This window comes from Protopterus annectens, chromosome 11.part0 (assembly GCF_019279795.1).
Source record: "Protopterus annectens isolate FY-2018-M chromosome 11.part0, PAN1.0, whole genome shotgun sequence".
Lineage (NCBI taxonomy): Eukaryota > Metazoa > Chordata > Ceratodontiformes > Protopteridae > Protopterus > Protopterus annectens.
Window position 1 is genome coordinate 405,383,848 of NC_056745.1, and position 72,089 is coordinate 405,455,936.

Consider the following 72,089-nt stretch of genomic DNA (forward strand, 5'->3'; position numbering starts at 1 on the left):
AGCAAAGTTTTATGAAAAAGGGAGATTACTGTTGAAGGGAAAAGTTTGTAAATTTCCGTAATTATACCATCTATCCCTGGAGCTTTGTTAGATTTACCTTTTATCTTGTCATCAATTTCTTTGTAGGATATAGGTTTTTGTAGGTCTAGTTTTAAGTTTTCGGGAATTTTTTTTATATTGATAAGGTTTGTATCAAAGTTTATTTGGTTGGTATCTAAATGTTCTTTTGTGAAGTGTTCCATATAATGGAACCGAAATGCTTCAAGGATGTCTCCTATATCTGATACTTCCCCCTTTCTTTTCATGATATATACTACTAATGTTATTTGCTTTATATTGTATTTTAATTCTTGTAGATACGTTATGTAGCTATCTGGGGAAGGTAGCTAATGAGTTTATTTTTAATTTTTCCAAGGCTAGACAAGTTTTGTGTGTTAGAATTTCATTATACTTTTTATTTAATTCCTCTATTTCTTTTTTGACTTCTGAACAATTCTGATTTTTTTTAGATTTTGCTGTCAAGAGTCTGGTTTTCAAGTTAATGATTCAGAGTCACACTCTCTAACTTTGTTTTTGTACCAGCTAAAGGTCTTACCAAATAAATATGCTTTTAATGAGTCCCAAACCATGGCTCTACTGATTTCTGTTGTATTATTAATTTCAAGAAATAATTGTAGTTCTGACAACATCCAGAGTCTGAATTCTTTAATTTTCGTGATATATGATGGAATTCTAGTTGAAAGGATTAAAGGTTTAAACTCTATTTGGAGCTTCATTATCAGAGAATCATGATCTGAAAAGGGGCATGGAACTATTGAGAAGTTGAGGATTTTTGTTTGTAAATCTTGAACTATGAATAATTTGTCTATTCTGGTTTGTGTTCCAAATCTATGGTCTTTATGGGAAAATAAAGATTTATCATCTTTTACTTTAAAAGTGTCAATTAAATGAAATGAATCAATCCATTTTTTTAAGGATTTTGAAATAGTTGATATGCGAAAAGACTTCTTGGTGGTTTCAGAAGCTTCTAATGTACAATTAAAGTCTCCTCCCAGTATAAGATTTCCTTTATAATTGTTGGAAATAAAATCTAGGTGTTTTTAACCGGTCCTGCTCCAGTTCCTGGGAACCAATATAGATTAGCTAAGGTCCATATTCTGTTATTAAATTTAATTATAACAAATGCTAGCAGACCTTCTTTGTCTTCATATTTATAAATAACTTTTGGAGTGATTATGTTCTTGTTCTATAGGATTCAACTAAGACTGTATAGTCCTTAGGGTTCCAAATAAAGCTATCATTAGTCTTAAAATGCGTTTCCTGGAGAAATACTAGTTGTGCCTTATTTAGATTTAAATATTTTAGTAAGTTTGATCTTTTATTTGCATTATTTAAGCCATTAGTATTTAATGATAAGAATGTTAAATCCATTTCAAGTTATTGTTGGAAGAAACTTTTTGCTTCTTATTATTTTGATTATAGTAGTTATACCATATTCTCGGATATCATTGGATGCTATTTTTATGTGTGTAAACTTGAGAGTGTAATTTAATGTTCTTCCTTCTTTAAATACAAGTAGGGTAAAATTCTGGTCAGGCTTTAAAAAAAGTACTTCTATAAAACATTAATTCTAAAGTATCAAATACAAGTAAATATGAATTTCCCATTAAACATGGAATGAAAGTCATTCCTAATCCAATAGCTAAAGATAGATCTATTAGATTATCACTCACACCTTTTACCAACAATATCAACTGAGCTCCATATGTTAAATTATTATATGGAGAATTTTCTTAAAAAGAGATGAAATTCTATATTATTGTTCTATAGTATTTTATATATCAGGATGGAATGTTAGTAGTGTAAACAATTATGTTGACTTAGAAAATATCCAATATTTATTTACCCTTAAGAGATCCCAAATATGTCAGATATGCCATTTTGGATAAATTAAATGCAACAGAGGAGCATGCACTAAATAAGCCAACAACAAATAAATTATTACTAAAATAATTTGACTAAGAGGACTCAACACGAGACAATAAGTGATTACCAATGAAATATGAATTTACTGTAGGTGTACCGTCTTCCTTTACTTTCCCACTTTTCAGCTCACCAACTTCAACTTACACTTATGAAAAGACATGACTTATCAGTGGTATCCTGACTCAGAGTAGAGACGCCCTACATTCTAGTGTGCAGTGCTTTTACATATTTATAGATTTAAAAAGCTGAGTCTAAGAATGAACTATGATCACCCTGACAATTCCCATCCTGCATAGGGCACCTCCTGCTTCCAGAATGGGTAATCACATCAGGTCTAGAATGAATGTGAAGGTACCTATATGGTAATCAAGACTTACCTTAGGTAAGTATTAATCAAATAGTATTTAGAGCATCTTAGAGAGTTCTCGGGGCAGTCAGAATACTCTTAAGCCTCTCCTCCCTTGACCAAAAACAGAGATTTCCCTTCCCTTTCTTTCCCTTGTTTTAAATCAGTACTAGTAAAAGAAATTCAGCAAACATAGGTAAACAGAAATAACATTCAGTAGTCCGTCTTGTACATGACTCGCAATCCATTAAACAAGTCAGTAACTATCATCACTTTAGTAATTATAAAGACAAATTAGAAATAATTTCCTAGCTCTTTAAATTATCTGATAGAGCAAAAAGTTAACAGTAAGCTATTTTAACTAAAAGTATAAAGCATTTCAATTTTTCCTTGCATGTATACATTTCTACTTATATTGTAGTGTCAATAGCTGTCTTTGAAATCTGTACAATACTTCACTTCTTCAAATCATTCCTTTTTCAATTCAGATTTTGTTTTGTCAAAACGGCTACAATATTTCAAGGATACAATTAATATTTAGACTGATGTTTCAAATAAATAATTTGTCAGTTGCCAATTGAGTTAGTTTAGAATGTAAGATTAGTGCAAATATAGCATGTTGCAAAAATATGTATTGTTTTGTGCGCTCTAGAGACATATATAATGTAGCATATATAGAGCAGATAGCTTATGGATTCAAGTTGTTAAAGTAAATTATGCTTATTAATCAGGCACTTTCACTTAAATTCACAAGTAATTTGGGGACATTTCAGTTGAGTTCCAGGAATGTGTGGTCAAATGTGAGTAATTGAGTCCACTTTTCCTCATAAACATATGTCACAATTCATTAAACTAAGTAGAGTCGAACATCTGTCTAATAATCATTATAAAGACAAAGAATAGTAATTTCCTAGCTCTTCAAACTTTCTGATATTGCAAAATGTTGACAGTAAGCTATTTCAACTGGAAGACTAAAACATTTCAATACTTCCTTGTGAATATATATTTTTACTTTTACTGTAGAGTCAAGAACTGTCTTTGAAATCTATGCATTACTTCACTTCTTTCAAGTCATTCATTTTACAGTTCAGATTATATTTTGTCAAAATGTCAATAGCATTTCAAGAGCACATTTAATATTTAAACTGATATTTTAAATGAATAGCTATCAGTTACCAAGTGAGTTTGTACAGAGTGTGAGGTAACTGCAAAGATAACATGTTGCAAAAAGTAATATGTATCTTTTCATATGCTCTAGAGACTGACAATTTCAAGTAACATAAAATGTAACTTTTACAGTGCAGACAGCTTGTGAAAGCAGCATGTTAAAGTGAGTAATACTTTTTAATCAAGCAGCTTCATTTCAGTGCACATGTAGTTTGGGAACTTTTCAGTTGTGTTTCCAGGAATATGTAATCCTATGAGGATAAATCATAAAATATTTACAAATAATCCTAATATGTATTTATTTTACCTTGTTTAGTTTTTTTATTTTAATAACTAAACATTACTTTTTCTTATTTATCTGTGAGGCTAAATGCACTTCACAGATTCACAGTGTCCTTAGAAACTGCAGCAATTGTTTACTGTAGATATGGCAATGCAAACAGAATGTGAAGAAAGCTTCACTTCTCTTAACCAACAGTACATTTTTCCCCTCCTTTTTTTTTATTTGTTAATACTAAAAGGAAATAATTCAAAGGACATATGTACATGAATGGAACATTTCAGAGTTAATCACGAACATGTTCCCAAACCCAATAAGCATAACAGTGACTATCATTAATCTAATAAATACTGTAATAACAATTAAGTTCACTATTCCAACTAGTCTACCTTAAAACTAGATTATTTTAGACTATTATTTATCTATGTATAGATAGTGAGTTATTAAATACATACATACTATATTAGTATAGTAAATGGGAGAGAATTTAGAAAGTGAGACAAGATGCAGTTAAAATAAATAATGAGAAACATGAGGAGAGAGAAAGAAGAGAAAATTAAGAGAATATACACATATACTATGTATGTGATTTACAGTATAAATATTTGATGTGCTATATAACCCTCCTTCTGTGAAAGAAAATTACCCTGTTTTACATATCTGAGGTAATGTGAAATCTTGTGTCATCTATTTTCAGAAATATAGATAGATTCCAGTAGTTAGTTACCTTTGTTTTAAAATTCCAAGCAGTAAAATTGGTCCTTTAAAGTAATGTTAAAACAAGTCATATCATAGCAGATGTTTTGAGAGATTTGGCTGTAAGAGTATCAGTCTTTTGTTTCTTCTTTTTGACATCTGTCCAGACATTTGTTTCTTTTGTTCTCTTGGGAGAAGGTGACATCCAATCCATATCTTCTGGTAAAGTAATCACATTACTAGTTTTAATAAATGAGGCTTCCTCTAAGTCAATAGAAGTCATCTCGTTGGCATACAGTATTCTGATCTTAGCTGGATATGCAAGTTGTGCCTTGATGTTATTTTGTTTCAGAAACTTTATCATTGGCCACACTTTTTTCCTTTGTTCCATTATTCTAGATGAATAGTCGTTATCAAATCTTATCAGGCTCTGTTTATATTTTAGAGGTGCCTTCCTCCAAGCAGATCTTAAAATCAGTTCCTTTTCCAAATATGAAAGAAATTTGATAATTACCGACCTAGGAGGAGAGTATGAGTTAGTGGCAGGTTTCCCCAAGAGCTCTGTGTGCCTTTTCAATGCCAAAGGAAAGTCCGTCTTTTAAATTCAAAAAGTCAGGGATCCAGCTTGATAAAAAGGAAATATCCTCACCTTCTGTGTTTTCAGGTAATCCGAAAATCCTGATGTTATTTCTCCTCTCCCTATTTTCCAAGTCATCTACTTTATTAATCAACCATTTTGTTTAAGAAGCAGTTCTTTCTGTGTTTCCTCTTCCTTAAGTCTGCTTTCTAAGTCATTTAGAGAAATGTCTATTTCCGTTATCCTTGTCTGATGTTGTAGCATTTCCTTGAGGGTGACAGCCTGTTTTTGACTGCTTGTTTTAAGATTTTCCAGGTTCTCTTTAAAATTATCCATCTTCAAAGACAACTCCTGCAGGGTAGATGCCATCTGTTGTAGTTTCTTCTTTAAGGCAGCATCCTGGTGAGAATTCTTTGAGTTGCTCATTTTAACAAGTGTATATATCTCCAAGCATTTTGACAGGAAATTATTTGTAAAACTTCACCAAAGTTTCTAATTATGTAAATTAGTCCTTTATCTATAAGACTTTATACTTTGAAGAAAAAAAAAGAATATTTTTTCCTGTCTTATTTAACTAGTTACATGGAGCTCTAAAATACTGCTGCATTCAGTTAGCCATTCAGGCTCCGCCCTCCCCTTCATTAATTATTGTACACTTAATACAGATGATGTGCTGTTTAGGAAGAATGGTGTTATGCAGGATGATCTTGATAGGGTGCTAAGTATGACTGTACCATCTGATGCGATACAAAGAAATTGTGTAGTAAATCTATCAAATCATCAGCTAAATGAAATTAAATTTTCTTTGCTTTCAAAAGGTCTTAAGTTTATTCCAATGTCCACGGACAATGTAGTAAATGTAGTAACTGATCTAAAAATGTTTACACGAAATTTAAATTTAAAAAATATCTACAGGGATTTAAATTCCACTGTAGATAATGGATGTAAAAGGAGAATCACATTCATACCTTATAATGACCCAATTGCGACTATATTTAATTATGTATGTGAGAAGCAAATTAGGTAAATTTATGATCATAACTATTATAAAAAAAGTATAACTTGACCAGGGAAGAAACTGCAGCATTAAAGAACTTACAGAATGATAAAGATCGAATAATTAAAGAAGTGGACAAAGGTGGCAGTATAACACTTATGTATACAGCAGATTATCTTAAGGCCATGGATGATCTAGTTTCTTATAGGACTACATTTAAATTAATAACAGACAGAAATATTAATGAAATCATCACTAAAATTTATATGATTATGAATTACAGCTATTGAGTGACATAGATATTGATACTTTCAATTTTTTCACTGTTTCATGTCCTACATTACCTATTTTGTATGGCCTCCCCAAAATACACAAATCGAGAGATAAACCACCTATGAGGCCTATTGTGTCTGGCCATGGATGGGCCACTGAACCTTTATCTGTATATTTGGAAAGAACTTTAAAAAGTCTCCTGATTGGGGTCTCTAGTTACATCAAAGACAAGGGAGACTTTATTACTGTTATATAAATGGTATAATGAGAGCACAGAAAAAATTTTTCTATTGGTAATGTTAGATAGTAAATCTCTTTTTACTGTGATTCCAAATGAATATGGAATAGAAAAAAATAAGACAAGTACTTTTGGGATGTGATCTTTTCCCTGCCAGACGCATAGAAACAATATGTGAGATTTTGGATTTAGTATTACAAAATAATGTATTTATGTTTAACAAACAGCTATACCAACAGACTTCTGGTATAGCTATTGGAGCAGCGATAGCCAACACTTGTGCAAATTTAAGTTTAAGTAGATGGGAAGACGAATATATCTATGGTCAGGCCAATAAGGATGCACATATAAGACATTATTTTACAAGCATTTCGTGGATATCTTTCTTCCATGGCATGGTGCTAGTGATGAATTAAAGAATTTTCATTCATATTTGAAAGGTGTAAATGACTTTTTTTGAAATTTGAGATGAATTACTCAGAACTAAACATAACTTTTTTGGATGTCACTTTATTTATGACTGAAAATGGGCTAGATACAAGTATTTATAAAAAAAAAAAAAAGAGACACAAATATTTACATAAAACTAGCATGCATGCTAAGCATTTCTTCAAGGGCATACCTAGGGGGCAATATCTACATGTTAGTAGATTAAATACCGGAGATAAAATATGTCGTAAACAGATGGATGACATGACAGATGAATTTCTTGAAAGAGGCTATAATCCAAATGAATTAGATGTAGCCGAAATGAAATAATTTCCATAAGACAAGGGAGAGCGAGGCCTTATTTTTCTAATCAGACTAATAGTACTGCCACATATTCATTGTCCAATAATAATGATCTAAGATATCTAAATGACCTTTAGTAGGACAAGTAAAAGTATTAAAAAAGTCATTAAAAATAACTGGCATATACTAAAGGCTATGCCAGGTTATGGTAAATGGATCCCTGATAGACCATAGTTTACTTATAGAAATTGCAATAGTTTAAAGAGACGTTTGTGCTATAAAGATTTTAGTTTAAATAGAACAGAATATATGATACATAAGAAAGGCACTTATCCCTGTTACAATTGTGTACGTTGTGCTAGTATTATAACAATAATTGAATTTGTGCATCCACGCAATGGGAAGAAATTTGAATTCTGTTGTACAGCTACTTGCAATACAACTAACACGGTCTATTTAGCATTGTGCCAACAGTGATCATGCTTTTATGTTGGTAAATCAACAAGAAGGCTAAGAGATAGGATAGTAAATCACAAATCGGAAATAAGAAGGAAGGTAATTACTAACTCTCTAGCCCAACACATACAGGAGACAGATGAATCACACCATTTTCTTTTTTGTGTAATAGATATTGTAAATTCTAGTATTAGACATGGATATTTGATAAATAGAATGGATACGAAAGAATATGAGTGGATTTTCTGCTTGTATGCAGACACCCACCCTGGTTTGAATAAACAGGTTACAATAAAACCTATTCTGAAAAGGAAGCAACAAGTTAAATAATTATGAATAACCTGTATTTCTACTATATTTGTGCCCCCCCCTTTCTTACTTCAGCATTCTTTTACTTCAGCAATTTCATGAATATGTGTATGTTCTTGAGGTAATATTAAATGAATTGTGATTATACCATATCTTTTAGTAATGAATTTTGAAATCTTGGTATAAACATGATAAACAATTCTTTGCTCTATATGTTTGTATTTGAGGTGATGTTATATAAATTGTAGTAACATTTTGATATAAATATTCTGAATTGTATGCATCTAAGTGCCTACAAATAGATGCATATGCACATTAGTATTTAGTCTGGTAAGGTAGAAATGTGCACATTTTAAATGAAATGCAATTATATGTATATAGTAGTAAATAACTTGAAAATATAAGGGAATGTAATATATTTAAGATTTTTGGTGAGATATCCCATTAACTGCTTTTTAATTACTTGATTGTAGTTAGTTTGTGATAGGTAGGCTGTGTCATGTGTTTGCTGGATTTTAAGTATAAAGGATGTGATGTCCTGATATAATTTTATTAACACTGAAGGACCATTTGTCTGAAAGCTTTGTTTTATTAAAACTATTCGTACAACGCTGTGGAAATTGCTTTTTTTTTTTGGTGCTTTTGACTTTTTTGCTTGCTGGTTCCACTTTATCATTGGTTCACTTTGTGTTTTTTTGATAACTTCTGAGATATCTCAGATTGAATTTGCCCTCCATTTAGCTAACCACAACATAAACAGGGAGATCAGTCAACAGTAACCCCTGAAGTAAATGACACAGATAATAGAAAGGTATAGAACAGGACAAGAATCATGGAAAGAGAACTCTGGAGCCCACACAGCAAAAACTAATAAGGAATATCCCCCAGGACATTCCAGGAGACAGTCAATAGGAAGGGAGAACAGTGGGTGAGAAGATGAGGAAGGACAAAAACAGACAACACAGATGCAGAGTTATGGTGCGTACATAACTATAATATCTGATGTCTTTTTCATCCATTTCTCAACGGAGGGGACACAGTCCCCAGTTAAAGTAATCCAGGGTAATCTTCAAGGAAGGGTATTCCAGAGTACAGCAGAGACAAAAGCTGCCCTATTTCCATATAAAATATCCAATTTGCAATGATACAAAGGTATGAGCATTAGATTATGTAGTAGCTGTACAGATGTCATCAACAGATGCTTTGGAACAAAAAGTGGATAATCTAGTCATAGACCTGGTGGAGTGTGCTTTAGGAAGTTTGGGTAGTGACAGGCCTTTGCACCTGGAAATAAAGGTAATCCAATCGGTAAGCCATCTGGCTAGGGTCACTTTTGTCACTGCTGTGCCTTATTTGGCCTTTAAAAAGGATACAGTTATTTTGATTTCCTTACATCTTTAGTTCGGTGAATGTAAAATCTGAGCTGTCTATGAATATCTAATAAATGAAAAATAAAAGAGTACTGGTAGGTTAAATGACTGGCTGAGATTTTCTTCTGGCACCACTTTAAGTAGAAAGGAAACATTAGTCCGAAGGGATACTATTGTCCTTGTGAAAAATCAGGTAAGGTTGCCGAGAAGAAAGTGCCTGGAGTTCAGATATCATTCTAGTTGAAGTTATGGCAACTAGAAAACAGTGTTTTTCAGGACAAGAACTTTAACTCTGTCCTTGCTGGAATTTCAAAGTGGGTGAGTAAAAAATGTACAGTTGTGCACATTTACCATAAATGTAGATGTTAGAGTGTATTCACTGTTGCAGTCATTACATTTGGGTAATCTGATGGCAGGTTGCCCTCAGTCGGCCTGATTAACAAAGTCTTGGGTCCTGCGTCGGTTGCTGTCCCTTCTTCCACGACGTCAGGTCATCAGGGATACAAAACATGCAGCCGACAGTGTTGGCGAGGCCAGTCTGGAGCAATCAAAATCATTTTTGGCTTGTCCTGTTTGATTTTTAGTAGACCTTTGGAAAGCAGAGGCAGAGGGGGAAAGGCATACATTGATAGGTTTTTCCAGCTGAATGATAGGGCATCCACTTTCCAGGCTTTTTTGTGATGAGTTCTTGTGCAGAATTTGTCCAACTGATAGTTCTGGGGTGAGGCAAAAAGATCTATGTCTGGACTCCCCCATTTGAGTGTCAACATATTGAAAATCCATGGTTCCAGTTTCCATTCGTGTGGGTCCATGAGATTTCTGCTTAGTTCGTCTGCCAGAGTATTCAGCTTTCCTGGCAGGAATTGAGTTTGTAGCTGAATTTGATAGGTCAAGGCCGTGTTCCACAATGCCATGGCTAGTCTTCAAAGGGGGTAGGAGTGTGTACCCCCCTGCTTGTTTATGTACCACATAACTGTGGTGTTGTCTGTCCTTATCATTAATTGTCCTGGATGAAGGCTGTCCTTGAAGGCTGTCAGTGCATTCTGTACAGCTAGCATGTCTTTTTGATTGATATGAAGGTGCATTTGATTTTGGCTCCATTTGCCCTGAATGCACTTCCCTGCCAGATGAGCCCCCCAAGCATAGACTGATGCGTCTGTAGTTAGGGTTTGGGTGGCAGGGGGTGGAGAGAATGGCAGTCCCTTGTTTTGGTGACAGGCCTCTGCCCACCATAGGAACTCTAGTTGTAGGCAAGGTATGATAGGAATCATTATTTCCATGCTGTGACAATGTTGACTCCATAAACTCTTTAAGTACCACTGAAATTTCCTCATATGCAGTCTTGCATATGGAATTAGAAGAATGCAGGAGGCCATGAACATCAAGGCTTGCAGAATTTGTCTTGCAGACAGCAGGGTTTTTGTGGCTACCTGTTTGAAGTAAGTCACCAAATGAATTTGCTTTTCTGGCGTAAGGTAAGCATCTGGGCAGTTGCATTCAAGCTTGCACCCAGGAATGTAATTTTTTGAGAGGATACCAGTTGTGATTTCTTTTCGTTTATGGTGTACCCTAGACAAGTTAGAACCTTTTTTAAAATGCCAGATGTTTTTGAAGAATGTCCCTGTTTTCTGCCTGAATTAGACAATCATCCAGGTATGGATATATCTGAATATTTCTTTGCCTGCAAAATGCAATTACTGGAGCCAGGCACTTTGTGAAGACCCTGGGCACAGTAGATAAGCCAAAGGGCAGTGCAGAGAACTGGTAATGCAAATAGCCTGCTTTGAAGCGGAGGTATCTTCTGCAAGATTCCCTGATTGGGATATGCAGGTAAGCCTCTTTTAAGTCTAGAGTTACCAACCAGGCAAATTTGGCTAGCATAGGAAGTAACTGTTGAAGAGTCAGCATCTTGAATTTTGGAATGTCCAGAAATGTGTTTAGAGTAGATAAGACCAGAATTGGATGCCATGATTTGTCCTTTCTGGGTACCAGGAAAAGTCTTGAACAGAAACCTTGTCCCTTTTCCTCTTCTGGGACTGGCTGAACAGCTCCCATGTTCATGAGAGACAGTACTTGCTTCTGGGCCTCTGCCCACAGATTTGGGGGCAGGTCTGGCCAACCGTTTGGGATTGGCAAAGTGTGGAAATTAAATCAGTATCCCTGAGATACTGTGTTTAAAACCCATTTGTCCTGGGTTATAAGTTGCCAGTTTCTTACATGAAGTGCCAGTTTTCCCCCCAAAGGGGCAGCTGAAAGATAAGTGCTTGGTAAATGTATAGGAAAGTCATTGAGACTGCTTACCATAGGGAGGTGTCTTGTTGTTTCCAGATTTGGAGGAGGAGGCACCACATTGTTTTGTTCTAAAAGTCTCTTGTGACTGAAACCTGGAGCCTTTGGAATGTCTGTGTTTGACTTGAGTGGCTCTCGAAGGAACTGGAGAGGACCAGTTCTTAGTAGGCCAGTGCCTACTAAATCTTGGAGGTAGCACTTGTAAGAAATCTTTCACAGTTTGCATAGATTTAGCTTTATCTTCCATCTTTTTTAAAACTTCTTCAGCCTTATTACCAAAGAGACGGTCCTGTTGTAAAGGAGTATCCAACAATTTTACTTTAACATGATCAGGCAGAGTTTGCTCTTTGAGCCAAGCATGCCTTCTTAGCACAGAGCCAGTTACAGCAGCCCTGCAAGAGGCCTCCAAAGAATCAAAACCACATTGCAAAGTATGTTTTCCAACTTGTTCAGCTGAATGCAATAAATCCTGTAAATCTTTATTTTCCACACAGTCAGAAATTAACATCATTTTCTGTTTAAGCAGTCCCATGATATGCTGCTGGTATTTAAGCATATGAAATTGACAGTTTAAAGCCCTGATTGCCAAGGATGCAGAAGTGTAAACCTTCTTACCCCATCTATCCAGCGCCCTGGAAACTCTATCAGAAGGGGTAGGACTTTTAGCAGTAGAGGCCTTATAATGCCCTTGGGACCCCGAGAAATGGTTCCAGGATCTGCAATAGGATTTTTGCAAAGGAATTTGTGGGAGTCAGGAACCCTGTAGTATGTCTGGCTTACAAGGAGCCGGAGGCAGAGAATCAGGAGCCATACTAGATTCTGAAAAAACATCATCAACAATGTGTAGGACAAGAGGCATAGCCAAAGGCCTATGCTGAGGAAGAAGAAAACCCCTAAGTCTCTTTTTAGATTCAGAGAAATCCTGACTTTCACAGTGGAAATGCTCCCATAAGGTATGTAAAGTTTCCCCAAAAGAAAAATCCTCAGGGGGAGAAGCAGAAGGCATGGAATCTTCTGCATCAGAGTCCTCATAAGTAGGTATAAACAAATCGTGTTCATTAGAAGAGTCAGAAGAAATAGAATCCTGTTCAGAAGATTCATAATCAATGTCTTGCCTAGGCCTCTTTGAAGGGGGGGGGGGGGTTGGCTACCCCTGATCAGAGTAATTCAATCTTCAGACATTTTGATAATTTGTTTTTTAGGCATAGGGGCCTGCACATGTGGCCCAGGCATTGTTTTTTTAGACATAGATTTTGGCCTTAGTTTTGAAGATGGCATCGGTCTAATATACAAATCTGTAGGCCTGAACACACCCTCAGAAGCCGGTGCCTGCAAAGCGGCTCTGGACCCATCCAAGGTAGAGACATCCACGGGTTCCATAATTGAAGCATCTCACGGCATACCGGACTCCGGATGGGTCTCACTAGAGGCCTGTGAATCAGACGTAGTGGGTATCAGGGGCTGCGAAAGTGCCTCACTGAGTACTGGCGAACTGGTGACTGGCTTAGGAGAAGCATAGTCGTTAGTTCTGGACCTCGACGGCATGTCTCTGTCTTTTTCTTTGCATTTTTTACGTATTCCAGTAGTCAGATTGCTAACCGACGACATTTCTGGATAATTAAAGCGTGATCCAAAATATTTAGAAGCAAAAACATACCAACATTTAACGTTGATTAAATTTAGCACAAAACTGACAGCAAAGTACGTTGTGGTCAGGGCCTAGGCAAGGAATACAGTACAAATGAAAATCCTTATGAGGCATTTGCTTCCCACAAGTAATGCAATTATTAACTTTTACTGACATCGGTAAGGAGCAAGAAAAAGTTTCCCCACGGGGTACTTAGCTTTTTAGTTGAAGACTTCGGTTCTGAAAGTCGAAAATGAAAATTTCAGGAGTCGGCCGACCGGCACTTGCGAACTGCTTCTGCTTCAGGCACCGCGCGGCAAGAAAGACTGATGTAATAGCGTCGGCTGCATATTTTATACCCCTGATGACCTGACGTCATGGAAGAAGGGACAGCAACTGACGCAGGACCCAAGAATTTGTTAATCAAGCCGACTGTGGGCAACCTGCCAGCATATTACCCAACTGTAATGACTGCAACAGTGAAACACGAAGAACATTCTGAAGGATAAATGTAAGGTCCCACAGTGGGACAGGGTCCTTAACTGTAGGCCAAAGCAGCAAGGCACCCTTAAGAAAAGCACTGTACAACTTTAAGGAAGCAAGACATGAATGATCCACACTCAAGTGACTATATGAGATGGCAGCCAGGTGACTATATGAGATGGCAGCCATTTGCACTTTGACAGTCTAATAACAATCCCCATCACTGAAGACAGAAGTCAAGAAATCAACAATTACTGGAACTGGAGCAGAAAAAAGGATCTAAATGTCACTGATGGGCCCAGATAGAAAATCTTTTTCCATTTGCTTTTATAAACCCTTCTGGTAAAGGATTTTTGGGATGATATAAGAATGTGTCAAACAGGAGAATAAATCCTGGAACTTCTAACCATCACTGGAAGTGGAGAAACCATGCTGTCAATTTGACAGATTGCATGCCTCTGTTAGGCAATCCAGACAAGTGAGACATAAGGTCCTGAACATGAACTAGCACCCAGGGAAGGTGAACTAGATGAGGCCACAGGAAGGGCAACTATACTTGGCAAGGCTAGAATGGAGCAATGAGGATAACCTTGATTTTCCACTGTAATGCTTTCTGAATAAACTTGGAAATGAGAGGAGTGGTAGGGAAGGCATATAATGTACTGGAGGGCCAATTATGGAATACAGTCTCTCTATGACTCCCCCTCTTGAGGATCAGGACAAAGCACCTGCTGCATCTGGTACCGAGGCCAAAAGCAGACAGGAAGCAGCACAGCTGACCCCCACTGGTAAAATATTTCCACCACTGACTGAGAGACCACTTGTGAGACAGTAAGATGGACCTGTTCAGTTTGTCTGCTAGCATGTTGGTTTTCCCTGGAATACATGTTACTAAAAGAAAGAATACAGAAGAAGCCACTCATTGACAAACACTCACTGCCTTCTGGCAACAGTGGTAAGACCTAGTTCCCTCCTGTTTGCTGATGTACCAGACCACAACCAGACCACAGACATGTGTTAGAAAAGCAATCATCCCTAGAGGGAGAACATCTTGAAATGCCTGCAACGCCAATAGGACTGCTCTCATTTCTAGGACACTGACGTGAAGACTGGCCTCCACTGGGGACCATGTGCCTTGGACTGTCCTTGCAAAATAATGTCCCCCCACGCCAGTTGACAGGCATCTGTAGTCTCTGTGGCACTGGGAGAGGGCAGAGTGAAATAATGGTTCTGGAAAACTTTCTTTGCATGAATCCACCAATGCTGTTTGATGTTTGCAAATACTTGTGATAAGAAAAGGCGTCATTAGTGGTTGATGTCTTACTGACGACTGTACCGCTAGAGTGCACTGAAGTACTCTTATATGAAAGCATGCCACATCTCATCACTGAGGTGGCAAACAAGATCTAAGTTATTTCAGGAGTAGCTGGGTGATTATGGGCATGGAAAGGTGCTCGAGCTACGGAACCTAAACTATATGGAGTAGCATAGGATAGATCTGAGGTCGGATCGTGGACTCATCAGTTGAGGAACAGATGAAAAAAAATCATATCAAAGCCACAGCCAGACAATCAACCCATGACTGGATGATCCTAATAGGGAAACTATACTTGCTGCAGCTGGAATGGGGCTATGAGAATGAGTGTGTTCTTTCGCATTTTTGGCTTTCAGAAGACACTTCAATATTGGTAGAAGGGGGGAAAAGGAATACAGTAACCCTGGAGGCCACTGATGGACTACAGCATGCCATGGGGGTGGGGTCTCTGACTCTGTGGAGGCATTGGGGAAAAGAAAGTGAAGCACCTGAAGTTGGTTGAAGAAAGCAGTTCACAGAGAAGCTATTCTCAGTGGCACAGCTCATGGGGCATCAACATCTGCTATGCCTCTCTGCTAAAGAGCATTGGCTTAGCAGGGAATGATTGTTTTTGCAAGCAAGCAATTAAAATTTCATGGTCTCCCAACATAAGGAACGGAACCTGATTTCCCCTTGTTTGTTGATGAACCACACTACTGATTTATTGTTGCAGTGGATGGCAACTGCACCCTAGTAGGTTGTAATGACAGGAGGATTGCCCTCATCTTCAGTAGATTATGTGCAAAGAGGCCTTCTGCTGCCTTTATATTCCTTGAATCATATACTCTAAACAATGTCCCTTACACCAAGGCCAAAATATCCATTGTGACTATGTCTGTAGGGACAGTCTGGGTGACTTCTGCTAACGTGTGATGATAAATCAGCCACAGCAGATGCTTGCAACATACATAAAAGGGATGTAGAAATTGAGTTACAGGATCTGACACCTAAGACCACTATACTTGAATGGTCCGTTGCAAAATTTTCAAATGTAATTTAGCAAAGGGAACTCTGTGTATAGTCGTTGCTACTAGTCCCACTACCTATAGTTCTAGACCATTTGTTGGTCTGGGGTGTGATAACAGAACTGCTGCCTTAATGAATTGGTCCCTCTGTGGAGTGACACACACCATCTTATGAACTTTGTCCAAGTGGTAGCCAATGAATACTTTTGCCTGCAATGGCTCCAACTGTGACTTTGAAATGTACACAGATACTCCCAAAAACAGAAAAACCTGTAGTCCCCAGCATGAATCAACTCCTCCCTTGCTGGGGGAGGTATGAGCCAATCAACATGGTATAGGATCACCTTGCTCCTGTGCAGTGGCCACCTCTGCCTTTACAGTATTATCCATTTGAGAAATTCCTGCTACCCAAAGATTTCTAGCCAAATGCTGATCAAATGGACAGCAAACATACTTAAAAATGTCATTACCTATGACTCTAAGGTGTAGCATAATTGGTCATCTTGTTCACTGTATCTAGCAACCTTTCAGCTAGAGCCCACTGACAGCATGAGATACGGAGTCAGGTAATTTTGGATGGAGAATGTACTTGACGTATAAATATGCTTACTAACTTGATCCATTAACTGAAGTCCCTAACTGAGGAAATGGATCAAAGGGCTTTCTTCAGAGGACTCTCTTTTGGTGGCAAATGCTACCACAATAACTTTGAAGTGTAGCTGTGCTCTATTCCTCTCGGCCCTTGTGGGTGGGATGGGGAAAAAGGCCTTCCATGGGATTTCTTCCTAACGGTTGGTTCGGTCAGCTGGTCAAGAACCCCGCAGTCTCATGAAATCTGAATGGAAGTGGGAAGATGTCTTCCCCTACTTCTAAATCAATGTCTGGGTGGAAGACTCCACTGGTGAGTCTGTGTGTCTTTTTCTACACTCTTCTCTTCCTGGGGACACTCCGAGTGGATTTGTCCAACGTTCAGGAGAGGATTCTTCTCTGGACACCCTGGAACATTGGTCACCTGTTGCTCCAGTGTCCTGCTTGGAAGATGATGAAAGGCTCAGTGCTCCAAACTGAGAAATATTTTGGACAGTTTGACTTTGAAGGTGCCTCGCTGGGGTCTAAAGTGAAAGAAGGATGCACTGAGATTACACCCAATGTAAACCCAATTTTGAGGTAGTTTTTGGTACAGATGATGCAAAGACTACCACAATCTACACTCATGGAATCGAAGTTGACAGTGCCAAACCACTGATATTGATAACCTCAGACCAAGTGGTACCTGGCACTAAGGGGATGGTAGCAAGGCCAACAGTGCAATGGGAAAGAGTTGCGCTGATGGAATAAGTCCCATTGATACTGATGAACAAGGCTGCAGAAAAAGTAATTGGATATATTTCCAATACGCAGTAAAAGCCTGGGTAAGCAGCAAAAGAAGATGGCAAAGGACCTTCTGTAACTTATCTGAAAACAGAAACGGAAAAGAAGACATCTATCTCAGCTTTGGCCACAACTACAGTCTTCACCATTCTATCCCCATCTAAGTTAAGTGAAGGGCTCCACAAAGACCTAGTGTACCTCACATACATAGAGGACCGTGACTCCATGTATCTGGAGTGTTTCCATTCTGAGAAGAAGCTGCCTAGTTTTTCCATTGGGGTGGGGTCTAGAAGCACTAAAACCACTAGCAGGAAGGTCAGTAGTCATAGGCTGCTCGACAGCAGGGGGTTGAACTGCCTTGGATGGAGACCTTTCTTTTTTTTCTTGTCATCAAAAAGAAGGCACCCTTTTTAAAATTAGTCTGTTTGGAAAATACTGCAGAGTTTTACTGCTGAAATTCTTGAATATATTTCTGGGAGCTTCCAAATGATCCATCTTCAGGCACATGAGAACTTGTGGTCACATTAGTAGCGTTTCTTAAAATAGGAGACCTTATCGCTTAATTTCTGCCCATCTTGAAAGTATAATAATCCAATGCACAAGTAATAAAGAAAAAAAACTATTAACAAGCACTACTGTGAAAGAAAAAAATCCAATACACAAGTCCTGAAGAAAAAAAATAATGCAGTCAGTAAACACTACTCCATGCAATTGATACAAGTCAATAGTCTCCCTAGAAGGGAGGAGGATAGAATTAGCTAAATAGCTAAATAACTACAGAAATGCTAAAAATAATTTTCCAAGGAGCTAAATTTAGAAAGGAGTACTGACTGTTCAGGAAAATAAATCTTCTACAAAAAGACAAAGGTCAAACTTGAAATTATCCATTGTCCACAACAAATGAGATCTGGTGCAGGGGGACAGCACTGCATTATACCAGCGAGAAGAGTTCACGTTTGCGAAAAGCATACTGTGCTGAATGACATGCAACTTACAGTGATTAGTCCTCTTTTAAAGTGAATGGACGAGACCATTTAGGTTTTTTTTTATATACTCCATTTAAAAGCATTAAATACAGAATTTAAAGCCATTACTGTAATGTACAAAATTTAAAAAGAATGAATCAGTGAGACAAATACTGTAAAAATTAATTTATACATACATTCAAACTTAAAAACAATTTAGTTAGAAACTTACACTAAACACAGCACATTTAACTTGCATTTGATCCCTGATGCAATGCTGGGTGCAAGTGGGTATATACATCTCTTTCTGTGCAGGAGAACAAGAATAAAAACACAGGTAATGAGAAAATGGATAAATTAACTAATGAGATTTGAACACATATCCTTAGATGTAAAAAAATTATACTGGATTTTAGCTCTACAGACTCAATCCAGCTAAACTTGAAAATTTTCCAAGAAGCAAAAAAAAACAATAATAACAATGACCCTGTGACTCCACAAAATGCATACATAATCTGATCTTTTGGGTGGGGTCTTCTTTTCTGATGAACTTGAACATTAACTTGAAAATGGTAGTTTCACACATTCAAATGCAGTCCATAATTATGTTAAAAATACACAAGCCATCTCAGCCTATTTCATGAAAGCAGATGACATCATACTGGATTAAAAAGCAGCTTTCAATATGTTCTCATCTAAGTTTTTTTTTCAAAAAAACTGCACGACCAAATCATTAAGCTTAAGATTCTTCCTCTGTGTCTGCAATGAGTTCCATCAGTTTCATCTTTCACTTAACACTTCAGGCTGCTCATCCTAGACATCAAATTTCTCTTCACATATACTGTGCCCATGTTCCTCATACTCATCTCGAGTTACCACCATATTCTCAAAGTCGTCATTTTCTGACAACAGTTTTCCACCTTCCCATGCATAAGTTATGGGGCTGAAACACAAAAAGACATTAGATGGCATTGACTTTTGATTTTAACATTGAATCACACTTATATTAAGTAAAATTCTATAATGTTCAGTATCGAAAACACTGTTAGCCTTCATAAACATACAAACAATACATCAAAACAAAATAAAATGTGCTCAAGTTTAGCTATTTGATGGAATGCACTTGGAAGAGGTCTGGCAGGTTGCTTGCTATAGTTCCTCGACATCCCAAATTATTTAATTCTCGAAGACATCTGCAATGACTCCCTATCAGGCAAAAAAGTTCTTGGAATGTTTCTAAAGGACCTGCCAACAATCTCTAGGTTAAAGCCTGACCTGTGAGGCTTTGCTCATTTACTTTTCAGGCCTTGACTTGTAGAATTTGGGGGACAGATTCATTAGGTTGAAAGCACTGAGCTTCATTCAAAGGTCAAAACCACAACTGTGAACCTACATGCTACCATCTTTTTTTTAACTTCTAAGAAAGATGGTACAGTCGGGATTTTTTTTTTTTTTAATCACTGCCATTTCACCACTATAGTGTGATCTTGGAGTTGGCCTATACAAATAACAGAAGGAGTGAAAACATAGTTCCCCACACAGGGGGTGCAGGGGGCTTACCTCCCTGTACAGCACTTGTTTTAATTTAATTTTACCTGTTTGCACTGTTAGTTTCAACCTAAAATTTTTTGGTAGTAGACATTCATAGTGTTCAACTTACTGAATGTCAGCTCTGACATCTTTAGGAAGGCACACAAAGTAAGTTACTCAAAGCATCAATCACACTATATTCATACCCCACCCAACAAGATAACTCGGATGGGAAATAAGGGGGATGGAGAGAGATGGAGTGGATACTGCAGCAGTAATCACTCAAACATAGATTAGTTGTGTAAAATCTTACCATAACCATACATGTCCTTCTCTTCTGTGTTGCAGTATTCTCACTGTGGGATCCTCCACCTCAGGTGACCTGAACATCTGACTCCTATGTAAAAGCTTAAGTCTGGTTGTTGTCAGGTGCGTGGAACGTCACACGTAGGGCCATAAACCATGGCCCTTAAATGTGATGTCTGCATGCACAGACCTCAGAACTGACTTCCCAGTCGGACAACTGTCTAAGGAGAACAAGAATGATGCCATCCAGACAGGGTAAATGTGATGAAGGGGGGACAGGAGGGGGGCAGGAATACTGCAACATGGAAGCAAAGGACACCTATGGTTATGGTAAGATTTTACACAACTAATCTATGTCCTTCTATTCTCATGTTGCAGTATTCTCATTGTGGGAGAGTACCACAGCTCAAACTGAGGAAAAGGTGGAGGAAGAAGTTCCAGTCTCCAGGAAACCATGGAAGATGGCCCTTGCAAATTCTGTTCTGGCTCTGGAGATATTGTCCAACTTAGAATGTTTGGTAAAGGTATGCACAGATGACCATGTGGCTCCCTCTTGTATGGTGGCTAAATCCAGGCCTTTGAGGAAGGTGCCTGAAGAGGCCACTGCTCTAGTAGAATGTGCTTTAACATTGTAGGGTAAGTCTTTGCCATGAAAAGTGTAACAGAAGGTAATGTTTTTTCATATCCAGGAAGATAATGTATGTTTGGATACAGCTTTCTACAGGGCCCTGAGGTGGAAGGATACAAAGAGCTGACCGGATCTTCTGATACTCTTGGTCTTGTCCAGATAAAATCTTAATTGCCTGTGGACATCAAGGGAGTGGAGCACTCTCACTGATATTTTGAGGTGAAGGGAAGAAGAAGGTGGGTGAATGAGTAGACTGGTTGAGGGACAGTTCATTGACCACTTTGGGCATGAAGGTGGGGTTGGTGCGAAGGGTCACCCTGTCTTTGTGGAAAATAGTGTAGGGTGAGGATGCCATGAGTGGCTGAAGTAAGGGCTACTAATAGGACAGTCTTTCAGGTACACATCTGCAGAGAGGCATGGTTTGCTGGTTCAAATGGGGCAATGGTGAGTTTCACCAGAACGTAGTTCAAGTCCCAAGGTGGGGGGGAATAGGTTTTCTCGGTGGTCTGAAATGGAGAACCCCCTTCAGGAAAAGTTTGATTTCCATTCTGGAAAGGAGGGGTGGTTCCATAGATAAGCAAGCTTAAATGGCAGATAAGTTGACATTCATTGAGGAGTACAAAAGCTCTGATTTTAGGAGCTCACACATGTAGGCTAGAACTAGGGGTACATCTGCTTGGAAAGGGGTCGAGTTGCCTTTGGAGACACCAGTTGGAGAACCTTTTCCATTTTGAAACAGGATCTCCTGGTAGTGGCTTTCCTGGCCTCCTGCAGGACGGACAGCATGTCCTCAAACTACTGATCCCTTTCAGACATCTGTATTCTGTCACCCACAGGGTTAGGCTGAGTGTTTCCAGGTGTGGATGAATTAGAGAGCCTTTCTCTTCTGTAAGCAGGTCCACCTTGTGAGGCAACTTGTGGCGACTGGCCTTGGCAAGAGATAGAAGTAGGGGGAACCAATGCTGCTTTGGCCAATAGGGAGTCACCAACAAGATTTCTGGCTTGTCCTTCTGGATTTTCAGTAGGACTTTCTGAATGAATGGGAAAGGGGGGAAGGCATAAAGGAACAGTCCCTTCCAAGAAATTGAAAAGGCATCCACCCTCTAAGCTAGTGGGGAGGGGGTTCTGGAGCAGAATAGCTGCAATTGTCTGTGCTGAGGTGAAGCAAACAGATCAATCTGTGGTGTGCCCCACTAGTGGACAATGTCTAAGAACACATCTCTGTGTAACATCCACTCGTGATGTTGAGAGAAGGATCTGCTGAGGGCATCCGCCTGATGGCTGTCTTGGGATGGAATGTAGACTGCCTGTAGTGTGACACCGTATTGGGTGGCTAACTCCCATGTCTGCATTGCAAGCATGCTGAGTAAATAGGACCTGGTCCCCCCATTTGTTGATGCACCACATCACAGTTGTATTGTCTGTGAAAATGTGGAGGGGACCTTCTTGAATTAGAAGAAGAAAGCTCTGCAGGGCTAGAAGGAGAGGAGACATTTCCCTCACGTTGATGTTTTTTCTGGAGGGACGCCTCTCACTGAGCCTGCACCTTGAGGCCATTCATAGTGGCCCCCACCCTAGATCTGGGCATCTGTGTGCATAAAGTGCACTGGTTTGGTGGGTTGCAAAGGTAGGCCTGGATTCTGGTTTACTTGTTGGATCCACTACCTCAACTCTGTCTTTAGACAGGGTAGGAAGGCACCTGAAATTCCACGGGGTGATTGTGTTGTGACCATACATTTTTCAAGTACTACTGGAACTTCCTCATGTGCAGCATGGCTAACGGTAGCATAGGAAGTGTAGCTGCCGTGAGGCCTAGTAGACAGAGGAACTGCCCGGCAGAAATGTGGTTGGCCAGAAGTAGCTCCTGGAAGAAGTTGGCTAGAGAGTAGACTTTGTCCTGAGGATGGAAGGTCTTCATCAGATCTGTTCTTATCCTGCAGTTCAAGAAGGTCTGGGTTGGGGTGAGGGAGGACTTTGTCAGGTAGAGGGTGAACCTCAAGCTCTGAAGCAGGGACACAATGAATTTTGAGTGGGTCCTGAGAGTACTTTCCTCTTCTGCTAGAATGAGGAGGTTGTCCAGGTAAAGGTACATTTGTATGCCTTTTGTTTGGCAGTAGGCTACATCTGGGGCTAGACACTTTGGTTTATCTACTGCACCAAGGATCTTCACAAAGGGTGAAACAGAAAATACAAAGTGTGAATGTAGTTTAGGTGAATGGGAATGTGGAAGAATGTGCCTGTCATCATCCCTTCAGTGTCCATGAATGCCCTGGAAGAGTGGGAATGAAGTTTGAAGGCAAGGATGAGGAAAGGAAAGCAACCTGAAAAGAAACCTGCAGAGAAAAGTCAGAATGGGCCCCAAGGGGCATCCCGCTTTTTAGGGCAAGAAAAGCCCTAACAGGACTAGAACACCCAGGGAACAAACCCTTTTATGGTCCGAGGAAACCCTATGAGATCTTGGATGATGATCTCGGATGATCTGGGGATTTTTGGAGGAGGGATTTTGCAGGGTGGTGGGGTTTGCCTGGTTTTTCCTGCCAAGTACCCTTTCCCCTTTCCCCTCAATGATAGGACAGCGGGCTGAAGTGACTCTCATCAAAATGGGTAGTAGGAGAGAGACAGGGGGAGAGGGGGTGGGTGCTAGGCAGTCACACACTGTTTCCATCTAGAAAGGGCTGTCTGGGGGTGGGCTGTGAAGAGGCTGTCCTGGGGGAAGGAGCCTTTCTAGTTCCTTTCCTGTGCCTTGAGGAAGAGGAGGTGAAGGAGGCAGGAGCCCTCCTGACAAAGGTGGGCTTAGCTGGGTAGTTTCTATAAAACTATGGAATAGGTGAGACCAATAATGAGTTCCTGACTTTCTTTGCTTTTTTTCTGGAGACTTTCAAACAGTTCAGCGGACTGTTTGCCAAACAGGACTTTATTGTCTAGTGGTGCATCCAAGATTTTGTTTTTAAAATCATCAGTGAGAGGTTGTCTTCTGAGCCAGGAATATCTGTGTAATACAGAGGCTGAGGCAGCAGACCTGGCTGAAGACTCAGCAGCATCATAGCTGCACTTGATAGAATGTTTGGCAACCTGTGCTGCTAAGGAGAGCTTAGATGCTAACTGTGTTTTTATTAGGTGAGTCAGGCAGGGAAGAAAGCAATGAAGTTGCCTGGGAAACCAATTATAGGGCATATTTGACCATGTGATCCGATACTTGACTGCCCTGAAGGTTAGGGTGTAAAAAGTGTAAATCTTTTTCCCCAGTCCATCCATGACCTTACTGTCCTTCTCGGATGGCAGAAGGGAGTAAGAGGGGATTTGACTGGATTGTTTATCTGGGGCCCACTGTGACGACTGCAGGGTCTGCCATAGGTGGCTTAATGAGGTACTTGCAGTCATCAGGGACTTTGTAAAACCTGTTAGGTCTTTTGGGGGCTAGGGGCTGTGATTCAGGGGTCTTGGATGCTGAGGCAAATGCATCCAGGTAAGCTGGAATCACAGGGGGGATAGCAGAGGGAGAGGAGGACTCCATCTGTAGCAGTTCAAAGTATCTCTTTTGTACCTCAGTCATCCGTGTGGCATCCCATTTGAAAAACTCCCTCATTTTGGAGATAGTCTCCCCCAAAAGAAATATCTTCAAGTGGAGAGTCTCCTTCCAAGGAGTCCTCATCTGGGGAGTAGTAGTCCAGGGGAGAAGCTAGCTGGGAGGTATATGTCAAAGACTCATCTGATGAACAGGAGGTAGAGGAATATTCCTCCTGAGTTTGAGTAGGGGGAATGGAAGAAGTTGAAGCTGGCCTTGGACTGAGAGTAAGCAAGCCAGGAGCAAGTGAAGCTGTGGGCCTAAGAGCCATAAAGGCCTGTACCAAAGACTGGGAAAATGTTTGCCAGTATAGTTGTCTTCAGTTGAAGAGGTTATATGATTGTTTTTTTTGCTTCTACATAAGAGGGGCAGTCTTAGTGGCTTATATGCAGATAAGCAGAGCTAGGATCTGGCATCTGGCATGTGGGAGAAGAGTACTGTTCTAGTACTGTGGGCGGCTGTCTGGTGAAGCTCGGTTCCCTCTTGACATCAGCTGAAGCCGACGTCAGGGTAAACTCCGTGGACGTGCCGACTGGAGATTATAGGGTGGCTTCCATAAAGGTACCCACTGATGTTGCCATTTCTTCCAGACATCCCTCAGCCCCTAGACCGGTAGCTGGCGGGACGTCCGACATCGGAGGAGAAGAGACAGTAGGCCTTGCAACCTTGGCATTCTTTTTAGGCAGCTTTACCTCGATGGATGACTTGGGTTCCATGCCTAGGGCTAATCGCTTTAGTCATTGGTTTTCCACAAAAAGTTTCAGGGCTGCCAGCCGACTGCGTAGGGTTTTAGGGACGAATGACTGGTAAATGCTTAAGGTCATATAGTCATGGGATTGGCCTATACAAAACAAACAAAGCTCATGGGAATCCTTGTGCGGAATCCGGCGGCCGCACTTACATTTCCCTTTTTGATGACATCAACTATTTAAAAGGGAGGAACAGCAACCTAAGCCTAACAGAAAAATGAAAAATTCCCCAATGGGGTACTTATCTGAAGATGTCTTCTGAAGCAAGGAGTGAAGCGAGCAAGCTGACGTTCGACTGCGGCAGAGAAGTTCTGAGGTCTGTGCATGCAGACGTGACATTTAAGGCCCATGGTTTATGGCCCTGCATGTGATGTACCATGCCCTTGACAGCAACCAGGCTTAAGCTTTTGTATAGGAGCCGGAGGTTCAGGTTGCCTGAGGCGGAGGATCCACAGTGAGAATACTGCAGCATGAGAATAGAAGGACATCTACTGTTATGGTAAGTTTACTTATACATCTGTACTATATTCTTCATAAGGATCACTGCTGGAGTAGCCTTCAGTATATGTACATATAGAATATATTGACTTAGAGGAGGAAGCATAAGGGTCCAAGAGCCCCTGGAGAATGGTCTTAGCACAGCCTGTCCTAGATCTGGAGAAGGAATCTGTGGATTTAAAAGTATGTACAGAGGACCAAGCCACTGCCTCTAGAATACTTCTAGAATCCAACTCTTCCCAAAAAGCCACAGATGAAGCAAAGACTCTGGTAGAATAAGCCTTGACCCTTCTTGGTATAGTCTTACTGTGGTGGGCATAACAAAAGGTAGTAGTATGAGATGATCATTTAGAAAGTCGGCTTTGCACAGGTTGTCCTTTATTTTTACCTTCAAAAGAACTGAAAAACTGATTAGACTTCCTAAAAGACAGTAACTGAGCTGCCTGTGTGCATCCATGGTATAGGAAGATGGATATCTTTGCTCACGGGAAACTCAGATACCACTTTAGGCATAAAAGAAGGATTAGTTCTTAAGGAAAACCTAGCTTGTGGAAAATGTGATAAGGTTGACACATCATAAGAGCTTACAACTCAGATACTCTTCTTGCAGAGGACAAAGCAATCAGTAACACTATTTCCCATGTTAAAAATCACAAGTCAGCCTGATGAGATGGTTCAAATGGAGCAAGAGTTAGTTGTTCCAAGACAAAGTTAAGATCCCAGTGATGAACCAAGTGTTTTCTAGGATACTCCATAAACAACACCCCTTTCAAAAACACTGTTACATAAGACTGAACTGAAAGATGGGGAACCATGGGCAGACATGCTGAAATGGCCAACAAATGAGACCTGATGGAGGATTAAGACAGGCCATGGGACAGTAACTTGCACAAATAATGTAGAACCACAGAGACACTAACTGCGAAAGGGTAATGGTTCTTGTCTTGGCACCAACTAGAAAATCCTTTCCATTTACTAATATATGATTTTCTTGTGGCATGTTTTCTTACCTTTTTTAAAACCTGCTCCACATCCTTAGAATCTTAATACCTTTTAGGCACCCATTTTCTATCTCCAGGCAAATGGTTGCTGTTGCTAAGGGTCTGGATGACTCAAACAACCCTTGTCCTGTGAGAGTAGGTCCAGTCTGTGAGGAAGCGTGTGGTAATTGCCCTTGGCCATTCCTAACAGAAGGGAGGACTACTGTTGCCTAGGTCCGAAGGAAGTGACCACAATGATCTTATGCGTGTCTGAATCTTCAAAACAACCCAGGATATTAGTGGAAAAGCATACAGGAACACTCGTCTTCAAGAAAAAGCAAGTAAGATGTCTGTAGAGTAAGATTGTGCTGAGAAGCTATATCTTAAGCTACAATGGCTAGTCTGCGCAGACAGTAATGGTGAGATGATAAAATCAGCATGCAAAGGATAATAATATTGCTGAAACTGAATTCAAGTGTTGGTGAGTACCTTAACAAGATGGACCCTGTTTTTAAAAAAATCTCACCAAGACAACATAGACTGTATTTATACAGCATACACCATGGACAAAAGTAGGCTAAAAAAATTAAAAAGACAGCTGGGTGCAGAAATCCCAGGATAAAGTGCCCATTCTTGGATGGAGCATTAGTGCCAGGAGTGGAAAAAATGACAATATAAAATCCTCAAGACACAAACTTTCCTACAATGGGGTTAGGCCGGGCTCAGGGGAGGATGGCCGCCAAGTTGTAGAAGGAAATAGTAGTCCACAAAAATTGACAGGCCAAAAAGAGCCATAAAGATGATAGAGTGGGCTACTGAGGATAAGAAAAAACTTATGTATTGTTACTATTATGAAGGAAGCCCAGAATGTCCAGACAGAAGATGTACTAAAAGATAATGACAGAAATTGGAGGAAAGAAAACTACTTGCACAAGAAAAACTTGTCAAAAGCTTCAAATGCAAATTTGTGTTCATTAATACAAGAGATTCATGAAAAACATTTTATAGACCAAGAAACATTGGGATGTCTGGACAAAGAAGCAGCTGAGGAAGTGCGAAAATATAACAAACAAAAATCTAGAGATTTTTGAAAGGTAAAGAACTACAGACATGGGAAAGAAAGAGATCTGATATGGTGCAATATTTATGCAAAAGAGAAAGCCAAAATAATAAATACAAAATAGCAACCCCAAAGATATTTGAAGATAAATATAGGCAAAGGCACCCAGATAAGGAACATTTCATAATACAAATATAAGATTACAAAGGGGGAACGTAGAACAGAAGATTAGTTAAGGAGAAGTTAAAAAAAAAGAAGCTGAAGTTATAGAATACCTGCATTGTGAAGGATTTAGTGTAGAAAGTCTAACACAGGTTATGTCACAGCATGATGGAATAATGAGTCCCCCAGGTAAGGAGAAACATGAGGAGCAGGAGGCATGGAGACATCTGAAGAAGAAATATGGGCATGAGAAAGAAATGGTGATTTAATATGGTGCAATATTTATGCAAAGAGGAAAGCAAATCTAATCAATAGAAAAAAAGAAGCAGCAAAGATATTTGAAGAGACATACAGGCAAGGGCAGCCAGATATGGGCAATTTTACTATAAAATATAAGAAAATAAAGGGGGAAAGAAAAGAGGACTAGTAATGGAGAAATTAAACAGATAGAAACTGAAGTTATGGATTACCTGCGAAGATAAGGATTTAATGTAGAAAATCCAACTCTGATAATATCCCAGCAAGAAAGAATAATGAAACCCCAAACTAAGGATAAACCAGTGGAGCAGGAAGCATCTGATCAGTTACCATACATAGGTACTTTTGTTGGAGTTGCACAGCAAGGGAAAGAAAAGGAAACTGTGGCAACTCTAATGCAGTCAATATTGTGGAGTGGTAGGCCAGTGAGTTCCCATATGAAAAAGCAATGGATGACACAGTGAAGCTGAAGAAAATATGGCATGGGAGGACTTTCTGGAACTTTATGAAGAATGCCCGCAGGAAACAAACAAAGAATATGCCCTTAGTTTTGAAGAAAATTATCTAAAGGAAGAATTCCTTGATTTAATAGAGATGGATAGACATATTAAGACCAATGAAAGAAATAGACTACAGAAAGTCAATAAGACCCAAACGTTAGATGTTTGATAAAACAAATGAACACAGTAATCAAGAGATGGTTCATAGAAATTCATGCGATATGAGAGAAGTAAATAGGATATATTACTGTACAGCTAAATTAATAAAGTATTATCACAAAAATACAGGGCAGTAAGGGAAAGGAAGGGGAGAAATCAAATGCCATCACAGAAAAAAAGAGAAAAAAATAAGACAAGAAGTGTCACTGTTAGAAGAGTACAAAAGAGGGAACAGATCAACGAAAATACAAAGAAAGATCAGAAGTAATAAAAGGAACTCGCAGTATCAGAACAGACCAGGATATATCATACACTACTGCAAATAACAATAAACTAAAGATATCAGCACAAGCAGAAAAACTTAGAAGATATGCAGATAAATATAAAGGAAAAGTACAAGATAAACAATTTATTGATAACCCCCAAAAAAGTTTTACAGAGAATTGGGAAACCAGGCAAAAGGAATAGAAACACTACCAAAAAAGAAAAAATATATATATTTTGGAGAAATATCTATGAAGATCCTGTAGAACATAATAAAGGTGTTGAATGGACAGAAGTAGTAAAAAAAATAAAAAGTTCAAATGTACAGGATATGTAAAGGGATGAAATAACAGCCAGACAAACTGAAACAAAATTAAGAAAAGCTCCTAAATGGAAAACTCCAGGCCCAGATGCAATACCCAATTTCAGACAAAGTATCTTTACTTAAAGATTTATCCACGAGTAAGAACTATTTATATGCAGATCCCAAACAGACACCAACCTGGTTAACAACAGGAAAAACAATACTCCTCCTCAAGAGTGAGCCTGTAAGACACCCTGAAAACTACAGACCAACAGCTTGCCTTCCAACAATGTATAAGATATACACTGGAATTAATGCCGACAAGAGTTTATAGTCATTCAGAAGAAAACCCAGTAATGGCAATAGAACAAAAGGGTAATAAAAAGAAAGTAATATGGAACAAAGGATCATTTGTTGTTAAAGTCAGAATGGAGATTTGTAAAAAGGGGAAGAATCTAAGTATGGCATGAATAGACTACAAAAAAGCATATGACAGCATTCCACAGTCATGGATAAAGTGTTTACAGATGATCAATTACATTACAGTGACCATGAAACAGTGGCAAACCACTCTGCAACTAAGCCATAATAAAGAACAAATCATTATCGCAGGGATAAAAATTCAACTGATTTTCCAGGGTGAGTGTCACCGATGCTCTTTTGTCTTGCCATTAACCTGTCTACTTAATAGATTAGTTCATGGCTACAATTTGGCTCCTAGCAAACAACGAAGTGTAAAGACTTACCTTTTCTTTGTGGATGATTTAAAACTGTATAGTTCATCGGGTGAGGATCTGAAAGCACAACTGCAAGTGGTCAAAACTTTCTCAGATGACATAAGAATGTCATTCGGTCTTGATAAATGTACAAAAGCAACCTTTAAAGCAGGAACGCTCCAGCACCAAGAATGTAATATGAAAGAACTTGAGCAAAAGAGAGCTTATAAATATTGGGAACTGATGAAGAAGCAACAATAAACATAAACAAATGCAAATAAAACTTAGTACAGAATATTTTAGAAGACTAAAATTAAAACTGAAAACAGCTCTGACATCTAGGAACAAAGTCCAAGCAATAAACCAATTTGCTCATTGTGTTCTAACTTAACAGTTTTGGGATGAATGACTGACCTCAAAAAGTACTGGATTAGCTTGACAGGAAAACAAGAAAAATGCTTCATGCTTAGCAAATGATTTATAAAAAAAATCAGTGTATAAAGATTATATATTCCCCATTCTAAAGGAGGTATGGGTCTCCTTGAAACTGATTATATGAATATATCTGCAATCGTAGGACTGCATACACATTTGCTGACATCCCAAGATCCAAACACAGAGGAAGTTTTAAAACATGAAGAACAAGTCTAAGATGACTTCCCTGCTTAGTTTAGCAGAAGCATATCGGAGTCAAGCAGGAATGTAAATAAAACCAGAAGTGAATAAAAATGAGGTAGCAACTGAGTGTGCCAAAATGCAAAAGAAAGAATAGCAGGTGAAGGATCAGACGAGAAGGCAAAAATGCGGGAAATGCATAAATATGGTTGCAAGTACAGAAAACTCCTGGAACAAGCTCACATCGATCAGGATTTAACTTAGGAATGGTTAAGGAGAGGTGAATTTAAACCAAAAGACAAAATGTTAATAGTGGCGGCCTAGGATAGTGAACTACATACATGCTGGTTTACAAATTCCACTGAGTGTGCCATAGAAACAGACAAATGCAGGTTTTGTAAAACAGAATTGGAAACAAATCGCACATCTTGTTGCTAGGTGTGATACATTAACGGCAGAAGGCTTGTATACTGAAAGGCATAATAATGTGGCAAGACTGCTGATTGGGAATTGTGCAAACATTACAATATTGAAGTAGCTGAGAAGCATTAGAAACATGAGCCACAAAGCATTATTGAAATGATATAATTTACATCACATAGGGTCACCCATTACAAACAGTTAAAAAAAACAGACGTGAAAATAAACAGATACAGTTGTCCAGAAAAATTAGACAAAAGTAGCTTTGATTTGATCACTGAAATTGCTACACCCAGTAATTAAGTGTCTTGTGTACAAACACAGACATCTAGTCGTAAAATAGCAGGATTTGTAGGTAGAAATGAGGGCAATGTGGAAGAAAGATACCCAGACAGTCCCAACAGTAGTAGGAGCAATGGGTCTCATAAAAAACAACTTACAGTTGTATTTAGATATGGTACCGATACATGTAACTCTGTAAGAACTGCAGAAGGAGTCAATTCTGGCCACAATGCGGGTGCTGTAAAGACCACTTTTGGCCAACATCAAAGACTGAAACAATACTAGTTTCGTGAATTTTAATCATACTTCGACTTAGGAACAGCATCCATTCCTGTCATTATATTAGAAACCCAAAAGTCTTGGAGAAATTAAAAAGGGTAATACCTAGCTTCTCCTTGCTTGTTATGTACCACATCAGTGGGATGTTTTCTGTAAACGCTTTTAGAAGTCCTGGGGACCATAGATGATTGTCAGAGTTCAGAGCATCTATTACGTGCCAACATCTATTTTATGTTTATGTGGTTCGGTCAGTCTTTTCTGTTCCAAAGATGGAAATTTTTATCTCTATAGACACAGCTCTCCAAGCAATGTTTAAGGCATTAGTTGTGAATGACTGTGCTGGGTCAGGGAGGGAGAGAGAATGAGAAACCTGGATTCCAACAAATTTGGTGTCTCCACCACTGAATCTCTTTTCACAAACCCCAAAACTGGAATCTGAAAAGTTGGGAGATGTTGATGCTGGGACCACATAGATTTCAGGTATCAATGGATTTTTCTTATGTGGAATCTTGCAAAAGGGATCCTATGTAAATCGTAAAAGTCATGAGATTAAAAATCCTCAGAAATTCTGTTTGAGTCTGTAGACTGAATGGAAAAGCTAAGGAACTGATCTGGATACAGAAAGAATAGTTGTGTAAAATCTTACCAAACCATATAACTATAAACGCCCTTCTCTTCACTGCTGCAGTATTCTTAATCTGTGGGATTTCCCACCTGAAGGAGACCTGACATCGGCCAGTACACAAAAGTGTTACACTACTACTGTAGGGTACGTGGGATGTCGCATATAGGCTGCTGTCGAAAGTAGGCCATAAAAGCCATGTACGCACATACCATCCTCAGAATGGAATGCCCGATTAAGCATATAAAAGATCAGTACAACCAAGCAAAACAATAGACCAGGAGGGAAGGAGGGAGGGACAGAATACTGCAGCAGTGAAGAGAAGGACATCTATGGTTATGGTAAAATTTTACACAACTATTCTATATCCATCTATTCACTTGCTGCAGTATTCTTAAACTGAGGGAGACAGCCAAAGCTCAAGAAGGAAGGGAAGAGCTCTCAATGAAGCCATGTAAAATGACTTTAGCACACCAGTCTCTGGATCTGGAAATGCCACCCAGTTTGTAGTATTTGGCAAGGGTATGGATTAGAAGACTAGGTGGCTGCTTCAAGGATGGCATTGTTTTCTAAGCCCTTGAAGAATGCATTAGAGGAAGACACAGCCTTGTTAGAGTCGACCTTCCCAGGTGAAGACCGTCTCTTTCCATAGAGGGTATAACAAAGGCAAATAGTCTTTGAAGTCCAAGAGGAAACAGTCTGGTTGGAAACGGGTAAACCCAGAGCTTTGGGATGAAAGTTCACAAATAGCTGATCAGATTTCCTGATAGCTTTAGTCTTGTCCAGGTAAAACCTAAATTGTCTGTGTACATCTAATGAGTGCAGTATTCTCACTGTGGTTTTGTGGAGAAGCAAAGAAGGTAGGTAACTAAATGGATTGGTTAAGGGACAACTCATTAACCACTTTTGGCATAAAGGAAGGATTTGTTCTGAAAGATACCCTATCCTTACGAAATATCAAGAAGGGGGACACCGCCATAAGGGCTTGAAGTGCCAACACCCTTCTGGCTGAGGTCATGGCCACTAGTAAAACATTTTTCCGAGAGTAATGTTTGAGGGAGGCTGAAGGTGTGGGCTCAAAAGGGGTCAGGGTCAGCTTTTCTATAACAAAATTAAGGTCCCAAGGAGGAGGAGGACTAGGTTTCCTGGGAGGCCTACTGTGAAGGACACCCTTAATTGTTTCACCTCAAATTTGCACGCTAGAGGGTGAGAAAGAGGCAGATGAGCAGAAATAGCTGACGTGTGTGCTTTGACAGAGGAGTAAGCCAAACCAACAGAGAGCAATTCACACAAGTAAGACAGAACCAATGGGATTACCACGGTTAGTGGGTCTTTGCTTCTTAGAGAGACACCAGTTTCTGGCCTCCTACAAAATCCTAAGCACATCCTCTGAGAATAGGTGTCTGAAGGGGACTAGAATCCTATCACCCACAGTGTCAGCTGTAGCACTGACAGGTGTGGGTGTATTAGGGATCCTTTGTTATGTGTCTGCAGGTTCACTCTGTGGGGTAACTTGTGGTGATGGCTCTTGGCTAAATGCAGAAGTAGGGGCAACCAGTGCTGTCTTGGACAAAGGGAGTCACCAGCAAGATTTCTGGTTGATCTTGTCGAATTTGAACAGGACCTTTAGTATTACAAGAAAGGGAAAGAACGCATACAAAACATCCCCTTTCAAGAAAAGAAGAGGGCGTCTACCTTCCAATACACAGGACTTGGGACTTTGGCATAAAATTCTGGAAGTTGTTTGTTCAGGGTGGAGGCAAATAAGTCTATTTGAGGAATATCCCATTGGTGGACTATGTCCAGGAACACATCCTTATGAAGCATCCATCTGTGGGACTGAGACAGGGACCTGCTTAAGGAGTCTGCCACGAGATTCCAGTTGGAGGTACACTGCATGAACAGTCAAGTGTAAAGGAGATATGATTTGCCCTTCCTGCTTGTTCACATACCAGAGGGCTGTCAAGTTGTCTGTGTACAGTTGTAGAAGGCCTCGGTAAATGAGAGGTTGAAATGCTTGTAGAGCTAGTAGCAATGCTTGCACTTCCCTGATGTTGATATGTTCTGACTTTTTGGAAGGGAGACCAAATTCTCTGAACTGTGATGTGCCCAAAGCTGCTCCCCATCCCATGTCTGATGTTATCTGTGTAAAGTTCCAGGACTGGGGTGAGAGGATGCAGTGGTAGTCTAGGATTTAGGCTTATCTGTTGGAGCCACCAGAGCAGTTCCCTCTTTAGGCAAGGGATTAGGGTGACTTTGTATTCTAGTGGATAAGAATGCTGGGTCCACACTGATCTGAGGAATCAATGGAATTTCCTCATGTGGAGTTTTGAGGAGTTGCATGTCTTCATATTCAGATGCATCAGAGTAATCAGACTCTTGTTCAGACAAAACTACAGGGGACAGATCTCTTTTCCTTTTGGAGGGGGTAGCTTGGCTTCCTCTGATCAGCATAATAAGGTCTTCTGCCATTTTAAGCATTAGAGACTGAGGCAAGGAAGCAGGTGCCTGAGATTGGGTCATCAGTTTCTTGGGTGTGGTTTGTACCCTGGGCCTAAGAAACTTGGTCGTTTTCAAGAGAACTGTAATCGTGAAAGAAGACGTCAGTTTGTGTTGAGAACCGGTAGTACGAAGGACTTCCTCGGAAGCCGGTGCGCCTGCTCAGTGGTTCCGGACCCATCCAAGGTAGAGACAACCGCAGGATCCTTAGTCTAAGAAGAGTTTTGCAGCATACCAGACTCCGAAAGGGTCTCAGTAGTGGCCTACGAATCCACAGAAGTGGGCATCAGAGGCTGTGAAAGCACCTCACTGAGGACCGGAGAACCGACGACCAGCTTAACGGGAGTGTCATCGGTAGGTTTGGACCTGTGCAGTCTGTCACTGTTTTTATCTTTACGTTTGTTCGGAAGATCTGCTGTCGGATGGCTTACCGAAGCCATATCAGAGTTTGAGGAATGTAAGCAAAAATATCTAGCTACAATAAGGGCCCGATGATGGATAGTTCTGGCTTTGAACAAAGCACAGAAGCAACAGCAGGGGACGTCGTGGTCTGGGCCTAAACAAGTGATGCAGTAAGAATGAAAGTCTTGGTGTGGTATTTGCTTTCCACAGGCGAGACAATTAACTTTTTCTGACATCGGTTAGTGCAAGAAAAAAGGATCCAAAATGGGGTACTTAGCTTTAGAAGACTTCAGCTTCAATTTGGCAGACGAAACTCAGGTAGCGGCCGACCGGCACTCATGCGAACTGCTTTTGCTTCGGGATCCACGGCAAGAAAGACTGATGTAATGGCGTCGGCTGCCTTAATTTAGACTACTGACGACCTGACGTCAGTCCTGAAGTGACAGCAACAGATGCAGAAATACTAAGCCTCTGGTATTTGGAACGGCCAAGGGCTACCCTAGCAGGGATAACCCAAATGTGATGACTGCAACAGTGAAACACAAAGAACACCTGGTTTCCTTGGTGGTCTGACGTGAAGGACATCTTTCAAGAAAAGCATGACTTCCAATCTTGAAGCCAACGGAGGGGGTTTATAGGCAGGCACAAATGGCCGTGAGATGAGCTTTTACTGAAGAGTATGATAATCCAGTCTTCAGTAATTCATACAGCTATGACAAAACCACCGGAATATCCACAGACAATGGTTGCAGGTTTGAGAAAGACACCAGATGAAAAACCTCTTCCATTTGGAAATGTAGGATTTCCTAGTACTGGGTTTTCTGGCCTCCTGCAGAACTTGCAGAATGTACACAGAAAACAGGTGTCTGAAAGGGATCAAAACCCTATCACCCACAGTGTCAGATGAAGGTTTGACATTTGTGGACGTATTAGGGATCCCCTGTCCTGTGTGAGTACATCCATCCCATGAGGTAACTTGTGACACTTGCCCTTGGCTAAATGCAGAAGAAGGGAGAATTGATGCGGTCTTGGCCAAAAGGGGGTCACCAGCAAGATTTTTGGTTAGTCCTGTTGTATCTTTAAAAGAACTTTCTGAAGGGGGGAATGCATAGAGAAACATCCCCTTCCAAGAAAAGGGCAGGGCATCCACCTTCCATGCCAGAGGATTGGGCACTCTGGCACAAAACTTTGAACGTCGTCTGTTCATAGGTGAGGCAAAGAGATCTACTTGAGGAGTACCCCACCGGTGGATAATGTTAAAAAAACACATCCCTGTGCAACATCCATTCATCTGATTGAGTCACAGACCTGCTCAAAGTGTGTGCCACAACATTATGACTGGAAGGACTGTAGACTGCCTGAAATGTTAGCTGATATTGAGTTGCCAACTCCCAAGTCTTGAGAGCCAGCCTGCACAGGAGATGTGATTTGCCCCCCCCCCCCAGGCTTGCTGACATACCAAAGAACTGTGGTGTTGTCTGTGAACCACTTTAGGGGACCTAGAAGGAAAAGAGGTTGAAATATTTGAATGGCAAAAATGAGAGCTCTCATCTTTATGTGTTCCACCATTTGGAAAGGAGAGCACGTCTTGAACCTTCCAAGAGTTGAATATTGCCCCACCCATCCCATGTCTGAGGCGTCCGTGAATAACTCCTGAGATGGAAGGGGAAGTTGGAGGGAAAGCCCTGGATTCAAGATAACCTGTTGGATCCACTACAATTATTTTTTTCAAGCAGGGAAGAAGAGGAATCACAAAATCTAGTGGATAAGCATGTTGCATCCAGACTGACTTGAGATACCACTGGAGTTTCCTCGTGTGAAGTTTGGCTAGAGGTAACATAGGAACAGTGGATGCCATGAAGCCTAGCAAACGGAGGACCTCCCTGGCTGTCAGGAAGTGAAGTGGAATGATAGCTTGAAAGAAAGTTGTTAGATAAATTACTTTCTGAGGAGTTAAGAAGGCAATATCTTCTCTGTATTCTGCATCCTAGGAAGACATGGTTTTGTGAAGGAAAGAGAAAGGATTTTTGGAAAATTATAGTGAATCGTAGTCTTTCCAGAAGAGAAACTGTGAAATGAAGGTTCTCTAAAAGAATGCCTGGAGAATGACCCTGCAAAAGACATGCATCCTTGACGTCCAGGGACTCCATGAAGGCCTGTGGAAGAATGAGAGGAAGAGTGTTTAAGAAAAGGATGCAAAAGGTGGGGATCTTTAAAAGAGTGTTTTACATGTGACAGATCCAGAATGGGTCTCCAAGGACCATCTTTTCTGGGAACTAGGAACACTCTTGAATGCAACCCTTCCCCTATTTGAGAAGGGGGAACTTCTTGAATGGCTCCCTGAGAAATCAAGGTGTGAAATCACCTGAGGAAAAAATACCAACTGGTCTTTTGGGGGTTGAGGAATACCCCTGAAGGAAGGAAGGGTGTTCCATAGGGTCTATATCACGTAGTCAAAGTATGACAACTTCGAACGTGACATGGTCGAAACTATAAGTTCGAAGTTGTCATACTTCGATTGCTAAAAAAAAAAAAAAAAACAAAAGGAACACACCTGAAGGTTGTAAGCAGGGGTGGCACCCCCCCGCTCTATAAATAAATATAAATATACCAACTCTGAGGTCGCACTACAATGCAGTAAAGGAAATTTCCACTGAAGCGCGACCTCGGAGTTGGTATATTTATAGATGGGGGGGGGGTTGCAGGGGGGCTTGCCTCCCCTTCATACAACCTTTTATTTTGTTTTTTTCCCTTTTTTTTAAATTTTTCTACACATAGTTGAAGTTCTGTAACTTCGGACATATGTGTTCGTACATATGGTAGTCAAAATTATGGAACTTCGATTATGTGATAGAGACCCTGTTCCATACCATGAAATATCCTCTGAGGATAATAGAAAGAACCCTGGAGTCTTGGGTTATCTGTTTCCAATCCAAACAGGGAGAGAGTCAAGGAAAAACTTACGGAAAGTGGGGTCTGGCTGCAGAGAGGTTGGTAGTCACAAACTACCTGGCTTGATTGGAAAGGGTGGTTCCCAGCAGGAGGAGTAGTAGAAGTTTTGGCAGGGTAAGGTTTTCTGGCACCTCTATTACTCTTAGAAGAAGGTCTAGATAGCTTTCTTACAAAGGGAGTTTTAGAAGGATAGTTCCTTTGAAATTTTGGAACTGGTGACAAAAAATTATGTTTAAGGTCCTAGAGCTCCTTGCTCTTTCCTTGCACGGACTTAAAAAGTTGTGCATCTGCAGCTCCAAACAAGGCCTTAGAATCTAATGGAGCACTATAATTTTAGCTTTGACATCATCCGGTAGTGGCTGCAGTCTCAGCCAACAGTACCTCTCAAGGACACAGCCAGATGCAGCAGCTCTGGCAGATGCTTTGACTGCATCATAACTGCATTTAATGGAGTGACGTGTCACTTGTGCAGAGGAACCCAAAATACAAGAAAGGTGAGACTTTAGTGTCTGAGTCTAGAAGCTCCGAAATGAGTTTAGTGGCTTGAGAAAGGGGGGCTAAGGTATATTTGGTCATATACGTTTGGTAGTTTATGGCCCTAAAGGCAACTGTGGCTGAAGTATACACTTTTTTCCCAACATTTCCTTAACTTGGCTCTCTTTACCCAATGGGGGAAGGGAAGCTGAAAGCAAAAGCTTAAGAGGGCTTATCTGCAGCCACTGAGACAGTAGCTGGATCTGCTGAAGGTCATGTAAACAAAAACTTGCAGTCTTCTGGCGCTTTGTAAAACCTGTCTGGCCTTTTAGGGGCAGGAAGTTGTGAATCTGGACACTTAGAAGTAGAGCAGAAAGCATCCAAGAAAGCTGGCAGCACTGGAAGTACTGAAGATGGGGAAGGGGAAGCCATCTGTAACAGATCATATATTTTCTGTATCTGAGAAACCTGAGAGCAATCCCACTTTAAAAATTCTCTCATCTTCAAAAACGTCTCACCAAAGGTAATATCCTCCTTGGGTGATTCTGTACCTTTTGATTCCTTCTCTGGGGAAGCATACCCCAAAGAAGAAGACATCTGGGCAGAATATGCCAGAGACTTATCTCCAGAGGAATCACCTTCATCTGAGAAATCCTCAATCCAAATTCTTTTCTTTGGAGAAACTGGAGAAAGGGAAGAAAGGAGAGAGACCCCTGCAAATTGCCTATGGGCTATAAAAGCATTAAAACAGCCCTTCTGAAAAGGCTTGCCAATCAGCAGTAAGTTCCTGAGAAGGAGACAAATGCTTAGTTTTCTGTTTTTTCATAAGTGGAACATCCATATGACCCTGGGTTCCCCAAATATCTATTGTGGACATCTGCATTTCCCCTGAGGATGTGCTAGCAGGATCCTTTACGGCCTCCACAATGGTACCCATGGAAGAATCATCAGCTACCTCCGAACAAGTCTCCAAGCCAACATTGGCCTTGGAAGAGACAACCAAAATTGGAGGAGCAGCAGAGACCTCAGGCCTAGATTTCTTGGCTTTTTTAAGAATAGGCTCCCCTGAAGGGCCAGGCATAACTTCCATGGCATCACGTGCTAAATGCTTAAGGCAATGGCTTTCTAAATATAAAATGACAGAAGTGAGACAAATGCAAAGGGTCTTTGGAACAAAGGCCTTGCGAATATAGCACTGGAGGCACGGTTGTGGTTACGGCCTAGGCAAAAAAGGCACAAATCATGGAAATCCATATGTGGAATTTGCCTTCCATATTGACACCTGTCCTTCCTAAATGACGTAACCTCAGCAAAACAGCAGCACAAAAAAATGTTAGAAAAAAAAAACGCAGCACTTATCTGACATGGAATCTGCAACTTCACTGTCGAGCAAATGACTGGAGATGGCATTCAAACTGGTGGCAGAAAAGTTCTGAGGATGGTATGTGCAGGTGTCTGCTTTATAACAAACATCATTTTAGGGTTGTATGTGCGACGACGCATGTACCTAACAGTAGCTTTAAACTTTTGTATACTGGCCGGACAGCCTGCAGCAGACTCCCTCATGTTATGAATACAGCACATATGAAGAGAAGGACATCTATTTATACCATACCTGCCGTTTTACAATTACCTTTGGCTAATTTAATCTTACTATGTAAACCATTATCTACAGTAATATAATACTCTCTTCAACCATTCACAGGGGTGTTGTTTTCAAGTACCACATTTCCCAGTAGCAGAATGTGTGGACACACACCCCTCCCGATTCTTATTGTTGCATTCCAAGAACTGTTCAAAATTAGCTGCCATTTTGAACCCAAAAATTAGTTTAGTTCCTAAAATTTCTAATAATGATGGTCATTTAACATATTCCAATTCTTATTAATAATACCTTTAATTGCATTTGCACATTCATTATACTCAATTATAAGGGCTCTGTTATCTCTCATCAAAGGTGTAGATAAAAAATTACTCTCACTTATCAAGATGTGGAAGTAGTGGTAGACCTAGTGGTCTTCTAAACCTAAATCAAAGTAGGGGTTTATATTTATGGCCATATTCTACTAAATTAAATCACTGATATTTCTTATAAACTTAAGAGGGTAACCTCTCTAAAAACATATTTTCTAATTTCGTAAATTCATCATAAACATCCACATTGTTTGAAGTCATCCGGGCTACATGGATATATTGCACTTTAATTAAATTATTTTTCTAACTCATAGGAAGAAGACTGTTATAATGTAAATATGAGTTACTAAGCACAGGTTTTTGGTAAATTTTAGAAACAAACCCCTTACCATTGAATGCAATCAGAGTGCCCAGATAATTCATACTTCTGTTGTTATAATTCCAAGAAAATTTAAGGAAGGCTGTAGTACCATTTAGGAAATTCACAAATTCCTTCATAGCTTCATCTGGACCTTGCCACAGTAAAAATATATCATCCTGGTATTTCAGGTATAGTTTACAAAAAATATAATATATCAAACTAAAAACATGAGCCTTATCCCATGCAAGTAATACCAAGTTAGAGTAAAGTGGGGCACAAACTGCTCCCACTGCCACCTCCTTGATCGGTTTACGAACCTAAAAGCAAGTCTAAGGAAAACTCTGCACATTTAGGACATCTAGGTTAACTAACATTGCAAACGCAGTTACATTTGACTTTCTGTGGAAGATATTCTTTCTGCACAATTTAAAAAGTATCCATTGTTTTTTGGGATCTTATTTCTGTGGGGAGTTCATTCCATGCAGATGAAGTACATTTTACGAATGCTCTTTTCCCTATTACACATCTGAAATACGGTTCGACAAGGACTACGTCATCTTCCTGGCTAATTGTGTTTCTGTAGGCTGGATGTTCACAATAATAATCTCCATGTGTATTGGCAACTCAATTTTCACAGGCTATGCATGCATTTTTTTCACAGAAGGCACCCTGTTTTTGACCCAGACTGGAAAGCCAGGTTTTATAAGGAACAATGCTAGCCAGTGAGACACAGTCAAACCCACTGCAGCTTTTCTTTGCGTCATTCCCACACTCACCTCTATCGTTATCATTTTTATTCATTTTCATTCATCTGTTACAAATGTCCCTCCTCCCTATACCTGTCAATGTAGCTCTAACATCCCACCTTGTGGCAAAAGTAGTAGTATTATCAACCATCCTATTACACGCTTGATATTTCCAACCTTCCCACAAGTTCCTTAGCAACTCTGCAAATTCACATTTATAGCACTTTACCAATCTTAACTATTCTACAGTTCACTAATCCTCTTATATTTTATCTGTTAAACATATCTAAAAACCAAACTTAACTCAGTGTAGTGTTTCTAAAACACATTGTAACTAGGCAATGTAAAACAGACCATCTTACTATCTACCATAAGTTAAAAATTAATACATACATTGTACAAAAAAGATATACAGAAACTATTTACAATTAAATCTAAATGTTATCAGCTTCTAATGTTGCTCTTAGCTGATCTGTGAATTAAAAAATATCTAAATTGCACTGTTCAACTATAAAATAAAGATACACCACACTTGATAATTATATCTAAGTCAGTTAATAACAAAAGATAATACTAATTATGTTTTGGAAAACCACTTAAAATCTAATTATTCAAATATCCAAACTCATGCTTCTTACAAAAAATGTTATTTAAAATAAAGTCATTACAAAAATTATGCAAAGGTTTAAACATCAGCAATAAGTAACAATCTCAGGAGTACTTAAATGTAAAGGGATTTGTCTAAACATACTTATCAGACTGTACTACAGACATTTCAAAATCTGTAGGGGTGAGACACCGGACATCAGAGTAAACTCGATCACGGAAACCTGGAAACAGTGTATTTCCTCCCGTAAGCACAATATTCTTAAAGAAATGAGGCTGCATCTCTGGAAGAAGAAAAAAAAAACAGTATTACATAACATGAAAGCTGGAAGAAAAACAGTAAAATCTCACTGAGGTTCATAGTGACCTGCCTCTGGAAACTGTTCTGTTGCAAAATGTCAGCAGTTCATTTAGTAGTGTTCTGGAAAAACACCCATTTTCTTTGTAATATTCAAGCTGAAAATAATATGGGAACCGATAAAATTTACTAATGGATACAATCTCTTCAGCCAAGTATGAATATATAACAAAAACTTAATTTATTATACACAAATGCAAAAAATGCAATGCACAGTATAGTATACATTAAAAACTATATGGAGAAACAGGCGCATATAGGTTCATAGGTGTGCACTAGAGCTAATGGCCCTTGAGTCTTTACAAGCCTAACCCATAGTAGTGCCCTGGCATCGTGCCGCCCGACGTTAGTTCCCAGTGCCTCAATCAAGTAGAGCCACTGGAGTGACCGCCGGGGGTGAACTTTCTGTTACCCATCCACTCATCAAGATTTCTCTTGAAGGACAGCGAGGTGCTCTGCTTTACATGTATGGGAAGTCTATTCCAGAGCATGGGCAGTCTCTGGGTGAAGAACCTGTCCCTCCAGCATGTTCTGTTGATTGTGGTAATGAGGTTGAGGTCTCTGGAGCATGTGGTGTGGAGGGATCGCGATTTCTTTAGATGTAGCATTTCTAACAGAGTTGGGTCAGACATGGCTTTGTAAGTCAAGCAGAGATCACCTCTAAACAGGCGATATGAGGCAGAGAATAGCTGGAGTCTTTTGAGTCTGTCCATGCAGGACATGTGTTTAATGCCTAGGATTCCTCATCGTGAGGTACTTCTGTGGCCTCTCCAACTGTTACAGGTGTCTAGTGAGGTACATGCCAAATGGGGCATTATACTCGATGATTGGTCTAATGACGGAAGAGTAGAGAGAGACGATGACCTCTTTCTTCCTGGATGCAAAACCCTTGGTAATGAGATGTGCCACATAGAAGGACTTTCTGATCACAGTGGCAATGTGGTGGTCGAAAGAGAGGCTGCTACCAACCTGCGTCCCCAGATGTCTTATAATGCGCCTTCAGTGTTCAGGATTTGGTAATTGGTGGGAACTGAGTTTTTACCAAAGGGGATGACGACGCATATTTTGGCATTAAGCATTAGGCCATGGTTTTGACACCAGTCACTGGTCTCAGTGAGGCCTTTCTGTAGGATGTCTGCATCACTTGGGGAGTTAATAATGGCTCCAAGTTTGCAACTGTCTGCAAACTTGGTCAGCCAGAGTCCCTTTGTGTTGGACTGGACTTCTGAGAAGTAGATGCCGAACAAGAGAGGACCCAGGACCAATCCCTGTGGAACTCCACTCATGACTGGTCGGCAGTCTGACTTGGAGTCTGCTACTTTCACACTGTGTGTTGCATCTGTGAGCCAATTTGCAACCCACCTAGTGATATAGGGGTTGATGCCTAGTTTGGTGAGTTTATCAATAATTCCTGAGTAAGGAATAGTATGAAAGGCCTTGGCCAGATCGAGGTAGGCTGTACGCACTGCCTTACCTTCCTCCACAGCCCTGGTGACTGACTCAAAGAAGTCAACCAGGTTCATAGGTTCATACTAGGCTATCTGCCCTACGGCATTTATAAGCCTAGCCAAAGTGTGTTTGGCTTTCGCCACCCCTTGGAATGAGTGTACTGTGCCCATTTTAAGGTTTAGTTTACTGTACCTCTGTCTAGCAGTGACACAGAAGTGACCCCCGGGGTAAACCTACGATCTCCCATCCATTCGTCAAGATTTCTCTTGAAGAGCGTCAGTGAGGGGCTCTGCCTAACAGGGACTGGGATTTTATTCCAGAGTGAAGGGAGCTTCTGGGTTATGAATCTGTCCCTCCAGCATGTCCTATTTATTTCTGTGCTGAGGTTCAAATCTCTCACTCGCGTAGCTCTGGTGGATTTGGATTTTCTGAGGTGGAGCATGTCCATTAATTCCAGGTTGGACATGGCCTTGTACGTCAGGCATAGATAGCCTCTGAGTAGGCGGTATGCTACTGAGTACAGCTGGAGTTTCTTTAGCCGGGCAGAATGGCATATGTTTGAGTCCCTTGATCCTCTTGGTGAGGTACTTTTGGGGTCTTTCCAATTGCTGCAGGTGTCGGGTAAGGTACATCCCAAATGGGGCATTGTACTCAATTATGGGCCTGATGAGGGAAGAGTAAAGGGGCACAATGACCTCTCCCGATCTAGATGTGAATCCCTTCATGATAAGGTGGGCAATATAGAAGGTCTTTATAACCACTTTGGCAATGTGAGTGTCAAATGAGAAGTTAATGTCTACTTGGGTCCCTAGGTCCCTAATTACTTCTTCCGTATTTAATGGATTATCACCTATGTGGTAATTTGTGGGCACTTTGTTTTTCCCAAAGGGTATGACTATACACTTTTTGGCGTTTAGTTTAAGGCCATGGCTCTGGCACCAGTTTTCCGATTCTGAGACCCTTTTGAAGGATGCTTGTGTCTGCTGAAGAATCAATTATGGCACCCAGTTTGCAGTCATCTGCGAACTTGGTCAGCCACAATCCTCCCATGTTAGCCTGTACCTCAGAAAAATAAATATAGAACAAGAGAGGTCCCAGGACCGAGCCCTGTGGGACGCCACTTGTGACTGGTTTAGAGTCTGACATGGCTCCAGCAGTTCTGACCTTGTGGGTTCTGTCCTTGAGCCAGTTTGCAACCCATCTTATGACATAGGGGTTTATATTTAAGCTGGAGAGCTTGTCTATGATGCCCGAGTGGGGTACTGTGTCAAAGCCTTTTGCAAGGTCAAGGTAGGCTTTGTGAACTACCTTACCCTCATCAATGGCCTTGGTGACTGTTTCAAAGAAGTCGACCAGGTTCAAGAGGCAGGATCTGCCCTTAAAGCCGAATTGGGTAGGATCCAGTGTCTGTAGGTCCCCAATGTCTTTGTTTATAAGTTCCATAACGATCCTCTCCATAGCTTTGCAGACCAGGCTCGTCAAGCTTATGGGGCTGTAGTTTCCAGGGTCCGTAGAAGCACCTCCTTTGTGGAGTGGGACCACTGTTGCTGTACGCCATTCTTTGGGTACATATCCTGTAGTAAGGCTGAGATTAAACAGCTTCCTTATGTGTGGGTTTAGCTCTTCTTAGAGTTCATGTAGCACGCAACCCGGGACACCGTCTGGTCCCATTGATGCTGTGTTTTTAGCTTTGGAGAGGGCGGCTCTCACCTGGGCATCTGAGATGTCAGGGAGGCAACACTCTGCTGGGATAGATATTTGTCACTTTGGAAGGGATGGGGAGAGAGAAATTTGCACTGAACCTGTCTGCTAGTATGTTGGCAATGTCTGTGGGTTCAATGTATTTTTTGACATTTTGGCAGGCTTGATCTCCCTTTCACAAAGCCAAATTGTGTGGGGTCTACAGTTTGGAGATTTCCTATCTCTTTGTTAATCAGGTCCATGACGATGCGCTCCATAGCTTTACATATCAGACTCGTCAGGCTAATGGGGCGATAATTCACAGGGTCTGTAGTCGCTCCCCTTTTATGGAGAGGGATGACTGTAGCAGTGCGCCATTTGGTAGGGACAGAGCCTGAGGTGAGCCTGTGACTGAACAGGGCACATAGATGTGGTGGCAGTTCACTTTGTAGTTCATGTAGAACACAGCCAGGGATATTTTCACAGTTTCTTCCTTCTGTTGTAGAGTCTGTTAGGTATGGCTAGTTCCATGCATTTATGTACATGTTCGTACAGTGCACTGGTGTATGACTCAGCAGTCATGCAGTTATTTTCCATTGGCATGGGTGCCGTGAAGTTAGCCACCTCTGTTTTTAGGAGTCCAAAGTCAGCTTTGGAGAAGTTTTTCAAGGTGGTTACCTTTTTGGGGGTTGTGGGCGAGATGTGGATTTCCATGGTGATTAGTTTATGGTCAGATCTGACAACTTACCTGTGATGTATCAAAATAAAAAATATGTTAAAAATGTAAGTATTTGTAAGGTAAAATGTTTTATATATACAAACACACACACACACACACACACACACACACATGCAAATAACTGATAACTCATTTGGTTGACAAGCCTGAGTGGGTATAAAAACAGTGACTACACAAATGAGTGCATAAATCATGAAGAGCTGAATTCAAGTTTTATATAATACAAGAAAGTAAGGGTGTGCAGGAAAATCAATGTTTGACTAAAAGGCAATGGTTAAGAAATTCTGCAAGAAGAGCTGAATTCAAGTTTTATATAATACAAGAAAGTAAGGGCGTGCAGGAAAATCAATGTTTGACTAAAAGGCAATGGTTAAGAAATTCTGCAAGACCATGTTACAGCAACTGTTAGTGTGCGAGTATGTGTATTTATGAGTTACAGTAAAGTCAGGAAAGGGAGTAGTGAGTTGTGCTTATTTGGTATTGTGTGTGTGTTCTGTCCCTTTTGTCTTGTACAGTGATACTGTTAAGGAAAGGGTTTTTAGTAACATAATGTGTTGTATCGGGGTTAGGGGAAGGGGGTATGATTACATTTAGGGTTAGCATACACACAAGTAAAGTGGTGTGCAGAGATGTAAAGCCCCCCATCACCCATGCTCATGTGTGCTGACCCCAAACACAAACATCCACATTATGCGACTAAAAACCCTTTCTCCTAACAGTATCAGCAGTTAGATGGTTTTTGATCTGGGTTTTGTAGCTGCAGTATTACTGATGGTGGGAGAGACATTTTTAATTTATTTATTTGCATTTTGTTGCCAGGATGGTCCATTGGGCCACTAGGAGCCCGTTTTCAATGGAGTCCTGGGGAGAAAAGCTCCAGTACATGAATCAAAAACAATTAGAAGTTAATTACAAAGCAATTATAACAACATATAATGTAGTAATACCCCAAAATGGGAAAAAATACAAAAAACATGCATACATTAAGAAGAAAATACTGTGACTAAACATTTCATTTAGGTACAAAGTCTGTTGGTTGCAATAGGTGCTTTTTACAGTGTTATGCAATTATATTTATGTACAAGTGTATGGATATAGTAGATGCTTATTGGAGTAAAGCAATAATAGTAGGATGTTTGGATGCTTATTTCAGTGTTATATAATTTTGTATATATACAGGTGTATGAGTACAATAGGTGCTTATAGCTGTTAAGTAATAACAGTAGGATGTTAGGAGGTCTGCTGGATGTAGGAGAGTAGCTTAATGTTTTGTGATTTGCTCTTTTTGTACATCATTCATTCATATGACATCTTTTGCATTGCTACTGATGATAGATATCTAAATTTATATTTATATCTATAAATATGGATTCATGAGCATGACTCAAAAATGCAAAACACTGTATAGCAAGTGATCAAACACACCTTGTCGATCAATAATTATTGAAAAATACCCCACATCCCCTGCTAATTATATACACCAACTCTGACAGTACACTACAGATGCATCCACACACACAAACATGTATATTATTATAAATACATACACAAATGGATATTCAAAGGAGGCTGTCTTGAGGTAGTGATGAGAATGCAAATATGACTGATATTTCTGGGGAAGGGTATTGCTTAATACATTATGATTAGTTTACATCAAGTAATGCCAATCAAAATGAGTAAAACATAAGAAAAATGAAACCCCCATGAGCAAAATTCATTCACTTGGTAATTGCATGACAGAAACTGCATATTAAAAAGCTTTGTAATTTCCATAAATCCATTCACAGCAACATAATATATGACAAACTGACAAAGTACCACTGTAATATACCAAGAAAAGTCATTCTATAACCCAATGATCCCTTACAATGCAGAGAACTGCAAAAACATATAAACACATCCATAAGTGCTGCCCAACCATGATATGCTGATTCTTTCCTCCCCTGTGTAAGCACCGCGAGACACTAATGCCATTTTCTAGCCTATGCTAAAGAGCAGAAATGGGCTGTAAAATACTACACCCTCCCCCTGTGATAGATGAGCTACCTATCTGCTATTCGAAGGCCAACCTCCAGCTTCTCAAGTTGATAGTCTATCCTAGGTCACCAGCATCACAAGGTGATGCCCTGCCCTTGTACTGATGGACTAGATCCAAACTTTTCTATTTTACAGTATGGAGAAAAAGGAGAAGGATATCTGTTTTGGCTTGGTAGGGAGGGTTTCTTACACATAGTTTCAATTTCCTTCATGTGTTCCACAGCCAAGTAACTAGCAAAAATTCACGAAGCTCTGTAGCCAAATTTAATTTTTATATAAGAATACATTACATTAATGTAACGGACACTAATATTTAGGAATGTAAGTATTATGAAATGTCACGACTTGCACGTTTTGTGTGCCTTTGATGATGAGAGAGACAAATCTTTAATTGGTAACAAATGAAATGTCAGTCCTTACACTCCCTACATGCCTTGATCTGTATTAATATGATGATGATGATGACAAACTGAATCTATCATAACTGAATAACTGACATGAACAATTAAAAGGAAAATTTTCAGCACGTAATAAAATAAATCATAGAACAAATGTGACCATAAGGCTGCTTTTTAACTGTGTACAATTAAACCACTGGCTAAAAAAACAAAAACAAAGAAACATTATTCATCACTATTCTAAAAGAAAAACAGAACTCTTTATTTGTTAGGATTGCAATCGGTACTGAAGCACTTAGCATATGAAAGAAAGATTCCCTCCAGCAGCTTGTGCTACTAAACCTAACCCAAATGAGCATAAAATGTTTCAGACTTAGAAGAGAACAAAGAAGCATCTAGTATTCTAAATACAAATCAAAACCAAAAAGTAAAAAGAATTTCCAAGATGGCTGCACAATGATCAGCAGTTTAACTTAACTCTTTCAGTGTGAAAACGGAAACTGGGAAAACATACTGCCATTGAAACTGTTTCAGGGTAAAATTCAGTTACTAGCTAGTATGTATACTACCTGCATGCCAGCAAAGAAGAAAATCAACCAGAAAAGGTGAAGAGAAGACAGTCTGGGAAGGATTCTGCAACTGTTCAGCAAAAAGTAGTTCACGCTTCAGCTTTGGTTCATGAGATGACTTCCAGTAATTTAGAGGAAAAAAAATATATCAAACATACTCCTAAGTTGACTAAAGTAAGACACTGAAGGAATATATCAACTAAAATGACAAAAGACTGGAAAAAATAAAAAAAGCTTTAACATACTGTTCAGATGAACTGATGAAACTGCAAAAAATCAGGATGAAATGAAGAAAACCAGAGTATGAGACTTCTCAAGGAGAAGAGCCATTTCAAAAAATATTAAGAGTTAGAAAACAGAGTGCTCACAGAAACTGATATTTTCTACTGTACCAGAGACACTTGAAGGTACATACTGTATTAATTTTATGAAGGCACAGATAGGCAATTGGACTGGTGTTTCCACAGCAGAACTTACTATCTCAAAAGGAACAAGGGGTGTATGCTCCAAATTCCAACATGAGAAAACAGCCAATGCCTGTATTAGTAAAGATGTAATCATACGAGCAGAAAGAGTTGGTCCTGACAAAACATTGGCAGAAGGGCAAAGTATTAAAGACTATAGACAGTAGAGTGTTTGTAGAAAATAATTATTCAGTGTACACCAGACAGAAGAAAAGCAAATTTATCTCTGCATTCAAGGAATGTCATAAGGCAGGCGTGACATTCAAGCTGCTGTATCCAGCTGTCTTTCTTGGAGGATCAAAGATATTTCTGTTCCAGAACAGGATAAGGAGGAAAAGGTTTGTCCACAAAAAGTGAACCAACAAGCAGAAGAGGACTCTGGTTCTCATTCTTCTGAAACCCAAGTTCATAGAGAGACACTGCCAGTGAAACCTTTTGCAATATTCCAAAGGAAAATGCTTGAGAGATGGAAAAAAAGCATACAAGTTGACTAGAAGTATCAGGAGTGCTGTGGACTCAAATCCGAGTCTGGTGTTGGAAAATAAAGATGCACAGAAAGAAGACAAAGAACACTGAAATTACTGAAAAAAACGGGAGACTATAAAGCATCAATCCCATTTGTGAAATATGAATTTGAAAGGAAAAGTGGCTGAAAAAAAGACTGGACGTCTGCCTGACTTTGTTAAGCTTGTGGGTAGTTTGGAAGTCATATACCCACGTTATGCCATTAATGTTCAGAAGGAAACTAAAAGGGTAAAAAGTAACCAAGTAAAACAATTGTTCTTATTAGCATTTGTATAAACATTTCATGACAAACTGTATGTTACATACAGAAAAGCAGTTTTGTATAATTTGTAGTCAGGGGTATTTTAAATGTGGGGAGGGGGTCTTTTCAGTGACTGCTGTATGTGTTAAAGAAAGCAAGTACTTTTCCTCTAGTTTTAAGAAATATAGGCTTTACAGCATAAGAAAAAAGAAAAACTGGACAAAAGAATGTTTAATGTTAATATGCTGTGATCCTGGACTACTGGGGTAAGGTGGGGAGTAAAAGTGGCTGGATATATGTAAAATTAAGACAGTTTTTCTTATTTTCAAAAGGCTGAGTGCCTAGATTAATGTCCTTGGCTTATGCTATAAATAACTACTTTTGTAAGCAAGTAGGCCTTAAAAATAAGATAAAATGATACATGCCATGAAAAATGTTTTTTATAGCTGCAAAGATATTATCTTGTTTTTATTTTTTCATTAGCAAATGTTCAGTCAAGAAGTCTGCAGTTGAAAGCAGCTATAAATTCTTTTCCAAGTGAAATTTACAAATATTCATTGCCGAGTACTTTTCCATGAAGACGAGCTGTCTGTAGGTGCAAGCAATTAATCTTGAGAGTTCTGATCATTCTTTGCTGAGGGAAATGCAAAATTTAAAGGTGCAATGGCAAACAGTTCAGTGAAAAATAAAGTTTGAAATTATGGGAAGTGAATAAGAGATGGCAGCCTCACTACTTTAATACATTAAATAGAAGTGTACAATTTAGTTCTAAAGATAGTCACTGCACTTCTTCTTAGGCCTAAAAGTTAATGTTTTCTAAAAGCATACAAGCTGATGTTCTTTGTATTTCACTGTTGCAGTCATCACCTGTGGTGTTATCCCTGCTGTGATAGCCCTTGGCCGGCCCGAATACCAGAGTCAATGTTTTTTTGCGTCAGCTGTCATCGCTTGTAGTCTGACGTCAGGTCGTCAGTGCTATAAAGCAAGGCAGCTGACATCATTACACCAGTCTTTCTTGCCATGGGGGCCGTAGCAGAAGCAGTTCGCATGAGTGCCGCTCGGTCGCTACCAGAAGTTGAATTTCAGCTGAAAATGTCTAAAGCTAAGCACACCATTGGGGATCCTTTTTTCTTGCACTAATCCGAAAAGGTTATCAATCGTCTCGCCTGTGGAAAGCAGATCCCACACCGAGACTTCCATTCTTACTGCGTCACTTGTTTAGGCCCAGACCATGACATCCCCTGTTGCCAGTTCTGTACCCTCTTTAATGAGAGAACTATTCGCCGTAGAGCTCTTTCTGTAGACAGTTATTTTCGTGTTCCGTCTTCACATTCAGATATGGCGTCTGTCAGCCAACAATCTGTGGACATTCTGAAAAAACGTAGAGATAAAGATAGAGATAGACCACACAAGGCTAAGCCTTCAGACGACGCTACCGCTAAGCAGATCGTCAGTTCTCCTGAATTCAGTGAGGCACTTTTGCAGCCCCTGATGCCTGATTCGATATCTACGCAGGCCTCTACCAAGACCCTTTTGGAATCCGGTATGCCACAGAAATCTTCTTCATCTTCCAAGCCTTTGACTGTCTCTGCCTTGGTTGGATCCGGAGCCACGACGCAAGCACCAGCTTCTGAGGAGGCCTTTCGCACTACAAAACCTAGACAAAAAACGACGTCTTCGCATCAGACTAGCATTTCTTGAAGACCGATGGATTCTCTCATGCCTAGAAGCCAGGCCACTCCTATGAAATCTGCTTCTAGCCACCACCTTGCTACTGCTCCACCACCTCAAGCACAAATGCTTAAAATGGCAGGGGATCTCATCTCCCTTAACCGGGGTAGTCAGGCCACAACTTCTAAAAGGAAAAGGCACCCTTCTCCAGAAATTACAACAGAACAGGATTCTGAGGAATCTGACTATTCAGTTTTTGAAGAGGAACAGCATCCCTTAACTGCTTATGAGGATTCAGATGAGGAGGAATCCATCCCTTCTGCCTCCCCTCCAGAGGACCTTTCCTTTGGGGAAACCCTTCACTCCCTCAGGGAACAATTCCAATGGAAATCTCAGAACTTCCCACAGTCTAAGAAAAGACAGAGTTTTTCTGGACCTGCCCCTGGCCATCCCCCCTATTTTAGAAGTGGTGGATACTGCTTTCCATGAATCCAGCTTAGCTCCTGACGCCTTCCCTCCTGCTCCCAGTAAACCTGACCGGTACTACAGAGTACCAGATTCTCACAAATACCTGTACAGAAATCCTGCTGCAGACCCAGGTCATTACACAGGGACCTAAAGGAGCTAAGACTAGTACTGCCAAGAATCCTCTTTCTTCTGACAAGGACTCCAGAGCTCTGGACAGATGGGGTAAAAAAGTATACATCCCTGCAACCTTAGCTATCAGAAAGCTCAGCTGTCAGTTCCATATATTAAAATATCAACAACACACTTTGTAACTATTAAAACAGAACATTGCTACCTTTCCTGACTGTGCCAATTCAAGAGAGTTAGCAGAATTACTGCACTCTGCTTGTCAAGTGGCCAAACACTCATTACAACGTGAATATGACACCCTAGAAGCTTCTAGCAGGGCAGCAGTGACAGGACCTGTTATTAAGAGACATGCAAGGCTGAAGGAACAACCTCTCCCTGATCATATCAAGTCTAAACTTATTGATACACCCCTAGATAAGGAGCACTTGTTTGGGGAAAAAGCAGAAGAGGTGCTTAAAAAGATGGAAGACAAAGCAAAATCTATGCAAACAGGGAAATATTTCTTTCAGGTTCAACCTCACAGATCCAGCAGGAACTTTCCCTCTAACCACTGGGCCTTCCCTGCACCTAGCAGATAGGGTCAAGTTAAGCCCCACAGGGAGAGACCACCCAAACTCCTATACCAGGGACAGCAGAGAAGAAAACAATGAACCACTTCCATCTCTAAGGCAACCTTCTATGGCAAACACTCACAATGACTCCCCCTCCCCCCTCTGCCCTCCCCCTTTACTCATCAAAAACTAGGAGGAAGGCTCTCCCCTCTTCTAGACAATTGGCTTTCTGTAACAAAGGACTTATGGGTCTTAAAGATCATTTTTCAGGGATACAGATTCTCTTTCAGTGAACTCCCAGTTCCAAGAGGGTACCCAAACTTACCTCCAAATCAGTGGGCAGAGGCATTGAAACAGGTCCAAACTCTCATATCCCAGGGGGAAGTAGAACCAGTCCCCTCAGATCAAACAGGCAAAGGCTTTTATTCCAGACTATGCTTGATCCCAGAAAAGAGGGCACTTGGTGCCCCATCCTGGATCTATCCATTCTGACCACCTCCCTGTTGGTCCAAAGATTCAAAATGCTAACTTTGCAGCTGCTGCTGCCTATGCTAACAAAAAATGCCTGGCTAGTGACCCTACACCTAAAAGATGCCTACCTCCACATCCCCATCAGGGAATCGTGCAGGAAATTCCTGTGCTTCAGAGAAGTCTTACAACACTTTCAGTTCTCTGCGCTGCCCTTTGGCTTATCTACTGCTCCCAGAGTATTCACCAAAAGCTTGGCCCCGGTCATAGCATTCTGCAGACAGAGAAATATACAGATTTACCCTTACCTGGACGACAGCCTCATTCAGGCAGAGTGTAAAGAAAAGCTGCTCCAGGACCTTCTCTTTGTCAAATCACTCCTAACTTCCCCTAGGGTTCACCATCAACGAGAAGAAATCAAAGCAAAACCCCACCAGGAAGATCATTTTCTTGGGAGCTGTGCTAGACACAGAATCCCAAATGGCCTTCCTAACCTCAGAAAAGCAGAGCTTCCTGCCCCTCTACTTTACCCAGCTGGCTTCCAGAAGTCATCATCATGCTCGTTCCTCGGGCCAGGCTTCACATGAGAAAACTTCAGTGGTATTTAAAGAACCTTTGGTGCCAACATTCTCAGTCCCTAGAGAACTCTCTCCCTCTGATCCCATGTATAAGGGCAGAGTTTCTCTGGTGGGCAGAGGCATGCGTCAGGAATTAGAAGTTATGTACTTACCATAATGTTCCATCTGAGTAGGTGTATTCATTTGTCTGCAACCTGTGGGTTATGGATCCGATATCGGATCCGAACCGGCATGGTTTTCCAGCTATGGATCTGAGCTCTCAGCTCCTCCCCTCACCCATAATGCCCTGCTCTCCCTACATGACCTCAGATCAAGTTTGCCATAAATCAGCATACCCTAGAAAGGGTAACACGTACTATGCATGAAACTGACAAGGCCAGGGGGATAGGAGGGCGGGATGGTTGCAGACAAATGAATACACCTACTCAGATGGAACGTTATGGTAAGTACATAACTTCTAAATCTGAAGTAGGAGATTCATTTGGCTGCAGCCTGTGGGACAGAGTCCCCAGCTACCTGAATCTTGGGCGGCCGTCATGGAAGGATATTCCGGAGCACCGCGGAGCCAAAGGATGCTCTACCTCTAGATGTAATATCCAACTTGTAGTGGGAAATAAAGGTATGGGATGAAGCCCAAGTGGCTGCTGAACAAATATCATCCAGAGGAATTCTAGCTTTAAAGGCTGCTGAGGTAGAAACTGACCGGGTTGAATGGGCATGTACTCCCTCAGGTGCGGGCCTCCCAGAAGCTTGGTAAGCCAATAAGATGCATTGTGAAATCCAGCGTGATAAGGAGACTTTGGAAATTGGTTTACCCAAATTAAATTTAGCAAAGGAAATAAACAACTGGATTGCCTATGACCAGCTGTCCTGTTCAGATAAAAACTAAGCTGCCTGTGAACATCTAAGGAATGTAGCTTGTATTCACCCTTGTTTTGATATTTAGGGAAGAAAACAGGGAGGTTAATGGATTGATTAATATTTGCTTCAGAAGCTACCTTAGGAAGAAAGGACGGGTTGGTCCTGAGGAACACACGGTCCGGATGAAAGACCAAGTAAGGAGGCTTGATGGACAAGGCTTGAAGTTCCGAAACTCTCTTGGCCGAAGTAATGGCCACTAAAAAGGCTGTCTTGAGAGATAAAAATTTCAGATCTACCGTGGCTGCCGGTTCGAAGGGGGGGGGCGGTCAAGGCCTGAAGAACCAAAGAAAGGTCCCATGGAGGAACCGCTTGCTTTACAGGGGGCCTAAAAAGAAAAGTACCTTTCAGGAAGATTTTACACAATTTGGCAGACATCAGAGGGTTGGAGTCATGACCAATATGATAGTGCGAAATTGCCGCAAGTTGTACTTTGACCGTGGAACTGCTGGCACCATCATTAAAAAGAGTGGTTAGGAAGTCAAGCACCAGAGGAAGGGGAACTGTGAAGGGGTCTAGACCTTGCCGCTCCACCCAAAAGGAGAACCGTTTCCACTTGCTGCGGTAAACTTTCCTGGTAGATGGTTTATGAGCCGCTACCAGGATGGTCTTAACGGGAGATGAAATACCAGGAGTCCTGATCAGGAGTGGAACTGGAGCAGCCAAGCAGTTAGCTTCAGGTTGTCCAGATTCGGGGTTGGTAGATGGGACGGGTGAGATATCAGATCCGGAATGGGATCTAGAATCCAAGGTGGATTCACTGAGTGAGACCTTAGGAAAGGGAACCAGATCTGTCAAGGCCAGAATGGGGCAATGAGAATCATTCTGCACCCCAACCGGGAGGCTTTCTGAAGAACTTGGAGCATCAGAGGCAAAGGAGGGTAAGCGTAAAGAAGACCGGGGGGCCAAGCATGCACCAGAGCGTCTCTTGGGGTATCTCCGGTCAGAGGTATTAGAGCGAAAAAACTGTCGCACTTGGTGTTTGAGGGAGATGCAAAAAGATCGCAACAAGGAGTTCCCCACCGTGCGAAGATGCATTTCGCTACTTGAACATTGAGAGACCACTCGTAAGGGGAGAGAATGGTGCGACTGAGCTTGTCTGCAAGGATGTTGGACCGACCCGGAATATGCGTTGCGATGAGAAAGCGGTTGGTGGAGATTGCCCATTCCCACACTCTCATGGCTTCTCGACAAAGAGGGTAAGACCTGGTTCCCCCCTGTTTGTTGATATACCAGACGACTGACATGTTGTCTGACTGAATCGCAATAGTTCCCAAGGGAAGAAAGGCCTGAAGTGCTCGCAACGCTAAGAGCACTGCTCTCATCTCTAGAACATTGATATGCAATAATGTCTCTGAATCGTTCCACTTGCCTTGGACCGTCCGGCCTGCAACATGCCCCCCCCCACCCGAGGCGGGAGGCGTCCGTGGTCACCGTGGCGAGAGGGGGAGAAGCACAAAAGTTGCGGCCTCTGTGGAGATCTTGGGTGTGGAGCCACCACAAGAGGGACCGCTTGCAAGCCTTGCTGATCGCTATGGGATGATGCATAGGGAGAGCAAGATAAGACCACTGAAATAGGAGTGTCCATTGAAGGACCCGCATATTGAGCCTGGCGAGAGGTAGAAGAGCTATCGCTGCTGCCATGGACCCTAGAGCCCTCAGGACCAATTCCGCCGGAACTGAGCTGGAGTGGAGGATGGCCCGCACCTGGAGCTGTAGATTCTGAACTCTGTCCTCCGTGAGGAAGGCTCTCAACTGTCTCGTGTCTAACCTGGCCCCTATACAATCTATGAGCTGCGTAGGGGCTAGGTTGGATTTTTCCGCATTTATCGTGATGCCCAGGCGGGGAGCTAGATGGAGAAAGGAGTCCCGCGCCAATAACAGTAGATGCCTTGTTGGGGCGGTAAGGAGCCAGTCGTCTAGGTATGGGAAGACCTGTACCCCCTGAAGCCTCAGGTGGGCCGCTACCACTGCTAATACTTTGGTGAACACCCTGGGGGCTGTAGTGAGACCAAAGGGAAGGACCCTGAATTGGTAGTGACTGGCTCCCAGCCGGAAGCGAAGAAACCTCCTGGAGCGTCTGTCCATTAGAATGTGGTAGTACGCGTCCTTGAGGTCTATAGAGCACATCCAATGATTTTCTCCCAGAAGGGGGAGAATGGACTGCAAGGTAACCATTCGGAATTTCTCCTTGGGAACTGCCAGGTTTAAGAGTGACAGGTCTAAAATTGGTCTTAGGTCCCCCGTCTTTTTTGGCACTAAAAAGAACCTGGAGTAGAACCCTGATCCGATCTGGTCTGGGGGGACGGGCTGGATGGCTCTTTTCTTCAGCAGATGGCCAATTTCTGCCAAAGCGGCCTCCCACTGACCGGGTGGAACGTCGGGGAGGGACTTTAATTTTGGGGTGTGATGAAACAGAATGCGGTAACCTCTGGATATGATGCGGAGGACCCACTGGTCTGACGTTATGGACTCCCATGCCGCTAGGTGCTCCGAGAAACGCCCCCCGACTGCCTCCAGAGTGGAGCAGCCGGGCAACCCTTCAGGGCTGCTGCGCGGGCCGTTCAGAGAAAGGTTCTCTGGACCTGAAGCTCCTGGGAGCCCCTCTGCCCCTAGGGCGGCGTCCTCCCTGTCCTCCTCTGCCACGGAAGGACTGGTTGTCCGGAGCGGGTTGGGACTGCTGCGACTTCCGGAACCACATCTTCTTTTGGCCCTTTTGGTTCCTAGAATAGGAACTCTGGGGCACCGAGAAGCGGATTCCGACGGCAGACAGCGTCTTCCCGTCCTTCTCGTTCTGGGTCAAAGTATCGCAAACCGTTTTGCCGAAAAGGGCAGAACCATCGAAGGGAGCGTTCGCGAATGATGCCTTGAAGGACTCCGTGAAATCACAATGGTGGAGCCAGGCCTGCCATCTAGAAACTAGGCCTACCCCTGCGGCTCTAGCGGCTCCCTCCTTAGCATGGGACAGTAACCGCATAGAGGTATTAGTCACAGACCTGAGAGTGGCCATACGGGTGGAGTGCAACAGTTTGTCCTCCTCCGACATGGACTCTGGGGGGGGTGCAGCATATTCCTTGATAAGATCGCGCTGCATCCTAATCACATGTGCCAAGTAGTTCAGCGCCCTCACTGAAAAGGTCGCTGAACTAAACATTCGCTTCCCCAAGCGGTCCATCATCCGAGACCCCTTGCTCGGGGGATGGACTGAGGGACTCTCCTGAGCAAGTTCCCTCTTGGTGGCTGCCGCCGTCAACATGGCATCTACTGGAGGCCCCTTGCTCCAGTGGGCACGGTCAGCTGGGGGACTAAGGATGCGGTCTGGCCTTTTTGGGATTGGCTCCACGGTGTCCGGTTCCTTCCACGCCCTGGTGGTAATTAGGTCCACCAGGGGGTCGGCAGGAGGGGACACCCAAGAGGTAGGTGGGCCCGCTTCAAATGCCTCCAAGAACACGGACTCATCCGAGGAAGACTTGGGGGCAGACCACCCCGCCCTTATGCGAAGCATTTCCATGATGTCTCCAAAGGAGACATCCTCGGGGGGTGATCTTGGGGAGCCTTCCCCTTCCTCCAAATCCGTGTCTTCTGTGAGAGACTCGGGGGAGTCTATGTGCCTCCTTTTGCACGTATGCTTGCGAGGGACATCCTCAGGGGGGCTGTCCGAGGACCCCTCGCAAGCGGTGTCATGTTCCAAAGGAACAACTTGGGGCAAAGGAGCAGGCTGTCCCAGTGGCCGGATGGTGGAAGCCTGGCCCAGTGCAGATGGAGCGGGAAGGAGCCGAAGCAAGTGCCGGGGGTCCGGAAACCCTCAACAGGGCCCTCTCCACTACATCAAAAGCCGAGGGGGAGCCAACCTCGACCAAAGGATCCGATAATCGGCTCCCCCTCGGATCTGAAGAGTGGATCGGAGCCGGCACCGAAGCACTCGGATCCGAGGGGGCAGTGCGCTCCGACACCGACGGCGCCGAAGGAGCACTGATCCCCCCGGATCCGAAGCTCGGATCCAGGCTCCGAGAGGTCGGATCCGAAGAACTCGAGGGCAGGGTCGGATCCGAAGTACCCAGTACTATCGGCGCCGACCCACCCCCGGCTCCAAAGCTGCTCGGCTCCAACCGCTCCAAACCCGGGTAGCGGGTCGGAGAAGGAGCTATAGGTTTAAAGAAGGGGGTCGAGCTCCCCCCCCCCCAGAGGGGGGGGAGGCAGGAGCACTCCCATCTGCATCTGGGCCTGGATGAACCTTCTCATCATCCGGTCCAGATCAGCGTCAGATAAACTGTAAGTAGATCTCGACGAGGCTACTGAGGTAGGCCTTGAGTGCCTCCTCGATAGCCTCGACGGAGATCGGGTCTCCTCCTCCTCAGGTCCCGGTGAGAAGCACACTGGAAGCCGGAGCCGGGGAGGGGGAGAACCAGCAGACAAGGAGGCCGGAGGAGAAGCCTGCTTGGCAGGCGGGGCCGAAACAGAGGTCTCGGCCCACCGCTTATGGTGCTTCTCCCTCCGGTCCTTTTTTCTTGCTTCCCTCTCCTCCAAACCACTAGAGGGAGGTTGAGTCCCAGGTGGAGGGGGAGCAGGAGAGGAGGGAACCGTAGATACGGTACCCCCTGAAGGAGCGGTAGCCGAAGCCGAGTCCGGGGGCAAAAGACCCGCCAGGACCAGCTTCGACCTCCGCTCCTTCAATGCCCTGGGGTTGAACCCTGCACAAATGGAACATCCAGAAGTGAGGTGTTCAACCCCAAGGCATCGAACGCACCGAGTGTGGCCATCAGCAGGAGAAAGCTTATGGCCACACTCGGAGCATTTCGAAAAGAAAGCCTTAGGGGGGTCAGACATCCTAAGGATACTACTACTACTTTTTTTTTTTTTTTGAAAAAATAAAACAATAATAAGGGCTAACTAGCCAAGCAAACACAGGCCCAAACACACACTACGCACCAGTGAGGGGAGGGATAACTAAAAGTTATAAAAGTTATTAAAACTTAAAAACTTTAAGCTGTAAGGAAGGGGAACCTACAACTTTCACACAAAACTAACTAAAAAATATTAAATTTAACACTTTAAAAGTTAAAAACAACCACTTAGCTGAAGAGCTCTGAAGTCCAATCTGGTCACCAGCGCGGCAAACTAGATCTGAGGTCATGTAGGGATAGCAGGGCATTATGGGTGAGGGGAGGAGCTGAGAGCTCGGATCCATAGCTGGAAAACCATGCCGGTTAGGATCCGATATCGGATCCATAACCCACAGGTTGCAGACAAATGAATCTCCTACTTCAGATCAAGAGTCTTCCCTTCATCCTTCGCCCTTCTGGCCAGACCATCGCCACCAATGCCTCAGACATTGCTTGGGGTACTCACCCAGTGCCCAGCAACTTCACTTACGCATCAATCAGAAAAAAATGATGGCAGTACAAAAGGCTTTGACATCTTTCAAACCCCATCTCAGGACAGGGGTTCTCCTTGTAAAAACAGACAACACCACAGTCATTTGGTATATCAACAAAGGGGGGGGACCCAATCTTACCCCCTGTACAGGTTAGCCATGAGCCTCTGGCTTACAGCCACCTCCATGGGTCTACACCTAATTGGCCAATACCTACCAGGGGTCAACAACACCCTGGCAGACTACCTAAGCAGTAACTTACTCAACCCTCATGAAAGGCAGCTCCACAGGGAAATCTTGCTGCAAATAACTCAGGAGTGGAGGACTCCGGAAGTGGATCTCTTTGCCTTGCACCTCAACCACCAGCTGCAAAAGTTCTGTACCAGGGAGTATCACCTCCTAGCGTGGAAGGTGGATGCCTTGACCTTCCCCTGGAACTCCCTCTCTGTGTATGCGTTCCCTCCTCTGCCCCTTATTCCCAAGGTACTGATCAAAATAAGAGAGGAGAGACCAAAAGCCATCCTCATTGCTCCAGATTGGCCCAGACAGCATTGGTACCTCTGATAGTGCAGCCTGACCTTACAGCCCCCCAAGCAGCTTCCCCTGATCTCAGTCATCTTGACCCAGGTGAGGGGGAAGATATTGCACCCAGACTTACAGACTCTCAATCTTTCAGCATGGCTTATACTGTAAAAGCTACCAAGGAGTCCCTGTTAAGCATACAGTTCCTAGACATCATCACAGAGGCCAGAAGGCCCAGCACCAGAAAATCATATGCAGGGAAAATGGAAAAGATTCTGCTCCTGGAACCAGTCCAAAGGGGCCAATGCCTCCCATACTTCCATCCCTCTTATCTTGGATTACCTAGTTGAATTGCTCAATAGTGGCTTCTCTTTCTCCTCTATTAAAATCCATGCCTCAGCCATTTCTGCCCATTACGATTCAGACCCACCCCTCTTCTCTTATCCTTTGATTAAGTAATTCCTCAGAGGGGCTCCTAATATCAGACCTCCCAGAAGGCCTCCCACACCACCCTGGGACCTGAATTCTGTTCTAGAAAAACTACCCTTGCCTCCTTTCAAGCCTGCTGCTTCTACAGAATTGAAATACCTTTCCTGGAAGACTGCCTTCCTACTAGCTATCACCTCAGCCAGAAGAGTATCAGAACTTCAGGCTCTCGTGGCTGTTGAGCCCTTCATCCTTTTCCATGCAGACAGGGTCTCCCTTTGAACTAACCCCTCCTTTATGCCCAAGGTGATATCTGATGTGACCCTCAACCAGGCCATACACCTACCCACCTTCTTTCCCAACCCTCAAAACAAGGAGGAAAGAATTCTACACTCGCTAGACATACACAGACAATTCAGATACTACCTGGACCGTACGAAACCATTCATAAAAACAGACCATCTACTTGTCAGCTTTGCCCCTGGGGCAGAGGGGAATCCCATTTCCAAACAAACCATTTCCAAATGGATATCACACTGTATACATTTCTGCTATAGACTGCATGGGACCCCCCCCCCAAGTCTGTCCATACCCATTCCACTAGGGCAGCCTCCACTTCCACAGCCTTCCTCAGAGGAGTCCCCACCAGGGACATCTTGGAAGCTGCTACCTGGAACTCTGCCCATACCTTTACAAAGCATTACCACCTACCTCTTTTTTATAAGTCTAGGGCAGGGTTTGCCTCTGCAGTTCTGCAGGGCCTGCTGACTCATACCTAAGACTCTAGCCTATCCTTCCACCCCTCACCTCAGCTTTGGGAATCCTCCCACAGATGATGACTGCAACAGTGAAACAAGAAGAACATAGTACTGTTGTGTACATTTACCATAAATGTAGATGTTCGAGTGTATTCACTGTTGCAGTCCTGGTTTCCCTCCAACCCCCATATACCATCTTCCCCTAGGGGGACATAAGCTTCCCACGGTGGCCTCTAGCCACCAGGACCACTTTTCCTTATTTCCTTGTGCTTCTGATGGGTTAGGGCAAGAAAAATTGATGTAATGACGTCAGGTGCCTTGCTTATAGCACTGACGACCTGACGTCATACAACAGGCGACGGCAGCCGACGCAAAAAAAAAACATTGACTTTGGTATTCGGGCCGGCCGAGCTCTACCACAGCAGGGATAACCCCACAGATGATGACTGCAACAGTGAATACACTTGAACATCTACATTTATGGTAAGTGTATTCAACTGTACTTTTTTCACATCTGTGAGGGGAATGCATATAAGAAAAGAACAAGCAGTAGTCGAAGTATGTGGGAACACAGGCACTTTAACAGGGATGATATTACTTTTAGGTTAGGTATTGCCTGTGGGTGGATTTGTCAATTTGGGGCAATTCTTCCTATCTGAAGGACTAAACTTCATTTTTCTGAAGATGTACATAGTTTTGTGCATTTGTTCCAAGTTAACAAGGATGGGGTGTTTTGAAAATGTATTTAGTTTTCTGTTTGAGGGTTTTCATTAAAACAAAAAGTCTTGAAAAGTGTGCCAAATTGAGATGTGAAGAAGTAAATGTATAAAAGATCAGCTTGCCAAACATTTGTTGGACATGTAAGGGAAAAGCTGAAAATACACACACAAAAACTATCATGTATAACAGATGGGAACAATAACTTTTTTTTATCATAATGGCTACACTATCCATACCATCTTGAAATGTAAATGCCCTTACAGGTTTAGGGAAAAGGACACAGTACTGAATTATATTACGAAATACAAAGTGCAAATATCAATACTGCAGAAGACACATTTGGAAAGAAACAAGCATGTGAATGTGATAAAAAGAATTTCAGGATAAATATTTGGCAAAATATCAGGGACAAAGGAAAAGGGGGAGTAATTATACGAATAGTTACAGGGTTCCAAGAGTAAAAGAAGAGGAAAACAAGTGACAACCAATGGTCGATTTGTGATAGTAAGGAGCTAATGGCAAGTGATGAGAATTCAGCTGGCGTGTATTTAAGTTCCACCATGTTATTATGGAGTTTAAGAAAACTTTGAGATAAATAATCAGCTTTTAGCAGGGAATATTACTTATAAGTGGGCTCTGGAACTTAATTTGTAAAAGTCAGGATGCAACAGGGGGACCAAGAAGGGAACATGTAACATAAGAGGTAGATTTCTGAACAAAGGTATGAAAATATTTGGTATGGAAGTTGTGAAATCAGTAGTAGGAACTCCAACAGAATTTACATATTATTCCCCCCAAGTACAATTGAATTACAGTAGACAGAAATCATATTTCACAGGAACATTTGCATTTAACTGAAAGGCTTAACCGGCATAAAAAACTACTTCAGATCAGATCATACATTAATAAAAACTAAGATAAAAATGCAGAGTAACAAATACGAAAATTACACACTGGAGCTTTCCCACCTACCTGTTAAAAAGAGAGGAATTTATGGAACGGGTAGTAGTGGAAACTACTCAAGAGTTAAGGAAGATAAAAATAATTTCATAAGTGACAGGTAGTGACTTGTATAAAATGAAAATGGAGTTTAAAAACAGGACAGAAATAAAAGCAAAAGAGATGGGGTTAAAAAGTAATAGGAATTACTTAGGCTGACAAAGGTTGAAGTTTTGAGGAATGAGGGGAATCTCAGAATAAGAAGAGGTGCAAATACAGAGTCCTAAAGAAAAAAAATAAGGGAGTATCTGGATATTATGCATGAGCTTAGAAAGACTGTTGTTAAGCAACTATTTTTTATGATAATTCCAGAGCACAAAATAATTTTAGCACAATGACTTACGCAGCAGAAAGTACAAAGGATTGTTGCCAAACTAGGAGATCTTATAACAAAACAGGAGATCCTGTAGAGGTTTTATAGATGGTTTTGGAAATTTCATAAAAATCTGTATTAAGCAAAGAAATGTGGAAATCAAGAAAAAGCACAAATGGAAATACTTATAGAAGACTTAATTATGCCAAGATTAGAGGTAGATGAGGCTAAAAAAATAACCGTTAAGAGAGGGGATGAGATAAACTGTGAGATGCTATTCCTGCTGAAGTTTGAAACTTGGGAGGGAAGAAGTGACAAAGATCTGGAAGGTCTTGTTTAACAATATTTTAAAAGGAGGAAACCACCAACATCTTGAGAGAAAACTGTGTTGGCTACATTACCAACAGACTGTAAAAATGCATCAGACCATGCTTCATAAAGACCCCTTTCAATTTTAAATTACGATTATAAATGTTTTACATCTATACTAGCTACCATGATTATAAAGTATTTAGACATGATAAATGTTGTTTTGCGGAGAAGAGGCAAGCAATTGACAACATTAACAGGACAATGATGATCCACAGGGAAGTAGAGTGTAAATAAATACTGCTGTTGCTGTTGGGTCTTGATGCAGAGCAAGCATTCAATAGAGTAAGTCGACATTTTATAAGTAAGACAATGTAAGCATTTATCCCAGATAAAATAATAAGACTAATTAAGAGGACATAGGAAGGATCTGAAGCAAGAATTAAAGTGGGAGGGTTCCTCTCTGATAAGCTGAGTTTGAACACAGGAAGCAAGAATGGGTAATCTGTCCTCTTTTCTCCTTATTTGCTTTATATTTAGACCCAGTGGCAAAGAAAAATAAGGAGCTCAGTAATTCAAGGATAAAAATGGTATGGTAATCAAGAAAGCTGTCTTTATTTGCAGATATTATTGAGTACCTAAAAAAATCCAGAAAAGGACAGCTTAGTGTTGTGGAACATTTTTAGACAGCTTTGGGTCTTTTCAGGATATAAAACTAATAAAAATAGAACAAAGGCAATAGTTGAAATTATGTAACCACGTATGGAATGGCTCAGCAATACCTGTATTTATGGGGACACAATAAGATGAAGTATTGAGAAGTACAGTGGAGAGTTGATTATCCAAACGTCGATTATCAAAACAGTCAATTATCAGAACCAGCCTTCCAAAGTTTTTGGGTGGGAAAAATCATCACGTCTGAAAATGTAAACATTATATGTATTTGCTTGAGCATGTTTTTGAGCTTGTAGCCAGCTTGTGTATGAAAAATATCCTTTATTGTCCACTGGAATCGCTAAATGGTTGAAAAGTGTATTCCTGCATGCAGAAAAAAACAAGATTTTTAGAAGTTTTTTACCCAATTCATATATGTTTGATTACCTAAACAATTTGATTATCCGAACAATCCTAGGTCCCAATTAATTTGGATAATTGACTCTCTACTACATGAATTAAAAAGGCTTCTGTTACAGCAGCTACGGATATGTGGGAAGAAACTAAAAAGATTACACAAAAATTGAGAAACTGGAACCTCTTGTTTATAGATATTGATAGTAAGATACAAACAGTGGAAATGTTTTTAGTCCCTTCAATTTTATATATGGGTCACGCATATTTTAATCAACCAGAGAAGTAGTTGCTGACAATAATTAATAAAGAGCTGAGGGGATTTATCTGGTAAGGAGAAAGACAGCAAGAATTATGGAAGACAAGTTGATCCTACAAACAGAACAATGTAAAAGGATTACCTGATTTGAAGGGATATTTCACAGCTACACAGTTAAGGCTCATTTATATAACACAAGCAGAAGGTTATAGTTCAAATTGGAAAGGGATGATGATGGTGATGAAGAGGGGGGTTCAAGAAGTAAACAGAGAGTGGAATTTTGGATGCAGATCTTTAAGGAGAATAACAACAACCATACAGAATATTAAATTCATAAAGAAGCAGAATGTATTCGAAGAACCAAGTCAACACAAGAATGGAGAAAGGAGATTTTGCCAATAGGGATGACTGCAATTAGGGGTACAGAAAATAGGCAAGAGGAGGCCGGAATTTACCGGAGAAAAGTTGCAAAGGATACAAGATATTAGGAATAACTACAGAGGGAAAGGTAATAGAGTGGGATGAGGCAAGAAGACATTTAGACTGCAGGCTAGAGACTGCTTTTCTACTAGGGATTGCTATCAGAATGCAGGCAGAGAGAAAAGGATAAGGGAATCTTAAGTGAAAGTCCTGCACTGGTGGCGTTTTTATTAGAGTCTAGAAAAGAAACTGCTGTTAAAAAAGGAAAAATTAGTAAGGCATACAAAATATTGCACGATAACTATAAGAATCAGTCACAGGAGGTTACTAAATACTGGGAAGACAGACTGGAAAAGCAATTTACAAGACAACAATGCAAAGACAAGTATCGTTCTCAAATATGCAAATTCCAGAAAGTTTGGGATCTTTGCTTGGAAGTGTTTGCACAGGTACTTTTATACCCAAGCAGACATCAAAGAATTTTTCCTTAGGTAGACAGCAAATGTTGCAAGTGTGATGGAGAAGGAAGAGGTAACTGGGAACATGTGATCTGATGTTATGATTTTTCATTCGTTCCTCAACCTCTGGGTCTTGGATCCAACTCGACCATTTCCCAAGCTAGAGATTCAAAGCTTGAGCTCCTCCTATCCTATACACAATGCCTTATTCCCCCAGACTACCTCAGGTCTCGTTTGCTGCTGGTAGAATAAGCATCGATGTGTTAATCTCCTCTGGTGTTTTTAGGTGATTTAGAAAAAACTGAGTCAGTTTAGTGACCCTATTTTTTTCCTTCCCTCTTATTATTTCCCTACCCTGATTCTTTATCATATTTCAGTATTTTCTGCTTAGTCGGGTTTTCTGTCCATCCTAACTTCCTTCCCACCTTCTCTCTCTCGTTACAATATTATAGATATTTATGTGTAAACACACACACACACACACACACACACACACACACACACACACACACACACACATATATATACTCTCTCTCTCTATATATATATATATATATATATGGGTCTACTTCAGTCGATCAAACTTTAACAAGTTTGGATCACATATGGCTGAGACCATATGTTTGAACTTGTAAAAGTTCGAAAACTGACGTCAAACCACAAGAAACAAAAAATTAAACATCTATAGCAGGGGTGGCATAGCCCCCCTCCCACACCCCCCTTACTTAAATATACCAACTCTGAGATCGCACTACATTGCGTAAATGGGAGATCTTCCCTTTCCGCTCTGTACAAAGATCTCCATTCAGTCAGATCTGACTTTTATAAGTTCGAACATATGGTCTCGGCCATATGTGGTTCGAACTTATGAACGCTTGATCGACTGAAGGGGACCTATATATATATATATATATATATATATATATATATATATATATATATATATATATATATATATATATATATATATATATATATATATATATATATATATATATATATATATACACACACACACACACACACACACACACACACACACACACAGAGTGGATATAAACAGTGTACACACCCCTGTTAAAATGCCAAGTTTTTGTGATATAAAAAAAGAGACCACAATAAATCATTTCAAAACATTTCCCACCTTCAATGTGACCTATACAATTCAATTGGAAAACAAATCTGCTAGGGGAAAAATATAAAAAAATAAAAAACGTACAATAAGCTGGTTGTATAAGTGTGCACACCCTTAAACTAATACTTTGTTGAAGCACCTTTTGATTTAATTACAACATTCAGTCTTCTTGGGTACATACCTGCCATCACTTAAAGAGACTGATTAACCCCAAATAAAGTTCAGCTGTCCTAGTAAGATTTTCCTGATATTTACTCAGTTGCCTGCAACAGCAAAAGCCATGGTTCGCAGAGAGCTTACAAAGCATCAAAGGGATCTCATTGTTGAAAGGTGTCAGTCAGGAGAAGGGTACAAAAAAATTTCCACAGCACTGGGTATACTATGGGACACAGTGAAGACAGTCATCAAAAAGTGGATAAAATATGGGACAACAGTGACGTTGCAAAGAATTGGACGTCCCGCCAAAATTGAGAAAAGACGAGAGGAAAACTGGTCAGGGAGGCTGCCAAGAGACCTACAGCAACACTGATGGAGCTGCAGGAATTTCTGGCAAGTACTGGTTGTGTGCTACATGTGACAACAATCTCTCATATTCTCCATATGTCTGGACTCTGGGGTACGGTTGCAAGATGGAAGCCTTTTTTTACACAGAAAAACATCCAGGCCTGGCTAAAATTTGTAAAACAATATATCAAGTCTCACAAAAGCATGTGGGAAAATGTGTTATGGTCTGATGAGACCAAGGTTGAACTTTTTGGCCACAATTTCAGAAGGTACGCTTGGCACAAAAACAACACTTCGCATCACCAAAAGAACACCATCCCACAGTGAAGCATGGTGGTGGCAGTATCATGCTTTGGGGGTGCTTTTCTTCAGCTGGAACTGGGGCTTTAGTCAAGGTGGAGGGAATTATGAACAGTTCCAAATACCAGTCACTTTTGGCCCAAAACCTTCAAGCATCTGCTAGAAAGCTGAAGACAAAGAGGAATTTCACCTTTTAACATGACAATGACCCCCAAGCATACATACAAATCAACAAAAGAATGGCTTCACCAGTAAAAAATTAAAGTTTTGGCATGGCCCAGCCAGAGTCCAGACCTAAATCCAATAGAAAATCTGTGGGGTGACCTGAAGAGGGCTCACAATCTGATAGATTTGGAGTACATTTGGAAGGAAGAGTGGACAAATATTGCCAAGTCACGATGTGTCATGCTGATAAGACTCCTACCCAAGAAGACTGAATGCTGTAATTAAATCAAAAGGTGCTTCAACAAAGTATAAGTTTAAGGGTGTGCACACTTACACAACCAGCTTATTGTGTGTGTATATATATATATATATATATATATATATATATATATATATACACACACACACACACATATATATATATATATATATATATATATATATATATATATATATTTTTTATATTTTTCCCCCTAACAGATTTGCTTGTTTCTCAATTGAATTGTACAAGTTATAGGTCACATTAAAGGTGAGAAAATTTTTATAATGATTTATTGTGGTCTCATTTTTTTATATCACAAAAATCTGGCATTTTAACAGGGATGTGTACACTTTTTATATCCACTGTATATACACATACATATACATAGAATCTGCCATAACTAAAAAGTTTTTTCTAAGTCTGATTCTAGATCAGACAAACCATTAGGTTTTAAGAAATGCACTTCCTGTGGGCACAAGATCTCATTATCAGATGCCCACAGGGAAAGCGTGGACTGTTTAAGGACTGCTCACCTAAAGAGTTCTTGTTCTGTGTGTGAGGCTTTCCATCCATGTGCTCTTTTGGATCTTATCCTCAAGGGTTTGCTCATCTTCCACCTCTACTGTTCCTTCCACTTCAGGGGCTCAAACCCCCTCCAGGAAACATAAGGAGACTCAGGAAACCAGAAAATGTTCCCTGGACAGGTCTTCTTCCTCTGCTTCCCAACTTGCCAAAAAGGCAACAAAATCTTCGGATCCGAAGTCCTAGGACCTGACCTTCTAGACTCCACCTTGCCCTCCTCTGCCTCAGGCTCCACTCGCCAGCTCAGAGCAGAGTGTGTTGGCGCAGAGATCTCCTCTCCAGGAGGTCTCTTTCAAAACCATCAAGATCACCCTCAGCATCTTCGTCCACCACATCCTCTCGTAGCTTATCAGAGAACAACATGGATAGGCTGATGAGGCACTTTCTTCCAGCACAGTTTCAGATGGGGGCTTTTGCCAGTTCCATCCCTCACTAGATTCGTGAGCAGACTTTCCCCTTTTCACCTTGTAGTTCTTTCTCCAATCTGACCTTCTGCTTTAGAGCCTACAGGTATGTTGGTCCCAAGACATGAGACACTGGAATTGGCAGTTATCACTTCATCTCCTATGGCCTCCCTGATGCGCTAGGCTCTGACCATGTCAGTGTCTAGTGTGTCTTAGAGCTGTAGCCTTGAAGTTGAGTCTAGGGGACTGACCTTGACTTCAAAGTTTTCAGAGCTGTTGCTTCCTCTCGGAGCCTTGGCATTTGACAGCTTGGTGCAGACTCCTCCTTTGGAGCAGAGGGTTCAGAGTGCTTGGAGTGTCTGTTCCGATAGCTTTGGCCCTGAAAAAAAAAATCATTCAGGAGTTCCATCCCAAACAAATCAGACTGGGAATTTACTCAAGATTCTTTTTAGTACCAAGAAGACAGGGGACCAGAGGCCAATTCTGGACCCGACATCCCTGAAAAAATCGGTAAAGAATTCACAATTCAGCATGGTCACTCTCCAGTCCATTCTACCTCTTTTGAAACTGGATGACTAGATGTACCCTACAGACCTGAAGGATGCGTACTACCACATCAAAATGGACAGACACTCCAGAAAGTACCTTCATTTCAGGCTGGCAGCCAGCCATTGCCAATTCAGATCGCTTCCGTTTGGTCTCACCACCATCGCCATGGTGCTCACCAAATGCATAGAGATAGTCACAGAGCATCTCAGGCTGCAGGGATTCCATGTATTTCCATATTTAGATGACTGGCTCTTAACCACTCCAACCAGGCATCTACTCGTTAAAGCCAGGGATTACCTGTTACAGCTAGCTCCTGCTTGTATAATGACCAACACACAGAAATCTCAGCTTGAACCAGTACAAACCACTGATTTCATAGGAGCACATTTGGACACATCAACCTGGGCCTACTTCATGCCAGACAGGATCTCATATTTATGGCTACATATCTAACAGATTCTTGCCCCCCATGGCAAATCTGGTGATCAGGACTTTGGGCTCAATGGCGGTCACAATAAATCTGTTACTTACAGCACACTTACACATGAGAATCTTACAATGGACACTAGCAGTCCAGTGGTCATTACACAAGCATCCCTTACTCCTTCCAGTCAAATTATCATGAGTATGCAGAGACTCCCTTCTTTGGTGGATTCATTCCTCAGAGGTCAGGCAGGGATGGCCCTTTGTTCTTCCCACAGTCACACTGACGATGGACGCCTCCCAAACGGGATGGGGGGCATTTTCTGGATCAGACGTTTCAAGAGAGGTGGACTTCTCATGAGACCAAATTGTATATCAACATCCTAGAGATCACAGCAGTCCCTCTAGTGTTGCAAGCACTTCACAGCTTTCATCCTCTAGGGACCATTGCGATACAGTCAGTAGTTTGGTACACCAACAAACAGGGAGGAACCAAATCTTACCCACTGTGTTGAAAAGCAATGTGAGTGTGGCAATGGGTGATCTCTACCAACCACGTTCTAA

At 41.3% G+C, this 72,089-nt stretch overlaps 1 long non-coding RNA gene across 1 annotated transcript; it reads right to left on the bottom strand.

Moving 5' to 3' along the window:
* Positions 1-18,652: 18,652 nt before the first annotated feature.
* On the bottom strand, positions 18,653-42,612 carry LOC122815422. Its single transcript, XR_006366954.1, has 2 exons — positions 42,478-42,612; positions 18,653-19,424 (listed from the first exon to the last, which is right to left on the bottom strand). It is a non-coding gene; the product is annotated as an uncharacterized LOC122815422 (long non-coding RNA).
* Between the last annotated feature and the right edge of the window lie 29,477 nt (positions 42,613-72,089).